The following is a 57,239-nucleotide window of genomic DNA, read 5'->3' on the forward strand; positions in this document are numbered from 1 at the left end:
AGACAAACTAACTTTTAAATTATTTAATCTATGATGAAGTGAAAAGAATAAGGCACAGAAAAGCCTCTACTGAGTCATCAAATTATGGTGCTTTTCTTTCTTTTTTTTTTTGAGACAAGCTTACTCTGTTGCCCAGGCTGGAGTGCAATGGTGCAATCTCAGCTCACTGCACCCTTGACTTCCAGGGCTCAAGCAATCCTCCCACCTCAGCCTCTTTTTTTGTTTGTTTGTTTGGAGACAGAGTCTCACTCTGTCACCCAGGCTGGAGTGCAGTGGTGCAATCTCAGCTCACTGCAACCACCGCCTCCCAGGTTCAAGCGATTCTCCTGCCTCAGCCTCCTGAGTAGCTGGGATTACAGGTGCCTGCCACGACGCCTGGTTATTTTTGTATTTTTTAGTAGAGATGGGGTTTCACCATGTTGGCCAGGCTGGTCTCGAACTCAGGTGAACCACCCGCTGTGGCCTCCCAAAGTGCTGGGATTACAGGCATGAGCCATTGCGCCCTGCCAAATTATGGTGCTTTTTAAAAAGTATGTGAATGTGACATGGGCGCACAGTAGAATGGGCGCAGAATGCTTCCCGAAGGACACCCGGGAAGCCATCACTGCAGTTGGGCCTGGGAGGGAGTGCCATAGAGATCAGGGGTGTGAGTAGGAGAGAGCCTTCCTATTCACTGTGTTTCTTTTAGTGCCATGTGAATTCTTACTACATGATTGGTTAGTTTTCCAGTTTAAAAACTGGTTAAATTATTTAAATAAAAACTAATACAGTGCCTTCTTGTCTTTTCCCATAAGCTCTATTTGTCAAAGCAAGTCCTTTTCCAAGACCCTATTTGAATTAGCTCCTTCAACAAAACCTTTTCACAGGTGGACTCACCCCCCCAGGAGCACTCTGCTTAGACCGTAATGTAGCCCAGTCTCACACTCACACCACCAGCACCCCTGCTGCCGGAGGAGGCTCTCAATATAATTATATTATCTCAATATAACTATATAATTATCTCTATATAATTATATTATCAGTAATTGCTATAATTACTGACTATAATTATATATTAATTACTGATCAATGTATTACTCAGACCAATCTGCTACTAACTAGCCAGGTTGTCTTAGACAAGGCACCTAAAATCACTGAACATTTTTTCCTCCATAATCAAGGGAAAATAATAGGACCTACCTCTAGTGATGAAATAAGATCAAGCTTAGCCCAACAAGCCAAGCACCCAGAAGACAGATGCCTAAAAATATTTCTTTTTCACCAAGTCTATTGAGGTATAACTGAAACACAATAAACTTAAAGAAGTTTAGGGTGTACCATTTGAGCAAATTGTGACATTGTGTATACCTGCTACCTATTGGTCTCCCTTTCCTCCACTATTCGATGGATATTTGCTGACAGAAGCAAGGGACGTCTTTTATTAAGGTAGGTTTCCCTCTGCGCCGCAGGCATGTGGCAGGAATGGGGTCTCTTTCCTCTTTATGTTCCCTCACTGTGCCCAACTGTAGCTGCTCACTAAATACTGCTATCACAGCAACAAGAAGGAATGATGAGTCACTGTAAACCTCTCCACCTTCTGAAAACCACTATTTCTTCTAGAGGTCATCAGGCTCCCTAAAATCCTCGGCACACACACTGTTTAAAATGTAATCGCTGTGGAGGCATCACAAGTCCAGCGGGAGGTGGGGGGATGACAGCCCAGCCAAGGGATCAATCACAAAACTGCTTCAACAACAACCTCAAATTGCAAAAGAGGGTCAAGGTCTCAAAGAGCTATTGGGAAGCACAAGAAGAATATTTCACCATCCTTAGCTTCTCTGTTTAATCAGGGGGCATAACAAACTCTTCAGTGACTAAAATAAACCAGGGCATAAGTGCTCATTAACCCAGCCCTGGTCCTCAAAATCCCAGAGCTCTCTCTTCACTCCATTCAAACAACACAACACAAGAGCAGGGACTCGGACGAAGGAAAGAAACAAGCAAATAGCAAACGTAATGGCTTAATTCTACAGAATGACCTTTCCTTGGGCACACAAAAGGGGTTATTTGCAAGATATGAAAAAAAAGGCATTTCACTAAGAAGGTCAACACTTCCAAATTATTAAATGATCAATGTTGTCCCCCAAAACTGATTTCCAATCACAGCACAGATCCTGTAATGGTAAACAAAAGTGAACACCATTTTAATACAGTTTGTCCTACAGAAGACAGTCTAGAAATATAATCTTGGAAAGAGGAGGGTGAGGTTTTCTCAGTATCCTTCCAAGTGAAAAACTTCTCATGTGCAAACAAATCTTCTTGAGTTTGAGGGACTACTAAGCCTGATTCATCATTTACTTCCAAACTGTAGATCTATTTCCCCAGATTTTTCTGAGGTCTGCAGCATACTTAAAAGATATCATGACTCCAATTATTAATGGCTAACAAAATCTAACTTAAGAGGTTAAAGATGAACAAATTCATTAACATCTGAGGCAGAACAGCTGGGCAGAAATAAGCCTAGAGTAAATAATAATAATGGCTCACACTTACTATTGACTCTCTGTAATACTTTTCTCATCCATTTAGATCCACTGAGACATTTACAAGGTACAACCACCATATATATAAAGGAGACACTATTTAACCTTATTTTACAGATGACAAAACGCAGACTCAGAAAGGCGAAGTAACTTGCCAAATGTGTCACAGAGCCTTAACAGAAGACCAACATGCACAGTTCCAGAGCCTACAGTCTTAACCACTACCCAAAATGTAATCAAAGGATACTTGCAAACCAAAGGAAAGTAGGAGACTCTTCTGTCATTTAGAAAAATCAGTCTTTTGGTCCTAGGGTTTTGTTTTTTAAAATGTCAAGCTAAGACTCATTTCTCTGTTTACTTTCTACTGCCTCTGTTCCATGTCATCTTAAATAAAAATCAGATCTCAACCAACCAGACAGCTAACATTTACACAGCATCAATGATTGCTATAGCCATTGACTTGTAACATCACATGCTCTAAGAAATGGAAGAAGAAAATGAGAGGCAAGGTATTGCTAGTAGTCACGGCCTCACAGTTCAGTGAGTTGTATTAAAATTGAGAAGGGGCCTGGTGTAGTGGCTTGTGCCAGTAGTCTCAGTGCTCTCGGAGGCCAAGGCAGGAGCATCACTTGAAGCCAGGAATTTGAGACCAGCCTGGGCATCATAGCGAGACCCTGTTTCTACCAAAAATACAAAAATTAGCCAGGCATGGCAGTGTGTGTCTGCAGTCCCAGCTATTCAAGACGCTGAGGCAAAGGACTGCTTGAGCCCAGGGTTCCAAGCTGTAGTGAGCTAGGATCGTACCACTACATTCCAGCCTGGGTGAGAGACCCTGTCCCTAAAAAAATAAATAATTGAGAAGGGTCCCAAGGTCTCTACCACTCAATAGAGAGTCAAAAAAAGCTCCCGCTTTTTTTTTTTCCTTTTTTTTTTTTGAGACGGAGTCTCGCTCTGTCGCCCAGGCTGGAGTGCAGTGGCGTGATCTCAGCTCACTGCAAGCTCCACCTCCTGGGTTCATGCCATTCTCCTGCTTCAGCCTCCCGAGTAGCTGGGACTACAGGCGCCCACCGCCATACCTGGCTAATTTTTTGTATTTTTAGTAGAGACAGGGTTTCATCATGTTAGCCAGGATGGTCTTGATCTCCTGACCTCATGATCCACCCGCCTTGGCCTCCCAAAGTTCTGGGATTACAGGTGTGAGCCACCGCGCCCAGCCAAAAGCTCTCATTTTTTTAAAAGAAGAGCTCAACTTAGGTAGTTGAGGTAGACACTTCCTGCCTCCCTATGCTGCCCCTTTCTACCCCTGCTTAAATTCCTTTAGCCCTATCCCACAGGGAGTGTTATGGGCTGAAATGGATTCCCCCCAACATTCATCTATTGAAATCCTAATTCCCAGTACCTCAGAATGTGACTGTATTCAAAGATCTTTAAAGAGGCAACGAAGTTAAAATGAGCCCATTAAGGTGGGCCCTAGTCCAATATGCCTGGTGTCCTTAGAAGAGGAGGAAACAAGGACACAGACACACAGAGGGAAGACCACGTGCAGACAAAAGGAGAAGGCAGCCATCTATAAGAAAAGAGGATGCAGAAGGAGCCAGTCCTGCAGATACCTTGATCTCCAGACTTTTAGCCTCCTGAGTTACGAGAAAATAAATCTCTGTTGTTTAAGCCACCCAGTCTGTGGCTACCTAAACAAACTAATACAGGTCACAAAAAATGCAAAAGAAATGACATAATGGAAAAAACACACAGTTGGTAGATGATTAGGGTTTTGGTTCAAGTAAGTCTGCAACTTACTTACTGCACAAACCCAGACAAGTTACTTAACTCTCCAAGTTTTAGTTTCCTAACCTGTAAACTGAAAAAGATAATATTGATGAGATTAAAGTGAGAATATATGTGAAATGAAAAGAGTGAATATAAGACCTACCATTTATTTTGAATAACAGTAAGACTTACCATTTACGGGTGCCTACCATGTGCACTTTCTACATAGCTACACCTCTACAGTTTTACAGCACTCTTCAAGTTAGATGTCATTGTCACTATTTTACAATTAAGGAAACTACAGTAGACATCTGGTCAGAGACCAAAGAACTGGTTCAGGGTCACACATCTAGGGTAAAGAATCCACCCCCAACCCTCTCATTCTCTTTTTTTTTTCTAATGTAGAGACACAGTCTCACTATGTTGCCCAGGCTGGTCTTGAACTCCTGGGCTCAAGCAATCCTCCTGCTTCGGCCTCCCAAAAGTGCTGGGATTACAGGTGTGAGCCACTGTGCTGGCCAAATGAACCTCTCCCATTCTAAAACTTATGCTATTTCCAGCTGCTAAGCTGCTTCCCTGGAACACATGGATCCAATGTGATAATAATAATCCATGTTTATTAATTAATTAATATCCACTAAACCATTCATTCCAGTGTAGATCACAGATAAATAAACTAAATGGGGGTTGCCAGATCAGTGTTCCTTACCACCACCATAAACCTAAGGACAGGCAAACAAAAGATCAGAACTCTTCTCCCTAAAATGATTCAGGCCCAAAAGAAGACAAAATCCATCCATCTGTGAAGCAGCTTAGAGAGTAAAGGCTTTAACAGTCCTCATCCCATGAAAGTGCCCAGCAGCCCCAGCAAGCAAGGTAAGCACCCCCACTTCACAGATGGGGAAATAAAGGCTTACCAGGAGTCCCATCCAGGGCAGCCTTTGCACCAGCCAAGGTCAGGAGGCCTCCTTCCTTGAGATGCTTGGTAGCCAGATGGCTGGAGATGGTCGATGTCCATATGCTCTGCTTCCACATCAGGTCACAGTTCTTAAAGAGAGCTGAGTGAAAAAAACATGTGGGCTCAGCATTCCCAGGAAAGAAACCAAAAGGTGAGCTCAACTCACACAGCCCCACACTCAGGGAAGCCCTCCCTCCTGGTCCCCGGGTCCCTGTCTACAGCAAGGTCTAACACAAACAGCACAGGGCTCAGTGGTCAGAGACACAGGTTCAAATCCAGGCCATGGGATCACCCGAGGTTCAGCTTCCTTACCTATACGCTGGTAAAACGTTGCCAATAAATTTTAGCAAATAAACCTAGAGTTTACTGATTTGCTGGACTGGCTTTAATTCAAAGATTGTTTTATTTTATGAATGGTATCAGATTTGTAATAAGAACCTATATGTCTACGTCAGGTTTTCTCTGTGATAAAAATCCAAGGGCCTATTACTGTACAGCTATAAGGAGCGCTTTTACTGAGCTACATATTTTATGTCTGAAAGTTTAATGTTAACTTTAAAGACTCTTTAAAAGAAAGCTAAAATAACAGCCATTTTACACTTGTTTTAACTCCCCGGCCTCGCCAGAGACATAAGGAAGAACAAATGGTAACATATGTCACACCACCAACTGGGCAACTCGAAGGGCATGTGGTACCTGGTGATCAAAAAAGGATGTCCTCCTGATATAGGAGGGGTTGGTAGGTGATAAACAAGAAATTGCATTTCCCCACTAAAAAAGACTAGGAAAAAAACCTGATGGATCCACATTTATCATTTCTTGCTCCCAAAACATACAAAAAGGTTATCAAGCTGTTTTGCTAACCTGATCACCTCACAAAGCACCACTCTCACATTGACATGTGGGTCACATAATGTCAATGTCTTTTTAAATGGCTTTGGCTAATAATGTAGAAGGGATGACAGAATTAGAAAACTACCATTTTCCAACCCCTGAATAAGTGCTTCAGGCAAAGATTATCAACGAATGCCTAAAACCACTGGGTGAAAAGTATAATACTTGGGAAACAGGACATTCACACACAATACCACAGTACCACACATCCCACAGATGACTGACTTACCACAAATAGAAAAAAAGTACCTTTATAATGGAAGTCTGGCAGTTGCCATCTCAACCAAGCATCAAATTTGGCATCCCTAAGGGTAGGGCAAGCTGCCATGCTGAGCTTCCCAGGTGATGTCATATGAGGTACACACCATCACTCAGGAAGAATTCGCACCTCAAGAATGTTTATGCTAAATCTAACTGAGTCTCTAGACCCAAATTCCAGTTCACGGGGAATACCAAGGATAGAGGAACAAGTCAAACAACACCTTAAAGAAAAGTTCAGACAAGTTCAGAATGTGAGACATGCTATATGAAAACTCCCAAGGACTTGACAAAAAGTCTTATCACAGGGGATTTTTTAAAAAATTCTAGATTTTCTAGATTAAGAGACTAAAAACAACATAACGCAGTACATAAACCTTGAGTGGAATATGTTTAGGGAAAAAGAACTATAACAGACATGGAATAAACTGGGGAAATTTGAATATGGGCTCAATATCATTAATCTTAGATAATCACCGTTAATTTTCTTAGGTACAATGGTACCATAATAATGTAGGATGGGCTTATTCTTTGGAGAAACATGCTGAAATACAGTGAGGTGTAAACTTACTTTCAAACAGTTAACAAAAAAAAAATGCACAAAGTACACAGGCACAAGAAAACAAGCTCAACTCAAGTACAGCAAATGTTAACAGTTACTGAATCTAGATGGAGCATATAAGGGTGTTCACTGAACTGTTCTTTCAACTTTTCTGGTATGCTTAGAAATGTCCATAATGAAAAGCTGAAAAATGGGCCAGGCGCAGTGGCTCACGCCTGTAACCCCAGCACTTTGGGAGGCTGAAGGGGGTGGATCACCTGAGGTCAGGAGTTCAAGACCAGCCTGGCCAACATGGTGAAACCCCGTCTCTACTAAAAATACAAAAAATTAGCTGCGCTCGGTGGTGGGCACCTGTAATCTCAGCTATTCGGGAAGCTGAGGCAGGAGAATCGCTTGAACCTGGGAGGCGGAGGTTGCATTGAGCCGAGATTGCACCATTGCACTCCAGCCTGGTGACAGAGCAAGACTCTGTCTTAAGAAAAAGGGGAGGGGAGAAGAGGGGAGGGGAGGGAAGGGAAGGGAAGGGAAGGGAAAAGAAAAGATGAAAAAAGGAATCAGCTTTAGTAAAATCTCAAGTTTGACTTCTTCTGACTTTCTAAATGATCTCTGCACTTCCTACACATCCTCCAATGCCTGAATAGCAGCACATGGCCTGGGGCACAGGCCATGCTGATTTCATTCTGCCTCTACTTTAAACTCAAACTTAATGCCCCCGTCCCCTCACATCCTCCAGGGGAAGTTTCTTCTTTATCCGTAAAATGGATTAAGTGCATTAATCACTCTCTCCCCGAGCAACTCTAAAGATTCTGGGATATATACAAAAAACAGCTGGCCTGTCACCTAGTGCAAACCCAATCCTTGTCAGCTGGACAAAGAGCAGAGCAGAACAAATGAGTGACTCAGGAAAGGACTCACACTTGGATTTGGCATTGCCCCCGGCCCATCCTCCAGCAACGCAAAGAATTGCATCCACCTTCTCTTCACCCAAGAGCTTTCCAACCTCAGCAGTCACCTTCAACACAAGAACAAAAACATGTATCAACTGTAAGGTAAGCCAACACAGGCTAGCATCTTTACAGATACTCAGTTTCTTTTTCTCTTCTTTTTAAGCCAGTTTACAGTACCTGGCAATTAACACTTTGAGAATTAGAGGGAAGACTAAGCTCTGATGAGCATTTTAGACATCAAAGCCCAAGTACACTTCAGTGTGATTTTTAAAAAACAATCTAGAGTCTCTCTGTATACATTCTGAAAGGTAAAGACATGAGCATCCCTTGAAATAAAACAATTAATAAATAAAAGTAGGGAAAGGTTAAAAAAAAAAAAAAAAAAGCACCTACAGCTTCACTGCCTGCCCATAGTTAACATCCTGGTGTATTTCTTTCCAGACTTTCTTCACAAATCACAGAATTATAATCCAAAAAGAAAATCAACCTTATTTTCCCTACCCCCATCCAAAAATCCCTTTAACCGCAACTCTGAAAAAAATGCCAACAAAAAATTGTAAGAAAAATCATGAGCAAGAAAAAATACAGTCAATAGCAATATGTTGGTAATATTAAGTACATGGGGGTTCACTTTAATGATCTCTCTACTTCTGTTTGTTTGAGATTTTAAAGCATTGAAAATATATGCATGCCCTCTTGTTATAATTTATTAAAAGAACAGTCCGTCAGGACAGGCAATTCTGGCCATCCACCATGACTCTTCCACATTTCTCTGGAATGGCTGAGACGACACATCCCAATTGCTTCATTAAGATCAATCTTCTTAAGATTTTTTTTTTTTGAAATGGAGTTTTGCTTGTCTCCCAGGCTGGAGTGTGATGGCGCAATCTCAGCTCACTGCAACCTCCACCTCTCCGGTTCAAGCGATTCTCCTGCCTCAGCTTCCTGAGTAGCTGGGATTACAGGCACCTGCCACCATGCCCGGCTAATTTTTTTGTATTTTTAGTAGAGATGGGGTTTCGCCATGTTGGCCAGGCTTGTCTCGAACTCCTGACCTCAGGTGATTCGCCTGCCTCGGCCTCTCAAAGTGCTGGGATGACAGGATTGAGCTACCACACCTAGCCCAATCTTCGTAAGATTTAAATCAGGCTTGGCACAGTGGCTCATGCCTGTAGTCCCAGTACTTTGGGAGGCAGAGGCAGAAGGATCACTTGAGCCCAGGAGTTCAAGACCAGCCCGGGCAACAAAACAAGACCTCATCTCTACATTTAGTTTTTTTAAAAAAAGACTTAAATCAACACCCTGTGTCTCTCCCAGCAGGAACATTTCAGTTGATTACCTCTTTCCCCAGTTTCATGACAAAACTGAATGTTATGCTGTTTGTTCAGAAATTCTTAAGGTTGGGGGTATGGTGGAAAAGATAATTGCCTCCCTTTGGTGGAGTAGTAGAAGAGGGAAGAGATTTTCAAAGCTAAGTTTATAAGCACAAACGCATCTCTCAATCTCTGTCTTAGAGATGCACTCTACTGTCAAGCCTTGGGTGGAGACAACCTCCACATTCAGTCTACAGGGACATTAGAAACCTATAATTAATCAGAGCAGAAGAGACACTGAAGAGACACCAATTACAGAGACCCACACCTGGCAGGGCTGCTGCTCTCCAAGCCCAGACACTGCCCTTCCATTTAGTTTTGGCTTTTATTACTTTATTTTTTGTTTGTTTTTCAGAGAAGGCTGGGCTCTGTCACCCAGACTGGAGTGCAGTGGCATGATCTCGGCTCACTGCAACCTCTGCCTTCCAGCCTCAAATCACCCTCCCACCTCAGGCTCCCGAGTAGCTGGGACTACAGTTGCATGCCACCACATTCAGCTAATTTTTGTATTTTTTTGTAGAGATGGGGTTTCGCCATGTTGCACAGGCTGGTCTCAAACTCCTGGGCTCAAGTGATCCTCCTGCCTCAGCCTCCCAAAGTGCTAGGATTACAGGTGTGAGCCGCTGCACCCAGCCATTTTGGCCTTTATTACTTTATTCACATGGAACTATTTTGCTTTAAGGCAGCTTAGCATAGCAGTTAAGAGGACAGCCGTCAGACCCCCACTGCCCATGTCCAAATACTGGCTATGCAAACTTTTTTCTGTTTGACCTTGGACAAATACCATGGCCTTTCTGTGCTTCAGTTACCCCCATTTAAAAGGAGGATAAAATTAGAAGCTTTGTTTTGGGATGTAATGAAGACTACATGTGTTAATGAAAATAAAGCACTGAGAATGGTGCCTGGCAACTAACAATGATGCCATGTCAACTTTCACTATTAAATTCACTAAGGCCAATCTATATGACTTAGGTATGGGAACACTGAGACCACACTAAGAAAAATAAGAACAACAAAAATGAAGTGCTAAAATAAGTCATCTGGCTTTTACATTCCAATCTATGTCAAACTGACACTTTAGAAAGAGCAAATGAGTAGCAGAGTTGTGCTCACAGTTTTATGTTCAAAATGTGTAGATTTATACATGTATATTTTGGAGAGACAGACTGGAAGGAAATATAAATAAATGATTAACTATATGTTAGAACTATAAATGATTTCCCTTTTCTTTTTGCTTATTTGTATTTTCTATATCATACATGCATCACTTCTAAAATTTTAAAAATTTGTTATAAAAAACAGATAAGGATCATAAAACATCAGTATTGAGATTACTAGGGAGAGTGTAACTAAATGAAAAGCAGACCCACGTACAGACCAAGCGGCACCTGAACTTATTAAAGTTCGTATCTGGAGACCTATGATCCTGACTCCACCACTGAGTAGCTTGTTGGCCTTGTCACTTAGTCGCTGCAAACTTGTCTTCACAACTGTAAAATGGCCTGCCTGCCTGCCACACTGAGTGGTTGGGAAAATATGGCGCTTCACACAGTGATGTGAAGTTATCCTTGGGAATGTGGGCTGCAGCACTAAAAACCATTAAACACAGAGTCAGCTGGGCACAGTGGCTACTCGGGAAGTCCCAGCTATTTGGGAGAATGAAGCAGAAGGATCCTTTGAGCCCAGGAGTTCCAGTCCAGCCTGGGCAACACAGTGAGAACCTGACTCAAAAGTCATCCAGACAGCTCACCAGAAGAGCTTCTCAAGAAAGTTAAGCACTGCTTAAGAGCATCTAAGATTTTTTTTTTTTTTTTTTGAGACAGAGTCTCACTCTGTCACCCAGGATGGAGTGCAGTGGCACAATCTTGGCTCACTGCAACCTCTGCCTCCCAGGTTCAAGTGATTCTCCTGCCTCAGCCTCCAGAATAGCTGGGACTACAGGAGTGCGCCACCATGCCCAGCTAATTTTTGTATTTTTAGTAGAGACGGGGTTTCACCATGTTGGCCAGGATGGTCTTGATCTCCTGACCTCGTGATCTGCCCATCTCAGCCTTCCAAAGTGCTAGGATTACAGGTGTGAGCCACTGAACCCAGCCTAGAGCATCTAAGATATTTATACCAGGATATCCATCAAACTGTTAATAGTGCGTCCTTCTGGGAAATGATACTATGATGGGGAGAAAAGGGACAGTTTCACAGTTTATTTCTATATTTACATAGTTTTCTTGGACTTTTGTTTTATAATATGCATATCATTTTATAATTTAAAATAACCTGTTTTGTTAGTGTTCCTGCTGTGAACTGGGTAACTCCACTTTTTAGAATGTATCCTAAATAATCAGATATGTGGGCCAGGTGCAGTGGCTCACGCCTATAATCCCATTACTTTGGGAGGCCGAGGTGGGTGGATAACTTGAGGTCAGAAGTTCGAGACCAGCCTGGCCAACATGGCAAAACCCTGTCTCCACTAAAAATACAAAAAAGTTAGCTGGGCATTGGGGTGCATGCCTGTAATCCCAGCTACTCAGGAGACTGAGGCACAAGAATTGTTTGAATCCGGGAGGCAGAGGTTGCAGTGAGCTGAGATTGTGCCACTGCACTCCAGTGTCAACAATAGAGCAAGACTCTCTTAAAACAAAAAACAATAATAATCAGATATGTAGACAAAGATGTTCATCACAACATTCTTGACAATAGTAAAACAAAAATCCTGCAAAAAACTCAAATGTACAATAAACAGAAACTAAGTAAATTGTGGCCATTCCACAAAATGGAATATCAGGCATCTACAAAGAGGTTTTTTCAGTAATCTGGAGAATTATTTAAGTATAAAAAAAAAAAAAACAAAGCTGACCGTAAACTATAAAATACAAAATTACCTAAACTTTTAAAAGGAGTAACATACAATATGCATAGAAAAAGACAAGAAAATAGGCCAAAACATTAACAATGAACTAACTCAAAATGATTATATAATTTATCTTTTTATCATTTTTCACTTTTTCCAAATTTTCCTCAATGAACACAAATGGCTTTCCTAGTTAGAGAAATAACAGCTTTAAAAAAAAGGAAGAACAGGCCAGGCATGGTGGCTCATGCCTGTAATCCCAGCACTTTGGGAGGCCAAGGCGGGCGGATCACAAGGTCAGGAGTTCAAGATCAGCCTGGCCAACATGGTGAAACCCCGTCTCTACTAAAAATACAAAAAATTAGCCGGGGGTGGTGGCAGGCGCCTGTAATCCCAGCTACTCAGGAGTCTGAGGCAGGAGAATTGCTTCGACCCGGGAGGCAAAGGTTGCAGTGAACAGAGATCATGCCACTGCACTCCAGCCTGGGTGACAGAGCAAGACTCCGTCTCGGGGAAAAAACGAAATAAAAGGAAGAACATACAGCCAAAGAAGAACATATAGCCAGTGGTCACCTCTCCCCAGGGTTCCCCTCACAACGTTTGGGGGCCTTTTTGAAATTACCTGGTCAGCCTGCTCAGTGAACGAATCTGTCATAACAACAACAACACTAGCACTGGCCTCTTCATTCTCCACCACATCAATGCTGGCAACCCACTGGAAGGAGAAAACAGCTTTGGTTAAGAGGCGGTGAGTTATTATTCCATGAAAGAGTCACACATAGAAATGAGAGGAGTTGGCCAGGTGTAGTGGTTCACGTCTGTAATGCCAGCACTTTGGGAGCCGATGTGGGAGGATCTCTTGAGGCCAAGAGTTTGAGACCAGCCTGGGCAACATAGCAAGACCCAGTTTACAAAAAATTTTAAAATTAGCCAGGTGTGGTGGCACATGCCTGTAGTCCCAGCTACCCAGGAGGTTGAGGCTAGAGGATCACTTGAGCCCTGGAGTTGAAGAGTGCAGTGAGTTATTATCACACCACTGTACTCCAAGCTGGGTGACAGAAGGAGGCCTTATCTCCATTTAAAAAAAAAAAGAAAAAGGAGGAGAGTGGAGACAGGCAAGAGGCTTAAATGAAAACTCACCAGAGAAAGGAACTAGCAACTGACCTCTCACACATGTTCCAGGGGCACCTGTCTTTGGCCAGCCTACTCTATATTGGGCTCCATCCCAGCCCCTCCTACCTCCAAACACTCCCCTCCTCCTCCACATTCACCTCTAAACACAAACCCTGCACTTCTAGAGACATCAAGGGCCAGCAAATTTTCTGTAAAGGGCCAGATCATAATTACCTTAGGCTTTGCTGGCCATATGGTATCTGTTGTTACTCAAATCTGCAATTATAACAGAACACAGCAATAAATAGGGGAAAAAAATAAATGCAGCTGTGTTCCAATAAATCTTCAGAGCTGAAATGTGAATTTCATATAATTTTCACATGTAACAAAATATCATTCTTCATTTGATTTTATTTTCAACCACCTGAAAATGTAAAATCATTCTTAACTCTTGGGCTGTACAAAAACAGGTGGCAGACCAGATTCAGCCCATAGAGGATCCCTGCCCTATGGCAGAGAGGGATGGGTTTTAGGATTGGAAATCAGAGAGATCAGGTTGGAATCCCAGCTCTGCCAGAGTGGCTTTCTCACTCCGATGCTGGGCAGAGGTTCCCAACAAAAGAGGTTGTTTGTTAATGATTAACAGGGTCAGTGTAAGAATTAAATGAAATGGAAGATGCTAAAGCTCCTGGCACAGGTGATGCTCAGTCCTTACTCAGGGTCTCTTGGTCTGAAGTCCCCAGAGATAATTATCTCTACCTTAAGCTGTAAACACGCATCTATTAATTAACTTGTTATCCCATGGGGGATACTGAAACAATGAAAAATCTCCATTATCCTAGCCCTCCCTAAGATGGCAGGAAGAAGTTCGGAGGGGAAAGACCAAGAGCCAGAGATAAATCAGCTCTCCAGATTCTGCCAAGACCAAAGTGCCACCACCAGGAGAAAGCACAGCCTTCACCCTCTAACACATGACACTAAGAGGATCTACTGCCTTAAAGATACTGGGAGCATTAAAAGTCTATGGGAACTCTGGTACTGGGAGCACAGTGCCTGGCCCTTGGCAGAAGTGCTGCCTCTGTCGCCACCATGCATCTCTGAAGACCTGGGAAAGCACCCTCATCAGTGTCCCCAGGCATTGAGCAGATGGGTGGCAGGAAGGGAGCGGTGTGATTGAATTCTTCAGAAGCATATTCCTGTACCAGATTCTGAGCAAGAAGAAAACCTTGGTAAATGTACACTATTTGGGTGATGGTTACACTAAAAGCCCAGACTTCACCACTACACAACATATGCATGTAACTAAACTGTACTTTTGCCCCCTTCATCTATAAAAATTAAATTTTTTTTTTTTTTTTTTTTTTTTTTTTTTAAGAAAATCCTGAGATCCTTTTTCTGGTCCCAGGGGTACTCTTGCCCAGGCTGCTGCGCTGCTGCTGCTAACTAAGCTCCCAGAACGCTGCCCCTGGCAGGGTCTCCATCCGGAAAGTGCTGAGGCCTGCTGAGCGGCTGAGGTCAAGGGTCTTTGGCCATGGATCAGCTCTGCTCCGACTTGCCGCCTCCTGGAAATTGACACCTGACTATGCAAAGTAGTTGCAATAGTCTTTGCAGAGCAAAGAAGCCGTCAGCGTTTTTCCGTGCTGAGCCTTCAAACTGTCAGATCCAATGGGGCTAAAAGAACAGGGGTGGGTAGTAATAGTAACATTAATAGCCAGCATTTAAACGGTTTTTACCAGGCGTCAGGTAATTTATGTGCAACGACACCAATTATCTCATCTAATCCTCGCAACTCTCACTGTCAGAATCTCCATTGTACAAATGGGGAAACCGAGGTCCTACGGCGTTAAGTAATCAATACGCGGGACTGGGTAACCGGGACTGGGCTGTCTCGTTCCAGAGCCTTCCTTCTACGCTCTCTCTCCGTCCTCTCACCCCCGCTCCCGTTCCTCCCCTTTGGAATTCTCTCCCGAGTCATGCCGGACTTTTTGGGTCTGGCGGAGGCCCACGGAGCACCCCCTTGCAGTGCAAAGGCCCAGCGCCCTGGGACTGGCGTGCGCACACACTCGGAAGCAGGAATAGACGCGTAGACCAGTGCGCGCACGTGCAAGCAACACGGGTCGGGGGTGCATAGGGGCCCCCACCTTCCTTTAGACTGCCCCCAGTCGGGCTCCACACGAAAGCCCCCGGCCACCCCCGCGAAGACCCAGCAGCCCCCCGCCCGCAGCATTACCCAGTTGCGGGCCAGAAAAGCCTGCACGCATCGAGAACCCAGCGCGCCCCTGCCGCCGTACACCAGCACCCTGCGCGCCTCGCCTGCAGCCGCCGCCGCCATTCTGCTCCTGCCGGCTCGGCTCCCGCAGCTCCGAATGCCTCGAGTCAGAGCGCCGCGCCGCGCCCCGCCCCGGCCGGCCAACCCCGCCAAGAGGGAACGCGCGGCGGCCGCGCCCCGCTCCGCGCCCGCTGCTGCCGCCTAGCGCACTGCAAGCTCGGGGCGCCCGGACACCCGGAGCGACTGTAACCTCGGCCAGGCCTTACCCCGGGTACGGGGACATCAGCGATGCCCCGCCTCCCACCTGCAGGCAAGTGCTGGGCCCCGGGGTGTGCAGCGAGCGGCGCTACGGGCGAGGATAGTGGAGAGCGGGTGTTTTACGAGCATTAATTTGTGAAGTGTAAGCATGTAAAATATAGTATAGTACAATTTTCGACCAGTTTTGGCAATTTTTTATTTTTAATTGTGCATCAAAATAGAGATTTAAATATCCCCACCTGCCAAAAAAACGGAAGAGGTCGCTACGCTCAAGGAGCTGAAAGTCCACTGCGGAGACGAGACAAACCACACTAGGTCTTATTTCTTCTACCTAACCGTAAATTTATACCCATTAATCCAGATGGCCCTTTTACCACATGCCACCCATCGCCAGACACAGATCCTGGCATTTTCTCCCTTGTATATTAGTTATTTCTGCGCATGGCCTGTATCTTTAACACAGAGCTTCTCATCTACAGCACTACTGACATTTTGGGCCAGATAATTATTTGTGACAGGTGCTGCCCTGGGTATTGTAGGATATTTGCAGCATTCCTGGCCTGCATATACTAGAAATCAATAGCAAACCCCTACCCCTCACTTATAACAATCAAAAATATCTCCAGATTTAACAATTGTCTCCTAGGGGCAAATTCATCACTGATAGAGAACCAGAGCTCTAACACTCTGATAACCTTCTTGATAGCAGAACCCTGTATTATGTACATCTTTGTGCCACTTCCCACCCACACATAGCCTTGTACACAGCAGACACAGATGTTTATTCAGTAAACTTGTGCCAGGTAAAGCACGCAGAAATATGTCACTAGAGAAGAGGATGCAGCCAGCAGCACATTTTGTTGTCAGAAGCTTCGTTATCAGAAATAGAACTGCTAGGAGGCTGGATGGAGAGGAGAGCACCATCTATTTAGTGCCCATTATATCCAAGGCACTGCGCTAAGTGATCTGCCTGTGCTATTTCACTTTACTCCACACGATAATCCTATGCAGATTAGAAAGCGGAGGCATGAGAGTCACAGACACTTGTCTAGAAGAGTGGGAATTTGAACACAGGTCTTCAATAGCTAGAGTTCCACTTAACCACACCTTTGTTCAGCAAGACAAAGGCTTGTTGGGAATCAAGTGTTTCCCTTAGAGTTTTTCTGAAAACAATTGCTTAACCCTCAAAACACCAAAAGTTGACACAGGTCCCTCACTGACGGCAGAAATATGACTCAATGATATTTACGCAAGTCCTGACTTGTCAAAGCATGCTTAATGTTAAAATAAGAACGTGAACTAACATTATTGATCACTTAATGTGCCAAGCAGTCTTCTGAGCCTTTTATTTGTATTCTGTTATTTTTTACCAGAAAAACATTTGCTGTTTCAAAGTCACTGGGATGAAGATGAGCTGTTGTAATTCAAAGACCTGAATTTCAGCCCCAGCACCGACATCCAGTTTCCCATGAGAGAAATGGCTGAAATCGTACATCTCCTGTTTACCATAAAGGGTTGCTGGAGCATCAGAGGTGAGTAAGCATATGGTCAAAGCATTTTGTACATGGTAAAGTGCCACTCATCTTTATATATAGTAAGAGACAGGATCGCGCTCTGTTACTCAGAGTGGCATGATCATAGCTCACTACAGCCTTGAGCTCCTGGGCTCAAGCAGTCTTCCAGCCTCAGCCTCCTGTAGCTGGGACTACAAATACACGCCATCAGGCCCAACTATTTTTTTTTTTAATTTTTTGTAGAGATAAGGTCTCACTACATTGCCCAGGCTCAGAAATTCTCATGTTTATTTTCATTGTGGAGTGGCCACTGAAGTGAGCCCCAGTTATGAGGAAGGAAACTGACATTTCCATTAATATGTCCCTCTGCTTCCTTGCCATTCTCCAAGTGAGATTCCTGGGACCGCTATTGGTTAACAGTGCAACTTCCTGAACCCCCCTTCAGGTTTCTGTGACCAACTAAGAAATTTTACTGCTCCACTTCTGCCCAACTTTGCTCCCCAGAGATATGCATAGAGTGGCTGTTGCCAGTCTCACATGATGTTAAGTTGATATTCAGGAATAAGGTAAAAGTCAAAATGTCAGAGTCCACAGTATAAGATAGAAAGGAAAGAATATTTCATTCCTAGTGTCTACAGATTAAAAGGAAAACCTAGATCTTCCACCATTAGAAGGGATGAATACCCCAGCAGTGTGACTACTATTTGCTAATACACTAGAAAAACACTTTTCTCTCCCATTTCAGATAATGTAGAAGGAGGGATGGGTGAGAGCAATGTTAAGTGTTGGATTCCAGGCTGCTCCAACAGCCGCAAAGTAATTCTAGTCACAGTTTACCCCCAGCAGATTCACACAGTGAGAAATTCATAAGGTCCTGTTTGCACATTTCAATATTAAAGCCCCAAGAACCGGGGTCATTTGATGGTATTAATAACAGTCCTAAAGATTCTGATAGCAGTGACATTTCAGAGAAAGAAATGCCAGGGCACCCACGCATCAGAGAGATCAACATTTGATACTGCGCATTGTTGGCAGTATTCAAGTGCTAATCATTCCGTTTTTGTTTTCCTTCTACCATATGCCTTTTTTGAGATTGGTTTGCGTCTCTTTATCGTGAGAGCTACCTGGTTTTGCTTATTACTAACTCCTTTATCATTACGAGGTCCACTCCAGGGCTATTTAAATACTTGAAACGAGGAACAATTAAGCAGTCTGCTGAAACATTAGTCTAGGAGGAGATATAAGGTTACTTCCTTCAGTAACACACTCCGCTACATAGTCAGGTGAAGATTGTCTCTGTGGAGGCTTCTGGATGTGGTTGTAGGAAGCATGGACTGTGCAAGCTCGCGCTGAAGGACGACGAGAGGATGGACTTACAATCTTGAAATAGAGTGTTTGGAAGAGCTGACCTGGGAGCAGAGCATTGCCAAGTATCTGAAAGATGTCAACGACCCTCGCTGCTGCTCGGAGACCTTGGGGATGACCAGCACCCACGAGCATGCCTGGATGGTTCAAAAAGGCGTGGTATGGGCTGGCGTCTTTACTCAGCTTCTCCTCCTTCATCCTGATCATCGTTGCCCTGGTAGTGCCCCACTGGCTGAGTGGGAAAATCCTTTGTCAGACTGGAGTGGATCTGGTCAACGCCACAGACAGAGAGCTGGTCAAGTTCATTGGGGACATTTACTACGGGCTCTTCCGAGGGTGTAAGGTGCGGCAGTGTGGGCTTGGGGGCCGCCAGTCCCAATTCACGAGTGAGTATATTGGAGGCATGAAAGCTGATTCTAGGCACTCATTTTTATTAATGTGTAAGGGTGCTTATGTCTCGTTGTGGAATTTGGCTGCTGCCTCAATGTCAGGCATAATGTCAAAGTCCACAGTGAGCCAAGGGTTCTGGATCCACATCAAAAAGATCTTTCCTTCCTTCCTTGCTTCCTTCTTTTCTTTTTCTGTAGAGGTGTATAGAAACATTAGAAATAAGGATTTGTGCATTTTTGCAGTTTACCTCTATTAATAATGACTATTAAAATATTGAGGGTTTACACATGTCAGACATTATAAGCACCTAACACCACCTGTCTCCTTAAAGCCTTACAACAAAGTTATACGGAAGGAATTGTTAATGATCCCATTTTCCAGAGGAGTACAGAGGCTTGGAGAGGTTACATAACTTACCTGAGGTCACCCAGCCAGGAAACAGTAGAGCTGGACCCATGCCAGCTCCAGACCCATGCCACGTGACCACAACAAGTAGGTGGAGGCTGCCTGCAGAACTGAACCTTTGGGAAGCATGATGACCACTTCCACATCTACTTTTGTAAAAGTTTCATAGTCTGAGAAAATGCAAAGGGGCACTGTGCTTGGGTTCTGGAACCAGACTACCCCGGCTGGAACCCCTACTGGAAAGTTTACTGGTGGGGAGACCTCAAGCAAGGCACTTGCCTGCTCTCTGTGAACGTGAGCGGGCATGGACTTTGACTGGCGTTCAGTGTGGCATCAGAGCTGCCCAGGATGTAAGCAGAGCAGTCTGTGCAAACAGGAATCCAAGCGGGACTTAGAAATGGGCTTCTGGAAAGGCAAAAACAAAACAGGCAATATTCTGCAAGCTTTTTGAATCGATGAAATCACTGGTGAAAACAGTGTCCACACAAAACCGTAATTAATCAATACCATGCCAGTGCAAGGTGATACAGAATTGTATTCATTCCTTTATTTCTATATTTCAGAATTATAGTAGTTTATAGAAATCTGGCCAAGGTAAATGTCGTATTAAATTTATAAGGACAAAAAGCTGGAACCGTTGACAAATATAATACAAATTGTCATCATTTAAATACACAAAAATTTAGGTTTGTTATGTATATTCAAGATCAGTATGTCTGGGCATATTTATATTTACCTAGCAATTAGATTAGACCCTGGATATTGAAAAAATAGCTCCATCAAAATTATAACATAAAACTTGAAAATACACACACATAAACAAATAGAAAAAAGAAATGCTAAAAGCTAACCATGACAAGTACATGGACTACTTGATTCTGAACTAGATGCTTTGCTATAAAGGATGTCATCAGGACTGTAGGGGCCAGGAAAACTTCCCCTTTGCACTCTGAAGGTTCTCTGAACAATCTACTGACAAAAGGCAGATTAATAGGGAATATGGCATACACATTTATTAGCATGCATAGGGGAAAAATCACAGAGTGATTGTCCGCTATCTCAATGGGGTACAGATGGTTGTATCCTCTTCATCTTAGGGGAAAGGGAGATGGGCAAGTGTGGATGATTTTAGGGGACTAGTAATTTATTTTTAGGGAAACTCAATGGGCTTAAAGAACATACAGTGAGCTGGGACAAAATCTGTTGGGCCCACAGAGCAGACATTGATTTGTGACAAAAGTCTGTCCAGCTGTGTTAACAGACTTTAGTCTTTCTTGCTGTGATATGGGTATAATTAATGAACACTCAGGGAAGGGACCAGAGGTCTTTTTCTTTGGTAAGTCTGGATGTAGGCAGGTAAGGGAACGTCAGAGAACAACCTCATCCTGTGCTTATGAGACAGACAAAGAATGGAGAGACACGAGGGAGAGGGGGGGCCAGAGAGACCTTGAGGCTTCTTCACAAAGCTTCATATTTTAGGGGTGTTGGTTTCTGAACCCCAACAGGACAATTGTTGAAACTGGAATGGGGTGAGAAGATTAAACAGCAGTCACATGCCAGCATTAACCTAATGACCAGACCCCTGCCATTCCCAGCTCACAGAAATGTAAACTGCTTCGAGTGGGAAGCTGCAAACAAATGCATATTTTGTTTGAGCCTTGGAGAAAGTCAGAAAATACTTCTTGCCTTCCTCCTTCTTCCTTCTTAGAAGGACACCCATGGGAAACATTCCCCTGGGTTCATCTAACATGGTCTGGTCTGGAAAGCATCAGAACCCTGTGAGAAGCATAAAGGACATTTTATTCTTGTCCCTGAGTAGGAGCGTATTTGAGAAGGTTTTGTTTCCTGCTGCCCCGGGGTTGTCTCAGAGGAGGGTCTATAAACATCCATGCACAGTACCTTGGATGTGATTCTCTTTCAAAACATTCACAAGGAACCTGGGGCCAAGTTCCTCCTGTGCTTGGCTGGCTTTACCCCAATACAGCTCGGGGACACTGATATTACAAGGTTCTCTAGTGCCAGTCTAGTCTTCTTTAGATTTACAGCTTTTAATTCTAGCACAATGTAACCTCGAGGCAGCTACGGGGTATATCAGAGCCTCCCACAACCAGGAGTCTGTTTCTCCTGGAGTCTCTTTCTGACATTCACTATCCATCTGTAGAAAAAAAAAATCCCCGCAGTTGCAGATCAGTGTAGATGGGGACATAAGTGAAAGTGCTTTGTAAACTGTGGGATGGGGAGGTTTTATTGGGTCTTGTTCACAAACAGCCACTTTCTCATCACAGAGGTCTCCCCAAAAAATCACCCAGGGGAATGAATTCCCATGCCAATGATGGAGAAAACCAAAGAACTATTCATCACAAAGATTAAGGTCCTTTTTTTATACCCAGGCCCTATGAAATAAAAACAAGCCAACATGGCTGTTTGGGTGGCTAGAGAAAGAAAGAGACAAACATTACTTTAGCATTGTCCACACATTCAATTGTACTATGGAGTATTTACAGACCAGGCTCTTAGGAAAACAGGGATGAACAAAACAGACAAGTACCTGCCCTAGAAAAGCTTACCATCTGGCCAGGTATAGTGGCTCATGCCTATAATCCCAGCACTTTGGGAGGCCAAGGTGGGTGGATCACCTGAGGTCAGGAGTTTGAGACCAGCCTGGCCAACATGGTGAAACCACATCTCTACTAAAAATACAAAAATTAGCCAGGCGTGGTGGGAGGTGCCTGTAATCCCAGCTACTCAGGAGGCTGAGGCAGGAGAATCACTTGAACTTTGGAGGTGGAGGTTGCAGTGAGCCAAGATTGTGCCATTGCACTCCAGCCTGGGTGAAAAGAGTGAAAATCCGTCTCAAACAAAAAAAAAAAAAGAAAGTAAAAGAAAAGTTTACCATCTGATAAAGGAGAGGCAGGTAAATATATACTAGGCACAGAACACAGTATCTGAAGCCACTGCCTTGTAGTTCATTTCCTTCCATTTTTACTATGCTAGAGAAGAGATTTTATTACGCCCATTTTACTGATGAGGAAATTAGAGATCAGAGAAATCAATACATAAAATAATTTATTTAAAAGCACCTAATATAATAGATTGCTTTGCAGCTTTTAGTTCTCTGGTTCCTCTCTACTTCGTGCCTCACAGGTATTCCACTAGTGGCCAGGACCTGGGTTTGACTTCAGATGTCCTGCTTTTCTTATTTGCCCTGCTGGGGCAAAAAGGACTGCCAGACCTCCCTGGGATTCGGAGCAAACAAATTATCTAATAGTTTTAGACGCTGATAGAATGATTAATCAATTCTGGTATTCAAGTGAGTTGCCTCTAATGCGTAGGAAACAACTATATCTATTCAAATTCAAAATGAGACCTCCAGAATTCAAAAGACTCTATGTTTAGAATGTTAAACCTCTACTTATCTATGCTTTCTGATTTTTCTGCTCTAGCCCTGTAATAGAGTAGTTAAGCTGACACTTTCTTGCTGTGGGAGCGTGGCTAAGCTATTTCACTTCTCCGAGCCTCAGTTTCCTCATTTGTAAGTGTGAGAGAGGGTGTCCATGAGCAACAAAACAAAGAATATGTATAAAGCCACCAGCACATAGTCTGCACCCCATATAGGTGGCTGTTGTCATTTATCACCATGAATCATGTGTTGTCATTTATCACCATTAATCGTGTGTAGAGTCATGGATTTCAAGCTGGAAACTTAAATTTAATTCCTAGTGGGAGACATCTAAAACTCTTGGAACCTGGGTTTCAAATATGAAAGGCAAGTGAGCAACAGCTTTCCTAGGGCAGCACTGGGTGTCAGGCTAAGGCAGTCACCCCTCAGAAAGAAAGTAGAAAGAACTGGTGCATTAACACTCCTGAGAAATGATTTGAATTTCTACTTTCTTCTTCTTTTTTTAAAATAATTTAGAGACAGAGCCTTGCTATGTTGCCCAGACTTATCTCCAACTCCTAGCCTCAAGCAATCCCCCCATCTCGGCCCCTAGAAGTGCTGGGATTACAGGCATGAGCCACTGCCCCAGCCTAGAATTTCTAAATAATGACATATATTAAAAAATAATGAATCTCAATTAACCATGAGGTCCTGAGCCCTGAGTTATGGCACAAGAATGTGGGGGTTGAGTGAGATTTGCCCTTTGCCAATAAATATTTTTTAATTATAGTTAATGCACTTCCTACTATGAAGGCCGAGGACTGGGCACTCTTTACCACCCTCTCCACATCACTCCATATGCCCCAAATTCCCTCTCCCCCATCATCCTAATATGATTATTTCTCAATTTTTAAAAATCAAATCTGGATATGGGTTCAATCATTATGTGGATATAATTCTTTCTTTTTAAAAGATGAATTATATACATTATGGACATTATGGATACCTTAATTTATTAAATCAGTCTATTCACATATTGTTTTTTCTCCAATCTTTTGCTATTGTAATGAATATCCAATATTTGATCCACGCTTTGAGCACATGTGGGAGTGCTTCTGGAAAATAAATTCCTAGAAGTGAATTTGCTTTAGTAGATGTTGCCAAACTGCCCTCTAACAAGGTTACATGAATTAATATTTCTACGAGACTTGAGAGTGCCTCTTCCTTACACCATTGTCAACACGGTGTGTTAGCAAACATTTTGATTTTTGCCATTCACATAGGTGACTGTTTTCTATTGTAAGAGTTTTGGTGAGCATTACTATGTTAGTCATGTGTCCTAAGGATTGCCTGGTCAAGAAAGGGGATAATGAAACAATTTAAAAATCAGGCACAAGTGGCAGGGTCTGGTGGCTCATGCCTGTAATCCCAGCACTTTGGGAGGCCAAGGCAGGCAGATCACTTGAGGCCAGGAGTTTGAGACCAGCCTGGTCAACGTGGTGAAACCCCTATCTCTGCTAAAAATGCAAAAATTAGCCAGGCATGGTGGTGGGTGCCCATAATCCCAGCTATTGGAAAGGCTGAGGCACGAGAATTGCTTCAATCAGAGAGGAGGAGGTTGCGCCAAGCTGAGATGGTGCCACTGCACTCCAGCCTGGGTGACAGAACAAGATTCTGTCTCAAAAAATAAAAATAAATAAAAATCAGGCACAAGCTACTGTGTCTGAGACAAAAAGGGGCTGAGGGTTTGAAAAGAGAAAAAAAAGTCTAAGGGACATTAAGATGGGATAGAGGCACAGGGAAGAAAGACGCTTTACAAAGACAAACTCACTGGAAAGGAGCTCATCTTCCAGGGTAAAATTTCCAATGCTGATTAGATAACCGTAGGGAGATAAAAGTAAATGGAAATTCAGAACTGGAAAGAAACATCAGAACTCACAGTGTAAACGTGGAGTGCCTGAAAATGTGTGGGTGGAAAGGACACCTAACGGGAAAAACAAAAACTCTAGTTCTCAGGATTGGGAGACGCCAACCTTCAGTGACTAAGAGAGGCAGGTGAACCAGCAAAGGAACTAGTTCTATCAGGGCGGGTATTCATCAGGGCAGGAACCTTGGAGCAATTGCAGAGGAATGAGTATGCTCAGAAGTTCTGTAGCTTTCATAATGTTCAATTCTTCATTTAAAACTACTAAAGATCATGATTTGACACTGTTGATACCATACAGTTGTGAACAACAGTTCTCAGAAAAGGAATTTGGAGGAAAGAATTTATTCCAGTTAACAGTTTGCAAACCAGGGAAACACAGCCGCTGGTGTAAAAGGAAGATGTATTCCAGAGAAGAAAGGGAAGGCTCAGATTTTATAGCAAAATTTCCCGCCCAGGTTTCCAATCAGGTCTGTTTATGTAAATAAAGGATTCAAATTCACTTAGTTCTGATTGGTCGATACAGCTGAACACTGATTAGCTGATAGAGCTGAGCCCTGATTGGTCATTACAGCTGAGCCCTGATTGGCTGAGACAGATCTCAAAGATTAAAAAGGTGTGGGTTTTCAAGGAACTCAGAAGATGTGTATGACTCTCTAGTCAGTAAATGGCCACTTGACCCTATTTTAAATTTAGACCCAGTTAACCATCTTGAAGGACTGGCTCTTTCAGGGTCACATTTGTCCTCGTAGTATATTGAACTATAATCTTTAATATAGAGTTTAGAGCTGCCTTGCCCAAACACAAGCAATTTAATGTCTCCAAGCCTGTGGGTGAGGGGAGTTTATAAAATCTACCTCATGTCTTTGTCATGCGCATTGAACAAGATGACGATGTAAAATGTTTGGCCCATGACTGCACTTAGTAAATGTTGATTATCCTCAATTCATATGCAGAGATTACTATCCCCATTGTACTGATGAAGAAACTGAGGCTTGAGAAGTCACATGACTTTCCCAAGACCGTCAAAATATAACAGCAACAACCACAGCTGCCATTTTTGAGAACTGACTTTCCCAGGCACTATTTGAGCTACTCTATTATGTTATGCCATTTCATCTTCACAGCTGGTACTGGTGGCAAACATAGAGAAAACAAATACAAATTAAGATTTCACTAACTTATTTTGCCATATTCATAAGGCAAATTAATATTTTAATAAAATGTTGTGCAACGTGAGAATTGTGTATCCTTCATACATGGGGGTGAGCAAGGGTCTACTTTGCTGAGTCACTGGGGTCTGTTTGCATCAGTTCACATCAGACCCCAGAGCTTCAAGCTCAGTGCAACTTAAATTGACAGCCAGGGCACATTTTGATGTTGTGTCCACTCTAAGGAAGAGAGGCTTGTTGGTCAACTGACAAGCATGAATCTGGGGGCCATGAGTTCATCTCAGAAAGTCTCCCACTGTTTGAAATCCCCATGCTTGCTGTCTTGCCCTCACCCCTGTCTGTCGAAGCCTTCGTGGTAAGCAAGCTTGGACTTTATGAAAGTGAGTCTAACTCTGACGTTGAAATGGTGGCTGTGTCTTGTCTCCCCAGTCTTCCCACACCTGGTGAAGGAGCTCAACGCAGGCCTTCATGTCATGATTTTGCTGCTCCTCTTCCTGGCCTTGGCCCTGGCTCTGGTCAGCATGGGCTTTGCCATTCTTAACATGATCCAGGTCCCGTACCGGGCAGTCAACGGTCCTGGGGGCATCTGCCTATGGAATGTCCTGGCAGGTAAGAAGTCCCTTAGGGAGAGAAAATTATGTCCACACCGTCACAGGGCTGGGTTGCAAGTAGTTGGGCAGAAGGTGTGAAGGAACTAAAATGCTCCACTGGAGCCTTGACTTTCCTGGGTCTAAGACCTTCTTGATGGGCATGGAATGAATGTCCTCTTTTTCTTTTTTTTTTTTTTTTTTTGAGACAGGGTCTCACTTTCTCACCCAGACTGGAGTGCAGTGGTGCGATCTCAGTTCACTGCAGCCTTGACCTCCTGGGCTCAAGTGATCTTCCCACCTCAGGCCCCCAAGTAGCTGGGAGTACAGGCATGCGCCACCATGCCCAGCTAATTTTTTGTATTTTTTGTAGAGACAGGGTTTCACCATGTTGCCCAGGCTAGTCTCAAACTCCTAATCTCAAGGGATCCGCCTGCCTTAGCCTCCCAAAGTGCTCATGAATTTCCTCTTTAAGTTGCAGAGTCTGTCACAGCAAAGAACCATCTTATTAGAGTACGTGAATGGCTGAGGGCTTAGAGCAGTGAAGAGAGATCGAGGTGAAAGGAGGAGCCAGAAGACAGAGAGCTGGAACTAGGGAGAGGTCGGGGCCCTGAGACGGGAAAGGGATGGAGCTGGTGCTGCAGCTAAGGCTGGGAGGAACTCCACAAATGACAGAAGAGAAGGGTAGTGTGAGCAAGAGGCCATTCATGAAAGGCTCCTCCATTCAGGCTTTGGGTTGAGAAGGGGAAGTAAGTGCCATCTAGTTGCCAAGGTCTTTGGTGTTCCCCCCCGCCCCCCACACACATACTTGGACATATTAATGCAGACATGGCTCACTGGCTGTCTCAACTCTCCCTCCTCTCACCTCCCCAACACCTTGACTGCACCATGCCCTTAAACTAGATGCAACTTACTGAGCAACCACTAAGGGCTGGGCAGGGACCTGGAGATTTTGCATGCATTGCTTCATTTAAATCTCACCACATCCCTGTGGGAGGTATTATTAGACCCACAATTACAGATGAAGAGCCTGAGGCTCAGGAAAGTTAAACAGTCGCACCACAATGAGTGGCAGAGGTGGTATTCCAACCTAGGCATAACTGATTCTAAGCTCTTTATTTTTCCACAGATCCATGCTCTCATTTATGACCATCATGACCTATTTTCCAAGCCAAAAACTAAAAGGTGTGTGTGTGTGTGCATGCATGTTGATTTGGGAGTATACTGATGCACAGAAATTAATTCACATTTAATTATGCACTTAACACATCATCTGTAATGAAAATAACAGAATCTTGTGAGATGAGGGCTGTCACAGAAAACTCAGGTCAAATATTCAAGGTACCATTAGAACAATAATCCCTCACTATGATTACCTTATACAAGAATAATATAAAAACAGGTAATGTTATTTTATTATGTATTATAATGTATATCAGTCAATCAATTATTATGTATTTGCCTTTGTTTGCAGACGGTAGCCACCTTGTAGAATTGTTTATATACATGGCTTACCCTCATCAAGACTACAGGTGTCTTCCTCATCTGCATGAATCCTCACAGAGGCTGTCATGTAAAAAGTGCTCAACCCTGCTTATTAAATAAATACTTATCTCTGTCCATTCCTTTCCTCAGAGAGATAGTGCTCTCAGACTCTGCTGATGAGAGTATTAGCAACAGGCAAAAAAAGCCTGGACAACATAGCAAGACCCCATTTCTACAAAAATAAAAAATAAAAAAAAATTAGCTGTCTGTGGTGTCAGGTGCCTGTAGTCTCAGCTGCTTGAGAGCTGTAATCCCAACACTTAGGGAGGCTGAGGTGGGAGGATTGCTTGAGCCTGGGAGGTCCAGGCTGCAGTGAACTGTGATCATGCCACTGCACTCCACCCTCAGCCAACAGAGCGAAACCTTGTCTCAAAAAATAAAAAGTAAAAACAGGCAAAGCTTTATGTCTTTTGACAAAACTTTATTTCTTGCCACTGAGCTTAAAAAAACAACACTGTAGTGTCAAAAGTTAGAAAAAGGTGAATAGCCTTTGAATATCTTTTGACTAAACAATTCCATGTTTGGATTTATGCTAAGGAAATACTGGACAAGAGAACAAGGATGTACATAAAATGGTATTTGCTGTAGCACTTTATAATATCAAAAAATTAGAAGTAATCTAGACATGCAGAAATAAGGTCAAACTTACATAAATTATAGTGTGTGACCTTATTTCTGTAATTTAGTAGAGACTGTTTAGTCTCTACTAAAAATACTTACATAAATTATAGTGTGTAGTGCATAAAATACTATTCACTCATTTATAGTCATGCTGTAAGCCTGGCATGGTGGCTCACGCCTGTAATCCCAGCACTGGGGGATGCTGAGGCGGGAGGATTGCTTGAGCTCAGGAGTTCAAGACCAGCCTGGGCAACATAGTAAGACCTCATCTTCACAAACCAACCAACCAACAAAAGTCAAAAATTAGCCAAGCATGGTGGCATGCACCCATGAGCCCAGCTACTCAGGAGGCTGAGGCAAGAGGATTGCTTGAACCCAGGAGGTCGAGGCTGCAGTGAGCCATGATCATGCCGCTGCACTCCAGCCTGGGTCACAGAGCAAGATCCTGTCTCAAAAACAAAAATAAAAACAGACAATAAAGTCATTCTGTAACAGAATATGTAACAACACGTAAAAATGTCCAAGTGAGGGAAAAAAATCAAATTTAAAATCAAAGTAAGAACACCATAATACTAATTTTGTTAAAGAGAAAGAAACGTAAAGAAAAACACTAAAACGTTCAAAGTGTTCAAGCTGGCTTTTAGGATAAAAGTAAATTTGTTTATGATTTTCTCCGGTGTCCAAATTTTTCTTTGATGAAGATATACTAATCTTTTAAGAAGCATCATAAATGTGTTATTAAAAATATTAATTAAAATTGAGAGAGAGAGAGAGAGAGAGAGCCCAGAAAGTCAAAGTTTCAAGCAAAACATAGGGAAGTACTTTGGAATTCTTCCAGTTTTCCCGTCCCTCCTTTCCTTTTTCTATGAATGGTCATCCTTATCCTTAAGCATGGAAGGAGGATAATTAAACAGGAGAGCAACAGTTTTTCTTACATCTTGCCACATAGCCTTCACAGTCTTCATAGAAATCCTAGGATATTTTAGCCAATGAACTTCTCCAAATGTGGATCCCTAGGAAGCATGGTACTGGGTAAGGGGAAAAATTGGAAGAGTGGGCCGGGCACGGTGGCTCACACTTGTAATTCCAGCACTTTGGGAGGCCAAGGCAAATGGATCACTTGAGGTCAGGAGTTCGAGACCAGCCTGGGCAACATCATGAAGCTCCGTCTCTAATAAAAATACAAAAATTAGCCAGGTGTAGTGACAGGCACCTGTAGTCCCAGCTACTCAGGAGGCTGAGGCAGGAGAATGGCTTGAACCCGGGAGGCAGAGGTTGCAGTGAACTGAGATGGCACCACTGCACTCCAGCCTGGTCAGTAGAGCAAGACTCCATCTCAAAACAAACAAACAAAAAAAATTGGAGGGGTGGAAATTCAAAGCTGATAAAGCAGATTCTCTCTTTCCCCACACAATCCTGCCTTTCTCCTTCATACTGTGTGGGTTATCTCGTACTTTTAAAAGCAAATTAAAACTTATGTCTTCCTCATAATTTTTTTAACCCAAAGCAAGTTTGTCACATGTGGCACAGAAATGCCACCTCTCATAGAGTTGCAAAACAGAGCCGTGAATGAGGGTGATCTTTTTGGGTTTTAGGCGGCGTCGTGGCGTTAGCCATTGCCAGCTTCGTGGCTGCGGTGAAATTTCACGACCTGACGGAACGAATCGCCAACTTTCAGGAGAAGCTCTTCCAGTTTGTGGTGGTGGAAGAACAGTATGAAGAGTCGTTTTGGATCTGCGTGGCCAGCGCGTCGGCCCACACCGCAAACTTGGTCGTGGTGGCGATCAGTCAAATTCCCCTCCCCGAGATTAAGACCAAAATCGAAGAGGCCACGGTCACGGCTGAGGATATCTTGTATTAATAGCCTTCCCATGTTCACACCCTGTCCTAAGTCAGTTCTGTGCGTGAATGGAGTCCTCGTGTTTTTGCAGCCTTCCCACTCCATCATGGCCGTGTTCTCAGCAGTAAGAAAAAGGATGTGAAGGACCAAGGCTGTTGCCTGGGCCAGAAAAGAAAAACTTGCCCGGAATCCCCAGCATCCTTGCATTCCTGTCTCATGACCTTGGAGTTCAAGTTGCAGCTGGAGACTCTGCCGTTTGCCAGCTGTGTGTGACATTAGACAATTCACTTAATGTCTACATCTCTGTTTCTTCATCTGTAAACTAAGCACAGTAACAACTTCGCAAGGCTGTTGTGAAGTTTAAATGGGTGATGATATTGCCAGATTCTGCATTCTGTAGAGCACTTGACAAATATAAGATACTACATACTCCAATAAGTGTCTGTAGATCCCTGGTCAGTTCCATACAATATTGGGCTGGTGAGTGGGGAAGAATTGTAAGAGGAATATGATACTGTTCCTGTTCCTGCCTTCCAGAAACACCTATCTTTCCACATGACACAGGACTTAGCAACGGTAACACTAAGAATGTAAATAACTGCCATTTTTTGAGTGGTTACTATGTGCTAGACACTGTTCTAACTCATTTATTAACTCATTAGGTCCTAATGGCAAAAACAGCAATTACTTTTGCACCAACCTAATAATAGAACAGCCATAAGGGACCGAGGAGGGAATTAAATCTTGGGGATGGGACGTGGTATTAAAGAAAGTATCACAGCATGAATATTTGATCTGAGCTTTGAAAGGTGAGTAGACTTTTTCCAGTGGTGAAGGAAGCAAGGTTAGAGAAGGGCACTCCAGGATGCATCAGTAAAAAGGCTGGGCACGGGGCGTGAAATTACAAGGAGGGACTGGGCACAGTGGCTCACACCTGTAATTTCAGCACTTTGGGAGGCTGAGGTGGGCAAATCATGAGGTCAGGAGTTCGAGACCAGCCTGACCAATATGGTGAAACCCTGTCTCTACTAAAAATACAAAAATTAGCCTGCTGTGGCGGTGCGCACCGGTAGTCCCAGCTACTCGGGAGGCTGAGGCAGAAGAATCGCTTGAACCTGGGAGGCAGAGTTTGCAGTGAGCTGACATCATGCCACTACACTCCAGCCTGGGCGACAGAGTGACACTCTGTCTCAAAAAAAAAAGAAATTTCAAGGAGGGCTTAGAAGCATGTGAGTACTCAATGGGATTAGAATGTCGCTTTAATCACCTGTTGGAGAAATTAGGCTGTTTTGTGTTGGGTTTTCCTAAGTGCCACTGGAATGATTAATTTTGTGTGTCACCTTGGATGGACCACAGTACCCAGATATTTGGTCAAACACTTCTGGATGCTTTTTCAAAGGTATTTTTTGATGAGATTAACATTTAAATTTGTGTATTTTGAGTAAAACAGATTACCATCTGTAATTGGATGGAATTCCCTCATCCAATCAGTTGAAGGCCCTAATAGAAAAAAGGCCTAGCTCCCCTGAGGGAGAGAGAATTCTGCCAGTAGACTTTTTGGACTCAAACTGCAACTGTCACTGGATCTTTAGCCTGCCCACCTAGCCTCAGGATTCTGGAATTGCTGGCCTCCTGAGTCATGTGAGACAATTCCTTAAAATATCCCCCTCTTTCTCTCTGTCACTCTACACACACACACACACACAGCCTGTTGGCTCTGTTCCTCTGGAGAACCCTGACTAACAGAGGTACACAACTCTATGAACTCATTTTCCCATGGTGCTAGCTTGGATGAATCTTTTCCCAGGTCTCCTATCTTCATGTCATGCAAAAGTTATCTAATGCAATCCTTTTGTAGTTCATGAGGATGACGATTGGGTTTTCATGCATGTGTGTGAGATGTGCTACCCTGGAACCTTGTTATGACATCTGCACATTACACATCTGACCTGAAGGAAAAAAAAGGAAAAGGAATTTTTTTTTTAAAAACAGAGCTTTGCTCTTGTTGTCCAGGCTGGAGTGCAATGGCATGATCTCAGCTCACTGCAACCTCCGCCTCTCGGGTTCAAGCAATTCTCCTGCCTCAGCCTCCCAAGTAGCTGGAATTACAGGTGTGCGCCACCACGCCCAGCTAATTTTGTATTTTTAGTAGAGATGGGTTTTCACCATGTTGGTCAGGCTGGTCTCAAACTCCTGACTTCAAGTGATCCACCCGCCTCAGCCTCCCAAAGGGCCGGGATTGCAGGCGTGAGCCACCGCGCCCAACCTGGGAATTTCTTTTTTTTTTTTTAAGTGATCTAATTCCCCAGATTAGCTCCATCTAAAATGACACCTGATTTGGTGACTTCAGGAAGTGCTCATGTCATCTCTCTCTTCTTTATAATTCCTTGCTGGGCTCACCTGCCCCTTTCAGCCCTCTTTCCACATCCCAGGCATAGCTTCAGCACTATTTAGTGGACTGATGTCACTCACCAAAGATGCAGATGGCACATGGCTAGAAGAGACAGTTATGTGATAGGAGAGGGATCCAAAAGATAGTGACAGACTGCCAAGCTGTCTTGAAAACCAGAGGAAATGTCAATATCGTATCAAGTTTGAACACAAAGTCCTGCTGACGGGTTTTTTAAAATCAACATAAATACAGAAAATCTGACAACAGTTTATATGACAAGTATCTGAGGATCTTGGTACATTTATTCATTCAGCAGTATTGACACTGATCTAGGTGCTGGGACTAAAGCAGTGAACTGACAAAAATCTCTGCCCTCCAGACATGTCATTCTCCCAGCAGCTGGGGATGATTCATACTGAGAAGGCTTGTGATGGAGCTATGCAAAAAGTTAGCACAGTGGACAGGCGTGGTGGCTCATGCCTGTAATCCCAGCACTTTGGGAGGCCAAGGAGGGAGGGCTGCTTGAGTCTAGGAGTTCAGCCTGGACAACATAGTGAGACCCTCTCTCTCTATTTCCAAAAATAAAAATAAAAAGTCATCAGGGCCATAGCCTTTGAACTGATCACTGCCTTCAGTCATACACAGACCATCATGCCAAGAAGGGAGCAGAGTGGGCTGGGCACAGTGGCTCATGCCTGTAATCCCAGCACTTTGGGAGGCTGAGGCAGGCAGATCACCTGAGGTCAGGAGTTCAAGACCAGCCTAGCCAACGTGGTGAAACCCCGTCTCTACTGAAAATACAAAAGTTAGCCAGGTATGGTGGTGGGTGCCTGTAATCCCAGCTACTCGGGAGGCCGAAGCAGGAGAATTGCTTGAACCCAGGCGAAGGTTGCAGTGAGCCAAGATCACGCCATTGAACTCTAGCCTGGACGACAAGAGTGAAACTCTGTCTCAAAAAAAAAAAAAGGGGGAGGGGGCAGAATTCAGTTTTGCTTCTAAGTGTAAATTAGGATTGACTTTAATCAAGACAGGTGTGTTTCTTTTCTTTTTGAGACAGAGTCTTGCTCTGTCGCCCAGGCTGGAATGCAATGGTAGGATTTTGGCTTACTGCAACCTCTGCCTCCTGGGTTCAAGCGATTCTCCTGCTTCGGCTTCCCGAGTAGCTGGGATTACAGGTGCTCGCCGTCATGCCCAGCTAATTTTTTGCATTTTTAGTAGAGACAGGGTTTCACTATGTTGGCCAGGCTGGTCTCGAACTCTTGACCTCAGGCAATCTACCCGCCTCGGCCTCCCAAAGTGCTGAAATTACAGGCATGAGCCACTGCACCCAGCCGGATGTGTTTCAAGAAGTCAAAGTGCAGGCTTTTGTATGCATGTGCATTTTTTCTGTGACAGAGTCCATAGCTTTTGAAAGTGTTCAGAAGTATCTATAACATGTTTAAACCATGATCCATCAGGTGGCAACCACATTACTGGCAATAATCAGGCTTAGTCTGAAAGACTATCTCTCAGGAATACTGTAAATGAGATTCCTGTATGGCATTTAGCAGGGTGACAGTGGGGGTGGGAAGAAGGGAGATTAAATATCTGGGTAACAAAATTCACTTGCATTATTTTTCAAATGCACAGAGGAAAATGTAGCTCCTTTATCTTGACTACAGTTAATTTGGTCATTCTATGAGTAAATAAATAGTAGCTTCAGGAAGGCGGCTGGTCACAGGAAAAGACCAAGGCAGGATTAGAGGGTTGGGACTTCCAGCCTCACCCACACCCATGACTTCTGGGAGGAAAGAGGGGCTGAAGGTTAAGTTGATCACCAATGGCCAATGCTTAATTAATCATGCCTACATAATGAAGCCTTGGCAGAAAACCAAAAGAACTGGGTTTGGAGAGCTTCCAGATGGCTGAGTATGTGGAGGTTCCTGGAGGGAGGTGCACCCAGGGAGAGCATGCAAGCTCCGCACTCCTTCTCCCATACCTTGCTCCATGCATCTCTTCATCTGTATCCTTTGTGATATCCTTTGTAATAAACCAGTAAATAGAAGTGTTTCCCTGAGTTCTGTGAGCTGCCCCAGCAAATTAGCCAAACCCAAAGACGAAGTTGTGGGTTTGGCTAATTTGAGGCCAATCAGTCAGAAGTTCCAGAAACCCAGACTTGCGACTAGTGTCTGAGGGAGGAGGGACAGCTTTGGGGACTGAGCCCTCAGCCTGTGGGACCTGATGCTATCTCCAGGTGGATAGTGTCAGAACTGACTTAGAGCACACCCAGCTGGTGTCTGCTGCAGAACTGATTGCTTATTTGTTGATGGAAGGAAATTCCCCACATTTGGTCATAGAAGTCTTCTGTATTAATTGTTCTTGAGAGTAGTTTGAGAGCTCAGAAAAACACTGAGTTCTTTCCTCTCAGAGGTCACCATCTTGTGTGGGCCAGGCACTGTACACTTTCTCCTTAATTCTGACAACAATTATTCAAGATAAATATTGTTATCTTTTTTTTAACAGATGGGCAATTTTAGGTTTGGAGAATTTAAGGAACTTGCTCAGCCCCATTGCTAATAAGTAATGGAGAAAGACTTCAGCCCTGATTTATATGACGTCAAGGCCACCACTTTTCCAATACACCAAGATTATTGCCTTGAATCACTCTTGAGGCTCCTTAGGATTTCTGCAAGTGGCTGTGCAGGTTGCACCCCGCCCAAGGCAGGTGCAAGTATAGGGGGTGAGGGACTAGCCCATGCGCCCCTGGCTTGTCCTGGCCTCATCCACAAAGGTGCTTTCTCCTAAAGGGGATGCCTTTTCCTAAGGCTCACAAAGGTGTTCAATGGCCTGCAGTGCACTGTCCCTTCCAGCCGACCAGTCCATGCAAAGTCAAAATGTTAGTCATAACATTATTTTATGACATTAATTAGAATGTGATGATGATTAATTTGCATATGCCCTTTAAAAATAATTATGCATACATTTGTATGCTTGCTAATGAGATGATATTACTAATACTAACTGCAGGGACCAAAGCCAATAAAATTTAGCTGCAATTAAGAAAAGTAATTTGTTACTGGTGAAAAGAAGTTCTACTCTATGTTCACAGCATAAAAAATGAGTAATTGCCAGGGCAGGTGGCTCAAGCCTGTAATCCCAGCACTTTGAGAGGCCGAGTCGGGTGGATCACCTGAGGTTAGGAGTTCAAGACCAGCCTGGCCAACATGGTGAAACTCTGTCTCTACTAAAAATACAAAAAATTAGCCAGGCATGGTGATGTGCGCCTGTAATCCCAGCTACTTGAGAGGCTGAGTCAGGAGAATCGCTTGAACCTGGCTGGGAGGCAGAGGTTGCAGTGAGCCGAGATCATGCCATTGCACTTCAGCCTGGGCAAAAAGAGCGAAGCTCCATCCAAAAAAAAAATGAGTAATACATGGTTTTCATTAATGAAAATATAACTAATAACATATACAATTTATCAAGACCTTTGGATAGCAAGGATCTTTCCATGTCAAATCAGAGCAGAGTTATATGTTACAAATATACTTCTCTCTCTTTCAGGAAAAATGTGAAACTATGAAGAGTAAGTTAAACAACTCCTCACACTTCCAAAAGCATATAATAAAAATGCTAACTCCTTCAATTTAAAAAATCCTATTTTCTATATCATAAATAAGGTCACTGCAAAGAGGTCGATGATTAATGAGAACTAACACATGCTTTAGCAAAAATGTGCAACATAATCCAAAAAGACAATTGTATTGTTTTCCTAGGGTTCCTGAAACAAATTACCACACACTTCGTGGTTCAGAACAACACACATTTATTATCTTAAGAGTTTCAGAGGTCAGAAAACCAAAATGGGTCTTACTGGGTGCTATGGTTTTGATGTGTCACCCAAAGTTCATATGTTAGACATGGCCCCTAATTCAAAAGTGTTGAGAAGTAAGACCTTTAAAAGGTGATTAGGTCATGAGGGCTCTGCCCTGGTGAATGGATTAATTCACACTCTCTCATTGTGTAATGCCTCCCACCATGTTATGATGCAGCAAGAAGGCCCTCGTCAGATGCCAGCATCTTGATATCGGACTCCCCTGCCTTCAGATCTATGAGAAATAAATTTATTTTCCTTACAAATTACTCAGTTTTTGGTATTCAACACAAAATGGACTAAGACACGGGTAAGTCAAGGTGATGGCAGAGGTCAAGCACAGTGTCTCATGCCTGAAATCCCAGCGCTTTGGGAAGCCAAGGTAAGAGGATTAATGGAGGCAAGCCTGGGCAACATAGTAGTGACCCACATCTCTACTAAAAATTTAAAAATTAGCCAGTCATGGTGGCATGCATCTATAGTCCTAGCTGCCCAGGAGGCTAAGGCAGGAGGATCACTTGAGCCTAGGAGTTCCAGGTTACAGTGAGTTATGATCATGCCACTCCCCCCCGGCCTGGGTAACAGAATGAGACCCCCTCTCAAAAAAAAAAGAAAAGAGAAAAGGTGTTGGCAGAATTGTGTTTCTTCTATAAGCTCTATGACAAAGTTTGTTTCTCTGCCTTTTTTAGCTTCCCGAGGCCACCTACATTTGCTGAGTCATGGTCCCTTCCAGCAATTATATATTTCCAGACTCTGCTTCCATCATACAGGTGACGATGGCTCTGACCCTTCTGCCTCTCTCTTAAAAGAACCCTTGTGATTATACTTGGTCCACCCAGGTAATCCAGGACGACTTTGGGGAACAGATTGCCACCTACCACAACAATGTTACTCAATGCCAGTATTTCTTGTTCTAACAATATTCATGAAAAGAACATAATGTTTAGATATAAAACTCATGAACAAAAAAGGTATTAATTATTAATCATTACTAATACATTAGCATCACAATTTAGAAAATACTTGCTGGGGCTGGGCGCTGTGGCTCACGCCTGTAATCCAGGACTTTGGGAAGCTGAGGTGGGTGGATCACTAGGTCAAGAGATCAAGACCATCCTGGCCAAGATGGTGAAACCCCATCTCTACTAAAAATACAAAAATTAGCTGGGCATGGTGGCGCACGCCTGTAATCCCAGCTACTCGGGAGGCTGAGATAGGAGAATCGTTTGAACCCGGGAGATGGAGGTTGCAGTGAGCCGAGATTACACCCCTGCACTCCAGCCTGGTGACAGAGAAAGACTCTGTCTCAAAAAAAAAGAAAAAAAATACTTGCTGGGAATGAGGTGCTAACCTACTTCCAGTACTTAAATATTAAGCCAGGTTCATCACTGGAAGTCATAGAGGGGAAGGAGGCTACGCAAGGCACAGGGAATCTCAAAGGTGAAATGTGAAATGTGATGTCATGATGTGTTACTGGAGAGGCACACAGCAACTCAGAGAAGTTCCTGAGCCCATTTTATTTGTTTATTTATTTTGTTTTGTTTTATTTTATTTTATTTTTTTCTTTTCGAGATGGAGTCTTACTCTGTCACCCAGGCTGGAGTGCAGTGGCTTGATCTTGGCTCACTGCAACCTCCATCTCCCGAATTCAAGCAATCCTCTTGCCTCAGCCTCCCAAGTAGCTGGGACTACAGGCATGCACCACCGTGCCCAGCTAATTTTTTTTTTTCTGTATTTCTTTGTAGAGACAGGATTTCACCATGTTGGCCAGGCTGGTCTCGAACTCCTGACCTCAAATGATCCGCCCACCTCAGCCTACCAAATTGCTGGGATTACAGGCGTGAGCTACCATGCCCGGCTTCCTGAGATGAATTTCTACAGGTGAAAGATTTCTCCTATTCATTTCCTCATGATTCTTCGTTTCCTTTTAGTTTTGGTAGTTTGGGTTGGAAACCAAGAGTAGAGCTTCTTAACAAACCTATGCAACTAGGACACACATGAAATCCTTGCCAAATAAATTAGGTTGTATGCTCTCTGTTTCTTTCTTTTCTACAGCAATGTCAATCATGAGTCAGCAGTAGTCACAGCTTGACAAAAATAAGGCCAATCAATAACGGAGCGTTTGCCATATGCTAGGCTTTCTGCTAAGTACCCCACATGCATTGTTTCATCTTCATTATCATAAAAATTCTGAGACGTAGTTGCTCTTATTACCAGTTTTTGGGTTTTTGAACAAAAGTTCTCTGAAAAGAAATATGGAGGAAAGAGACTTTATTCCAATGAACAGTTTGAAAACCAGAGAGATGCAGCCTCCTTCTACCCCTCTATGATTTTCAAGGATGTACCTAGCCTAACATGTTAAGTATTTGAAGTAAGTGCGTACCCCATTCCCAGCCTTGCAAACCAAGGAGACACAGTTTGCAAACTGAGGAGATGCAGCCTTCAGTTTGTGAACAAAAGTTTTCTGAAAAGGAATCTGGAGGAAAGAGACTTTATTCCAGTGAACAGTTTGCAAACTGGGGAAACAGCTTCAGTGTAAAACAAAAGTGCATTCCAGAGAACAAAGAGAGGGTTCAGGTTTATAGCAAAACGTCCACCCCAGCTTCCCAATCAGGTCTGTTTATGAAAATAAAGGATTCAAACTTTCTTAGCTCTGATTGACCAACACAGCTGAGTTCTGATTGGTTGGTAGAGCTGTACCCTGATTGGTTTATATAGCTGAGTCCTGATTGGCCAAGACAGGTGAGCTCTGATTGGTTGGTTCAGGTGAGACCTCAAAGTCTCAAAGTTAAAAGGGTGTGGGTTTTGGGGGTACTCAGAGTGCATGTTTGACCTCTAACAAGCAAATGGCTCCTTGGCTCTATTCAAAATTTAGGCCCAGTTAGCCACTCAGGAGCCATCTTGAAGGATTGACTCTTTCAGGTTCACATTTATTCATTACATTTATTCACAAGTTAAAGAATTAGACACACGGCTTTCTCATTTGTAAAATAACCAAGTCACGTAAGATAATTTCTAATTTTCTCTCCCTCTCTAAAATTTTATGACTTTTAGTGCTATGTAATATATCCAGATTTATAGTGAATAGAGCACCTAACTATATGCCAGGCACTAAGCTAGGCGTTTTCACGAATGCTATTTGGTAATAGTTGACTACCAATGTGATTGGAGAGGCTGTTACCTACACTGACAATTCAATATTGTGAGGATTTCAACCACCAATTCAACTATATTCGGAATATACTGTATATGCATTTCTCTGATGTTCACGGCTGAGTTCTTGGTTAAATAAAACAAATGTAAAAACATGGCATGTAATTGTTTGCTTTATGTTTTGGAAAAAATAATAAACAACACTAACAACTTTGGAACCACAGTGATTTTTCTTTTGTCATTGACCTCTTGCAGAACAATGAATTGGACGTAATTCGTTTTTTTATTCTAACGTAACAATTCTCTCAACCTTATAGATTTCAGGGGAGTAGGAGGCAGGAGGGAGTGAATAGGACAAAAAGAATTCTTTCTATTGAAAAGGAGATGTGGCCGGGCGCAGTGGTTCACGCCTGTAATCCTAGCACTTTGGGAGGGTGAGTCTCAGGATTTCGAGACCAGCCTGGCCAACATGGTGAAACCCCGTCTCTACTAAAAATACAAAAATTAGCCGGACGTGGTGGTTCGTGCCTGTAATCCCAGCTACCCGGGAGGCTGAGGCAGGAGAATCACTGGAACCTGGGAGGCAGAGGTTGCAGTGAGCTGAGATCGCGCCCCTGCACTCCAGCCTGGGCGACAGAGTGAGACTCTACCTCAAAAAAAAAAGAGATGTTTGTAAGAGGCCCACAGAAGTTCTCAGCACCAGACCAGGTGTGGTGGCTTACGCCACCCTGGGGTAGGAGGCAGGAGGGAGTGAAAAGGACAAAAGAATTCTTTCTATTGAAAAGGAGATGTTTGTCTATTGATACAATCCCAGCACTTTGGGAGGCAGAGGCAGGAGGATCAGTTGAGCCCAAGAGTTCGGGACCAGCCTGGGCAACATAGGGAGACCGTGTCTCTATAAAAATGTATTTTAAAAAAAGGAAGAAAGGAAAAAAGAAGTTCTCAGCACTGTTGAAGAGAGAAACGAGCCATCCTCAAGTCATCCTGTGGCCTACCTGAGAGGCAGCTCCTGATATACCTGCTGTTTATTAACTATGTCATTAAGGGTGATTTCTGTCTCCAAAACAAACCACTCAAAGTTTTACTTTAGTTTTGAAAAGTAGTGTTCCTATGGTAAGTAGTCAGCTGAACCATTTTAAAAGCCCACCTTTCAGGGTTTTGCTGTAGTAGGTTATTCCTTGTAATGAAAAAAATTTTCTTGAAAATTAATGAATCATTATTTTTTAAATTTTGTTTTGTAAGTATGCCTTTGTTTCTTTAAAGCTCTCATCATGAAGGCCTCGTCTCTTTTCTCAGTCATCACTACGGCAAACTTTAACAACTTAGTTAGAATTTACAAAACTGTGGCAAAAATACTGTTATGTACTTCAGAAAGTAAAGAATGGGAATGCATGACTTTTTCAAGTTCCCTTTACATAGCAGGTTGTGTGCCTTTCAGCCAAAATGAAAATAATAATAATAATAATAATACATTGAAATAGGTAATATTTTATTTATTAAAGTTATACATTCACAAAATTTGTTCCTCCTTAAATTGAAGTTCAGCTTATAAATCTTATTATTCTGTTTTTAAGGTTAGCAAATTTTAATGATCACTTTTTAAAAGTTTTTGTTTACTATTTGGTCCCCTTTATGAAAGTACTAAATAAACATATTGAACCAGCTTATATAACTTAATTTCTTTTCCATGCACTTCAATTAACTGACCAAATTTAATAATTCTTCTAAGTCTAATGAATTAAAGTCAAAATGCTGTGAACCTTAAGTTATCTTAAAAATTCTGGCTGGGCGCGGTGGCTCAAGCCTGTAATCCCAGCACTTCAGGAGGCCAAGGAGGGCGGATCACAAGGTTAGGAGTTCGAGACCAGCATAGCCAACATGGTGAAACCCCGTCTCTACTAAAAATACAAAAAACAGCTGGGTGTGGTGGCAGGCACCTGTAATCCCAGCTACTTGGGAGGCTGAGGCAGGAGAATTGTTTGAACCCGGAAGGTGGAGGTTGCAGCGAGCTGAGATCGTGCCATTGCACTCCAGCCCAGGCAACAGGGTAAGACTCGGTCTCCAAAAAAAAAAAAAAAAATTCCAACTCTGTATATAAGCAATACATGATTCCAAATCCAAATCATTGGAAATACAAGGCTGTCCTGTTTCGCCAGCAGACCAGCTTCTCTTTCATCACCAATACGTAAAATAATAAGGAAGTACAAATTTTAAAGTAAAAAATATCAATACCTTGATTTTGCTCCTTTTAAACATTTTTGTACATAATTCTAAGCTTTGTCAGGGCAAAAAGAAGCTTACTCACCAAGTAAATGATTACATAATCTTTCACAACTTTAGAAATTGCCTTCCTATCTATTTTGGGAATTGACTTCTCAGGAGGTTTGAGGTTGCATTGTGACCTTGAGTCTTGCCTCAAATTAAACCCAGTTTAATACTGAAGCCTGCCTTGTACCTTACCACTATTGTTCATCTTTACTACCCTGCTCAACGTTTTCTTTTTGCTTATCTTTAACATGCTAGATAATTGATATTTGTGTTATACTTACTGTATATTGCCTGTCTTTCTCCATGAGAATGTCATCTCTATGAGGACAGGAATTTTTCTTTTTCTTTTTCTTTTTTTTTTTTAACGGAGTTTCACTCTTGTTGCCCAGGCTGGAGTGCAATGGCATGATCTCGGCTCACTGCAACCTCCACCCCCTGGGTTCAAGTGATTCTCCTGCCTCAGCCTCCCGAGTAGCTGGGATTACAGGCATGAGCCACCACGCCTGGCTAATTTTGTATTTTTAATAGAGATGGGGTTTCTCTATGTTGGTCAGGCTGGTCTCGAACTCCCAACCTCAGGTGATCCGCCCACCTCAACCTCCCAAAGTGCTGGGATTACAGGGATGAGCCACCGCACCTGGCCAGGACAGGAATCTTTCTAGGGCTTTTTGCTCTTTGACAGATGTTAAGCACCCAGAACTGTTCCTAAATTATTTAGAAAATAGGCCAGGTGTGGTGGCTCATGCCTGTAATGTGCCAGTTGGAATTCTGCAATATCTACATATATGTAGGTACAGTATGTGTGTATGTACATATGTATGTATCTATACAGTATATAGCCTTTTCAGACTGGCTTCCTTCATTTAGTAAAATGTATTTACGTTTCTTCCATGTCTTAGTACCTTGATAGCTCATTTCTTTTTAGCACTGAATAATATTCCATTGTCTGTGTGTACCAAAGTTTATTTATCTATTTATCTACTGAAGAACATATTGGCTGCCTCCAAGCTTTAGTAATTATGAATAAAGCTGCTATAAACATCCTTGTGCAGGTTTTTTTGTGGTCATAAGTTTTCAACTTCTTTGTATAAATGTCAAGAAGTGTGATTGCTAGACGATATGGTAAAAGGATCTTAGTTTTTTTGTTGCTGTCGTTGTTTTTGTTGTTGTTGTTGTTGTTGTTTTGAGATGGAGTCTTGCTCTGTGTCCCAGGCTGAAGTGCAGTGGCACGATCTTGGCTCACTGTGAGCTCACGCCATTCTCCTGCCTCAGCCTCCTGAGTAGCAGGGACTACAGGCGCCCGCCACCATGCCTGGCTAATTTTTTGTATTTTTAGTAGAGACGGGGTTTCACCGTGTTAGCCAGGATGGTCTCGATCTCCTGACCTTGTGATCCACCTGCTTCGGCCTCCCAAAATGCTGGGATTACAGGCATAAGCCACGGCGCCCGGCCAAAGGATCTTAGTTTTGTAAGAAACTGCCAAACTGTCTTTCAAAGTGGCTGTACCATTTTGCATTTCCGCCAGCAATGAATGAGAGTTCCTATTGCTCCACATCCTCACCAGCGTTTGGTGTCATCCGTGTTCTGGATTTTGGCCATTCTAATGGGTGTGTATGGTATTTCACCATTTTCTTCTTACAAAGAAAAAAAAATCACCTATGATAGATAATAAGCCAATGCTTACTTTTTATTTATTTATTTTTATTTTATTTTTTTGAGATGGAGTTTCGCTCTTTTTGTCCAGGCTGGAGTGCAATGGCACGATCTCAGCTCACCACAACCTCAGCCTCCCAGGTTCAAGCGATTTTCCTGCCTCAGCCTCCCTAATAGCTGGAATTACAGGCATGTGCCACCACGCCCGGCTAATTTTGTATATTTAGTAGAGATGGGGTTTCTCCATGTTGGTCAGGCTGGTCTCGAACTCCTGACCTCAGGTGATCCGCCTGCCTTGGCCTCCCAAAGTGCTGGGATTACAGGTGTGAGCCACCGCATCCGGCCTAATGCTTAACTTTTTAGATTAGTAATTGGATTTATAGAAGTTCAGGAAAGAGGTTGGTATAGGGATTAGTGAATAAAGTTTCTTGGGAAAGGAACTAGAGCTCAACTAAAAATGTTTCATGCTGGTCAGGAGGGTTACAGGGTGCATGCCGGGCAAAGACAGAAATGCAGGTAAACAGAGTGTGGAAGGAGAGATGAAGCCCGTGTGTTCTTTAGACCAGTGGTCCCCAGCCTTTTTGGCACCAGGGACTGGTTTCCAACACACAATTGGAAAAATTGTGTGTTGGGGGTTGGGGGTTGGGGGATAGATGGTTTCAGGATGAAACTTTTCCATCTCAGATCAGGCATTAGTTAGATTCTTAAAAAGAGTGTGCAACCTAGGTCCCTCAGATGCACAACTCACAATAGGGTTGGCGCTCCTGCAAGACTAATGTCGCCGCTAATCTGACAGGAGGTGGAGTTCAGGCAGTAATGCTAGCTGGCCCACAGCTCATCTCCTGCAGTGCAGTCTGGTTGGTTCCTAACAGGCCACGGACCAGTGACATCTGCTATAGACAATGGACAGATGTACCGAAAAGAGTAGAAGGTTGTATATTGGCCGATAAATTTTGTAATACCAGCTATCTTGCAGAAAGTATTTCCCATGTGCCAGCTACTGTGCTAAACACTTTATCTGTTTTACCTGTATTATCACATTTAATTCCCATGGCATTTTTTTAACTTTTTACTTTTACACAGCCTTAGACTTAGAGGAAGTTGCAAAAAGAGTACAAAAATTTCCTAAATATCCTTTAGCTAGATTCTCCAAATGTTAAAATTTTATCACATTTGGGCCAGGTGCAGTGGCTCATGCCTATAATCCCAGCACTTTGTGAGGCTGAGGCAGGAGGATCACTTGAGTCCAGGAGTTCGAGACCAGCCTGGGCAACAAAATGAGACCCTGTCTCCACAAAAAAATGGAGAAATTTAAAATTTTTTTTTAATTAAAATTTTTATCACATATGCTTTATCTTAGTCTCCCTCCTTTTTCTTTCTCTGTGTGTGTGCAAACATCTGTGTGCACAAATTTTTGCTGAACCATTTGAGAGTAAGTAGCCAAGGACATCTTACCACTTTACCCCTAAGTATGTCCATGTATATTTTCTAAAACAAAATGTACAGCAACCACTGTACAATGATGAAAATCAAGAAATCAACACTGGCATAGTTCTGTTATCTAATCTACAGATTTTATTCCAGTTTTGTCAGTGGTTCCCCTTATGTCCTTTATAGTTCTTGTTGTTTTAATATTTTCTACTGCTACAAGGTCCAGGTTGCACTTGGTCTTCACTTCTTTTTAGTCTCCTCTATATCAGTACAATCCCTCAGTGCTTGTCATTTATGACATTGACATTTTTGAATGACATGGGACATTCTTTTTTGGATGTCCCTTAATTTGAGTTTGCCTGATGCTTTTTTTTTTTTGAGACGGAGTCTCACTCCGTCGCCCAGGCTGGAGTGCAGTGGCGCCATCTCGGCTCACTGCAAGTTCCGCCTCCCGGGTTCACGCCATTCTCCTGCCTCAGCCTCCCGCCTCAGCCTCCCGCCTCAGCCTCCCAAGTAGCTGGGACTACAGGCGCCCTCCACCACGCCCAGCTAATTTTTTGTATTTTGAGTAGAGACGGGGTTTCACCGTGTTAGCCAGGATGGTCTCCATCACCTGACCTCGTGATCCGCCTGCCTCAGCCTCCCAAAGTGCTGGGATTACAGGCGTGAGCCACCACGCCAAGCCCCCTGCCTGATGCTTCTTTATAATTAGATTCAGGCGTGTGCTTTCTCAGCAGGAATACCTGCAAGATGACATTTTGCCCATCTCAGCGCATCTCAACAGAAAGCGTGATTTTTTTTCTCCCATTGCTGATAGTGTTCACTTTAATCATCTAAGAAGTAGTACTGACAGATTTCTCCACTGTAGTTCCTACTTTTCCCATTTTAATTAGTTGGTATCTTGTTGAGAGATATTTCTCATCATATTCTCACCGTTCAAACCATGATTTTAGCATCCATTGATGATTTTCTGCCTGAATCAATTGTTACTGTGGTGATTGCCAAATGGTTCCTTTTCTAATCCCATTATTTCTTTTAAGTTGATTGGTTGGCATTCTACTGTAGGAAAGAGCTTTCCCTTCTCTCCCACTGATTCATACATTTATATCACTATAGACTCATGAATTCCCATTTTGTTCCATTGTTTACTCTCCATTACCATCATCATTTATTTTGATACTCAAATTCTCCCAAATTTGGCTGGTGAGAGCTCTTTCCAGCCAGCTCCTGTTCCTTTTGACATGCCCACGCCATTATCTGAGCACTTCCTCGCCTATGGCATGGCAAGAGTCTAGGCTCATTTAGTACTTTTGCCATCCCAGCCTTGAAATCAACCTGGGAGAGCTACTGTTTTGTTGTTGTTGTTGTTTTAACATGGTAGAGTTTTAAGGCAGGTACTGTCATCGTTGCTATTTTATAAATGAAAAAGAGAAGCTCAGGAAGTTGGATATGTGGTTAGAGATAACAGAAGAATGAAGGCAACTCAATAACAGTTTGCTACCATGCCACACAAAACCATGAGGAAAACACCATTAAAATAACAACTGGGCCATGGTGGTGATTTGAGAAGACCAATTTAACTCCCATTTGGGATTAGGGACCACTACTCCCTCACCCTGGAGCACTGGCTAGCATGCGAACTCTTGCCAACTTCATCCTTGACAAAGAAACAGACAAAAAAGAGAAGAGGCCATCAGCAGCTGCTGCAGTACCTGCTAGAAAACCAAATGCACTCCACACTGGTGTTTAATTGTCAAACACTCAATGGAAATGTGATTGCACTGAATTTTGAACATCTTCAATTTTAAGAATTATCAGAAATACGCTGTCTGGGTTTTCAAAAATAAATATTTATTATCATTGGTGAATGTGATGTATCCTTGCTGGATTTTTACTATGTGAGAATACATTTTGTATTGTTTATTGAAAATGTAATAAATTGATGCAATAAGACAATTTTTAAAAAAGAATCCTCTTTTCCCAATACCCGCAGCATTTTTGACAGCTTTATTGAGCTAAAATTTTTACAGCATAAATTTCAGCTATTTAAAATGTACAACTCAAGTGGTTTTCAGTATATTTACAGAATTGTGCAACGTCACCACATTTTTAGAACATTTTTATTACCCAAAAAAAGAAACCTTCTGCCCATTGGTAATCACTCTTCATTCTCTTCCCTATGCAGCCCTAGGCAACCACTAATCTACTTTCTGTCTCTATGAATTTGCCTGTGCTAGATATTTCATAGAAGTGAAATTATACCAGATATGATTATTGTATAACCAATGACTGGTTTCTTTTACTCAGCCTAGTGTTTTCAAGGTTCATCCATGTTGTGGCATAATATCTCAACATTTTAACTTTTGTTTTTTTTTGAGACGGAGTCTAGCTCTGTTGCCCAGGCTGGAGCGCAGTGGTTCCATCTCGGCTCACTGCAAGCTCCGCCTCCCGGGTTCACGCCATTCTCCTGCCTCAGCCTCCCAAGTAGCTGGGACGACAGGCACCCCCCACCACGCCTGGCTAATTTTTTTTTTGTATTTTTAGTAGAGAAGGAGTTTCACTGTGTTAGCCAGGACGGTCTCGATCTCCTGACCCCGTGATCCACCCGCCTCGGCCTCCCAAAGTGCTGGGATTATAGGCGTGAGCCACTGCGCCTGGCCCATTTTAACTTTTTAATGCTGTCATAATGTCCCTCTTCCCATGCGGCACACATCAGACTTATTTTCCTTCTGCTTTCTTCAAATAAATATATTAAGCATGTTTTTATTTCGACAGAATTTTCTTCTTTCTAAGTTTTAATGGCTATACCAGTACTGAATCCCATGACATCCCCCTACAGTGGAAATTTCCAGGCTTGTCGTTTCAGACAATGCAGTCGTTCCTGTAATCCCTATTCATGCAGTCATTCAAGAGGAATCTGTTTACAAAATCTGAGCCAAACAAAGGATGACCCGCAACAATAATCACTTTACTACTCAACTGTTCCCTCTTGCAGCTAAATGAAGGTTTTGTCCTCGGGAGACTGTGACATCACCTCTAGGGCTGACAGGCCACAGCAACTGACCTCCTCATCTGGGCTTCTCCCCGGAAGAGGTGGAAGTCATTGTCATTGTTCCTCACAAAGGGCCGCTGTGCCGAAATGCAAAGTAAACAAGCAGAAATGACAGCCTGCTTCATTATAGTACTGGCACTTCTTTCTCACACTCGTTTCTTAGTAAACAGACATGGGTTTGTTTTCGCTTTTTACTTTTTATTGGTGAATATGTATTTAATATGCCTAATTTATATATATATTATGCATAACATATATAATATGCATATAATATATATAATGCATAATATATATAATATGCATATAATATATATTATGCATAATATAATATGCATAATATATATAATATGCATAATATATATATGCATAGAAACTACAGTATTGCAGTTCTAGGTAACTATTATCCAGCTTCAATAATTATCAGCCCATGGCTAATTTTGTTTCCCCTGGACGTTTACCTCCACTCTCCACCTCCATTAACAAAAGCTTCTTACTGAAAATTATTCCAAATAGTTACTTCATTGTCCCTGCCCTGTCATCCCATAGATCCAATTATTTTCATTTTGTTTTCAACAGATTATTTTGGGAACATTACTATGTGTTTGGCACAATGCCAGGTCCTGGGGATACAAAGATGAAGATGACATTGTCTGGGCAGTTTACAGACCAGGAACTAGAAACACAAACATTGTGTTTTATGATAACATGAGGTTGGAGGATGGACAGAGCTGATCCTGACACAGGCTGGATCAGGAAGCGGTGGGGTTTAGAAACAAAACCATTAATAGTAATTACATGGCCAGGCGCGGTGGCTCACACCTGTGATCCCAGCACTTTGGGAGGCCAAGGTGGGTGGATCACCTGAGGTCGGGAGTTTGAGACCAGCCTGATCAACATGGAGAAACGAAAAATACAAAATTAGTCGGGCATGGTGGCGCATACCTGTAATCCCAGCTACTCGGCAGGCTGAGGCAGGAGAATAGCTTGAACCCGGGAGGAGGAGGTTGCGGTGAGCCGAGATCACGCCATTACACTACAGCCTAGGCAACAAGAGCAAAACTCCGTCTCAAAAAAACAAAAAAAATGGTAATTACATGCTGGGGTGAGGGTAAGTTTACAGTAAAGTTGCTAGTATGGAAGTGCTTATGTGCTATTATTTTAAAGTTTAGCCGGGGTTAAAGTAATGAGGTTGGTGTTGGCTAAGCTGTGAAAGCAAGTTCGATGGAACCCTGGGTCCACTGTACTGGGCATGAATCACAATCTAGAAAACCCAGAGTACTTATTGCAAAGTCACGGTGATAGCTCTTCTGTTTCCCACGTTACCGCAAATTTCCCCTAAGGTGAGGCCTGCAACTAGCTTGAATGGGGAAAGTCAGGGGGTAGGTATAAATTAATATCTTCATAAATTTGTATCAGCCTCACAGGTATGAATCTAAGTTAAATGTGTATAAACATATAAAATATATATGTTTCTATATATAGCCAGTCAAAAATGGGAAGAAATTGAATTGCCTCTATATTAAGAGAGACATAATAAAACCAGAAAGAAGCTTTGCCTGCCTGATGAAAGGAGGTGGCTTCTACAGGCCACCTGGTCTAGACAGCTGACACCCCCTGGGGTACGGGGACAGTTCTTTGGTGCAGTGATCAGCATGTCCTTAACAGACTGTTCCCGAGGTAATGCCTACTGCGATCTGCTCACCTGTGATCTGTCCACATGCCGTCTGCCTGCCCTGGGATCTGTGCGTGCATGCAGGTCTCTCTGGTCCGGAAGCCAGAGCTGGGATGGAATTCAATGAACCACAAAAGTCTCCCTCTCACTATCAATTTTGAAGAATGAAGAAGAGGTAGGCAGGCAAAGACAAAAAACTCAGGGTGAGGGCATAAATATAAGCAGAGGTATCGAGGCAGGAAACAGCACAGCCAGGTCACAGCAGTTCAGCACCCACTGGGACGAGTGCAAGACAAGAAGCATCGAAGGAACACAGGCAGGCGAGAAAGGTAGGGCCAGGTTCGAGAGGGATTCCTGCATCCTGTGAAGGAACTGGGCTTCACTGAGGGCTGAGAAGCAGGATAGGTGGTGCATTAGAAGGAGTCCTCGAGCAGCATGTGGACAGCACATGGGAGCAGAGGATCCAGGCAGGAAGGTGGTGCAGCGTCAAGGGCAGAGGGAGGCAGCCTTCAACCAGTTCAGAAATGAACCCAGGGTGTCATGGGCAGGGTTATGCCCTGCACCACCCCCCCAACTCATGTTGAAGTCTTGACCCCCGGTACCTCACAATGTGACATATTTGGAGACAGGGCTTTTATTTATTTTATGAGATGGAGTCTCGCTCTGTTGCCCAGGCTGGAGTGCAGTGGCGTGATCTCGGCTCACTGCAAGCTGCGCCTCCCGGGTTCAAGAGATTCTCATGCCTCAGCCTCCCCAGCAGCTGGGATTACAGGCTCGCTACCACAGGGCAGATCCCTCACGAGAGTAGATCCCTCAAGAATAGCTTGGGGCATCCCCGTGGTAACAAGTGAATTCTCGCTCTATTAGTTCACAGGAGAGCTGGTTGTTTAAAAGAGCCTGGCAGCTCCTCCTCCCTGCTTGCTTTCTCTCTCACCATGTGACAGGTCTGCTCCCACTCTGCCTTTCACCATGAATAAAAACTTCCAGGCTGGGCGTGGTGGCTCAAGCCTGTAATCCCAGCACTTTGGGAGGCCGAGGTGGGAGAATCACGAGGTTAGGAGATCGAGACCATCTTGGCTAACATGGTGAAAACCTGTCTCTACTAAAATACAAAAAATTAGCCAGGTGTAGTGATGCATGCCTGTAATCCCACCTACCCTGGAGGCTGAGGCAGGGGAATCGCTTGAACCCGGGAGGCAGAGGTTGCAGTGAGCTGAGATCACTCCACTGCACTCCAGCCTGGCAACAGAGCAAGACTCTGTCTCACATTAAAAAAAAAAAAAAAAAAAAAAAAGCTTCCTGAGGCCTCACCAGAAGCAGAGGCAAGCACTATGCTTTTTTTTTTTTTTTTGAGATGGAGTCTGGGCTGCTGCCCAGCCTGGAATGCAGTGGCACAATCTCAGCTAACTGCAGCCTCTGCCTCCAAGGTTCAAGCGATTCTCCTGCCTCAGCCTCCCAAGTAGCTGGGATCACAGGTGTGCGCCACTACACTCAGCTAATTTTTGTATTTTTAGTAGAGATGCAGTTTCCGCACGTTGACCAGGCTGCTCTGGAACTCTGGACCTCAAGTGATCCACCCATCTTGGCCTCCCAAAGTGCTGGGATTACAGGCGTGAGCCACCACCCCTGTCCTACTATGCTTCTTATACAGAAGCATAGTATAAGATTCTGCAGCATTCTGTCTGCAGAATTGTAAGCTAAAATAAACCTCTTTTATTTATAAATTACCCAGCCTCAGGTATTCTTTAATAGCAATGTAAAATAGACTAACACAACAGCCATCTACATGCCAAGGAGAGAGTCCTCAGAAGAAACCAACCTTTCTGACATTTTGATCTTGGACTTCTAGCTCCAAAATTATGAGAAAATAAATTTCTGTTGTTGAAGCCACCCAGTCTATGGCAGCCCTAGCACAGTAATACAAGGGTACAATACGAAGTGCAAGAGGGTCAGGAAAATCAGCAAGACATCAGTTGCAAGAGAGGATAGAGGAGAAAGGATCGGGGAGGTCTCCCAGACCTCTTGCTTGACGACTGAGTAGAAGGCAATGTCGCTACCTGTAACGGGATCCAGGGATGAGTTGGATCTCAGGGCCTGTGGATGAGACATCCCAGTAAAAATGCATAGCAGACAGTTGGATGTAAAAGTCTGAAGCATTTCAAGAAGAGTGAAGCAACTATGATTTTTGTCCCATTTCTGGGACCCTATTGCTCTGTGATATCTCTGAGCTTCAGTTTCTTCAACCGTAAAAAAGGTATATTGGTGGGGTGTGGTGGCTCATGCTTGTAATCCCAACACTTTGGGAGGCCGAGATAGATGGATCACTTGAGGGCAGGAGTTTGAGGCCAGCCTGGTCAACATGGTGAAACCCCCTCTCCAATAAAAATACAAAAATTAGCCAGGGGTGGTGGTGCATGCCTGTAATCCCAGCTACTGGGGAAGCTGAGGCAGGAGAGTCGCGTGAACCCAGGAGGCAGAGGTTGCAGTAGCCGAGATTGTGTGACTGCACTCCATCTCAAAAAAAAAGAAAAAAACAAAAAGGTATACTAATACCTTTCCTGTCTACCAAGGAGAGTAGTTGAAGGGGCAAATGATAATAATACCATACATGTGAAAATTCCCTGAAAACTGAATAAGGCAGCATTTAAAAAAAAATAAAGTATAATTATATATAAGCTTTTCTGGGACACCAAAAGATGATTTTAAAGTTTTGCTGAGTTCAGTTGAGGCTTTAAGAACAATTTGCCTCAAAATGACAAAGTTCTTTCTGGGCGTGATCATTTTATCAAATCCTGGATCTGGTAGTTAAAAGTGTCAATTTTTTCTTTTTTGTTTTGTTCTGTTTGTTACCAAAGGCTATAATTATTTGGGGGCAATTTGCCATTTCTAGAATCTTAATCATACTGGCTTATAATGCTGTCTGCTCTGAACAGAGCTTATTTATAACTACACAATTACATGCATTTCTTTAAGACTTAGGAGGAATATTATAAATCAGGGATAAATTCTTTCATAAGTGAAATCAGAAAGAAATTAGAGAAGTAATGAGCCTTGACCGCCTTAGGTACTGTTGCTGTGATTGTTAAATGCATTAGCTAATAGTTTTACCATGGATACTATATAATACTATCACACGGTATATGTTTTAATAATCATATCAAAGCAATCCGTGGTGCAACATAATTTCTAAACTATGATTCTAAGGTTAAACATGTCTAAAAATGAAAGTGGTATGACCACCGTTTGCCACTAGGGGGAAGCAATCGATTGACCATAAACTCATCAAGTCCCAGCGGGCGCGGGGCTGCCGGTTGGATCAAGGAATCTTGAATGATTCTTTCAGCTCAGAGTCACTCTGTGGTTCAACCACTGTGCTTGCAGTTTCAAGTTCCAATTGAACAAGGAAATACCTTTTAATATTTTAGATAACGTTGCTAAGTATAAAGAGGGTTATTTCTCAGGGGGGTGTTGCAGGACCCTAGGAAACAAAAACTGTTAGAACTTTAGAGGTCTTGACTGGTCGCGGTGGCTCACACCTGTAATCCCAGCACTGTGGGAGGCTGAGGCAGGCGGATCACGAGGTCAGGAGATCGAGACCATCCTGGCTAACACGGTGAAACCCCGTCTCTATCAAAAATACAAAAAGTTAACCGGGCGTGGTGGCGGGCGCCTGTAGTCCCAGCTACTCGGGAGGCTGAGGCAGGAGAATGGCGTGAACCCTGGAGGCGGAGCTTGCAGTGAGCCGAGATCGCGCCGCTGCACTCCAGCCTGGGCGACAGAGCGAGACTCCGTCTCAAAAAAAAAAGAACTTTAGAGGTCTTACATCCTACCAGTAACCTGTAAGGTCACAGCCATAAAGGTTTTCTCTCTGGTCCTCTGTGGCAACGCAGGATTGTAAAAATCAAATTACTATACTTGATTAATAACTCATCAAGGATAAAATAGTATAATACATAGGCCCAGCAACTCTAACAAGTGACTGGAATTTTTTTTTTTTTTTTTTTTTTTTGAGACAGGGTCTCACTTCTCACCCAGGGTGGAGTGCAGTGGCGTGATCTCAGTTCACTGCAACCTCCACTTCCCAGGCTCAAGCAATCCTCCCACCTCAGCCTCTCGAGTCTCTGGGACTGCAGGCGTGCGCCACCACACCTGACTAATTTTTGTAGAGATGGGGTTTTGCCATGTTCGACAGGCTGGTCTTGAGCTCCTGAACAAAAGTGATCCGCCTGCTTTGGCCTCTCAAAATGCTGGGATTAGAAGCGGGAGCCACCACACCCTGCCCAAACTCAATTTTATATATATAAAGTTTCGCTCTTTTAAAAAATTATCATTGTAATAATATATATCAAAAAACTTGAAAAAAAATACAAAATTATGAGAGAGAAGATAAAGATTAAACCGCTGTTTACATTTTATTTTCTTAAATGGTTTCCCAAATTACTGTATTTAATTAAGTCAACACCTTAAATCTCTTCTGGAATAAGGAAAGCAGGATGGGTAGATAGACCGACACAGATGTGAGGAATTATCTCAATAGTTTCCAAACCTGGCTGATGGTCAGAATTACCTGGTGAGCTTTTTAAAACTAAATCAGAATCTCTTTGGGGGAGGGAGGAGAGGAAAGAAGGAAGGTAGACTCCAGAGAGAGAGAGCGAGAGAGCGAGAGAGGAGTGTGTGTGTGGTGTGTGTGTTTGGAGTTACCCAGTTGATAGTTTAGAGTTGGCGTTTGCGAACTGCTGAGGTAAACAAGTTTGCAGGTGTTGCCACAGAAAATATACAGAGCTTCCTTAGTGTTCATGGGGATGTAAAAACAAAAAAAAAGAAAGAAAATATAAGGCACCAGAATGGTTAAGAACTTAAATTTAACCCCAATAGTGGAGACCAAATTAGAATTAAATTATTTTACCAAAAAGGAAAAATTACCTTGTCATATAAAAACTCGTGGCAAGCATGCATTTGACATATTGATAACTGTAATGATACGTGTGGGTTTTTTTTTCAGTCAGCGATCTTTTATTAGAGAAAGGAGTTTATTCTAATCCTCAATACTGAGAACAGTTTGTCTCTGAAAGTATATATAGATGAACAAACTGCTAAACAAGAAAACGGTCCAGGAGCAGTGGCTCATGCCTATAATCCCAGCAGTTTGGGAGGCCGAAGCAGGTGGATCATGAGGTCAGGAGATCGAAATCATCCTGGCCAACGTAGTGAAACCCCGTCTCTACTAAAAAATACAAAAATTAGCCGGGCGTGGTGGCGCATGCCTGTAATCCCAGCTACTCGGGAGGCTGAGGCAGGAGAATTGCTTGAACCAGAGAGTGGGAGGTTGCAGTGAGCCGAGATCATGCCACTGCACTCCAGCATGGTGACAGAGCAAGACTCCGTCTCAAAAAAAAAAAAGAAAGAAAGGAAAGAAAACAAGAGTTCTCATTCACAAAGGACCTTTGCAGTTTAAAAAAAAAAAAAAGGCATCAGCATTTCTCAGGATAGTCACTTACATCACTTACGTTTCAGGGACACTAGATTATTCTCTCTTTTTAATTCTGAGACAGAATCTCGCTCTGTCACCCAGGCTAGAGTACAGTGGTGCCATCACCGCTCACTGCAGCCTCAACTATGGGCTTGTGCCACCACACTCGGCTAATTTTTGTAGTTTTTGTAGAGATAGGAGTCTCACTATGTTATCCAGGCTGGTCTCCAAGTCCTGGGCTCAAGTGATACTACTGCCTCTATTTCCCAAAATGCTGGGATTACAGGTGTGAGCCACTGCTCTTGGCCCAGGGTAGTATTAAAGGAAGATCCCAGACCTGACAGAGATGAAAATAAGAGAAAAGATGATTAGTCTCCTTTATTTTGGAAGCAGAGGAATGCCAAGAAATTCTTTAAAAGGCAAGTGGTTGGCCATTAATAATCGCCTGGGCTGGGAGTGCAGTGATTGTGGGACTTTGCATAATTTGAATGTTTATTTTATTCTAATATTTTTCCAAGAAGAAGCCATAATTTTATTTATGATAGAAACAGGTACAAATTTCAAACCAAGTTGCAGTTATTCTTTTCAAACCCATGAAAAAAGTCATTTTCAGGTGGTCACATTGTTAATTCCATAATAGCAGTTACAATGTCATTACTCTTGTTCTTCAAGGCTGGGACTGCCTTTGCTCTCAATACATTTGCTTGTGACATGACCAATTCTATGTCCTTAACTTCCACACCTGTATCATCAACCTCTGCCTCTCCAGTCTCCTCTTGTATAGTTGGAGTCTGTGTGTTTTCTTGAATGTTTGAGACAGCTCACTCTGTGTCTCAGCAGGTGCTACCCATGCTTGTTAAGATAAATCCTTGATCTTGGCTTCCCCAAAAACACACACATAGGTATCTGAAGCAGGGTTCTTGTAGACATCTGGTTTTGTGATGACAAAGAAGATATTCTTAGATTTCCAGTAGTGACTGTAGTAACCCCTGTTATCTATGGAAGACCGAGTTTGGAGATAGCCTTACGTGCCTTCTTTTCACTCTAACTCTGTTTTGCTTTACCGATTGACACTCATTGATTTCAGCTACTGCTGCCAGCTGGGCTGATTGTGTGGTGTCTCTGTGGAATCCTGTTCCTCAAGCTCTGGTACTGATTTATCACTGTCAGCTTCTGTTCCAGACCCGGTCTCCACCTGGGGCTGTGGCAACTTCCGCTCTGTAGCAAAAATGGTTTCTGTGGCTTCACCAGGCATTTAATGCAGGGAACATGAGACCAGGATGGTGGCAGAAAGACAGCCAGCAAGAAGGCAACAGTTTATTTTTTTAAAACTAAATGGGGCTGGGCGCGATGGCTCACACCTGTAATCTCAGCACTTTGGGAGGCCCAGGCAGGCAGATCACTTCAGGTCAGGAGTTCAAGACCAGCCTGGCCAATATGGTGAAATCCCATCTCTCCTAAAAATACAAAGATTAGCCAGGCGTGGTGGTGTGCACCTGTAATCCCAGTTACTTAGGAGGCTGAGGCAGGAGAATTGCTTGAGGCCAGGAGGCGGATGTTGCAGTGAGCCAAGATTGAGCCACTGCACTCTAGCCTGGGCGACAGAGCAAGACTCCCTCTCAAAAAAAAAAAAAAGAAAAAAAAAAAAGAAAAAGAAAAGAAAAGAAAAAAGAAAAAAAAAAAAGAAAAGAAAAAAAAAACTAAATGTACATCATATGTCCCAGCATTTATATTCCTGGGCATTTATCCCAGAAAAATGAAAACTTATTTCCAGAAGAAAGCTTGTA

At 43.2% G+C, this 57,239-nt stretch overlaps 2 protein-coding genes, 1 non-coding gene and 1 pseudogene across 3 annotated transcripts in view; 2 read left to right on the forward strand and 2 right to left on the reverse strand.

The window, feature by feature from the left end:
- QDPR (quinoid dihydropteridine reductase) overlaps positions 1-15,793 on the reverse strand; it is a 25,927-nt gene extending 10,134 nt beyond the window's left edge. The window contains exons 1-4 of the mRNA XM_054485529.2: positions 15,473-15,793; positions 12,752-12,844; positions 7,877-7,973; positions 5,207-5,347 (exon numbers count right to left, since the gene is read on the reverse strand). Of these exons, the coding sequence (XP_054341504.1) occupies positions 5,207-5,347; positions 7,877-7,973; positions 12,752-12,844; positions 15,473-15,574 (433 nt within the window). The 5' untranslated portion in view covers positions 15,575-15,793. The remainder of the gene's footprint in view (positions 1-5,206; positions 5,348-7,876; positions 7,974-12,751; positions 12,845-15,472) is intronic.
- A 2,886-nt stretch (positions 15,794-18,679) lies between these two features.
- Positions 18,680-30,944, forward strand: CLRN2 (clarin 2). Its single transcript, XM_054485530.1, has 3 exons — positions 18,680-19,034; positions 26,348-26,527; positions 30,267-30,944. The coding sequence occupies exons 1-3, from the start codon at positions 18,782-18,784 to the stop codon at positions 30,530-30,532; spliced, it is 699 nt and encodes a 232-aa protein (XP_054341505.1). The 5' UTR covers positions 18,680-18,781; the 3' UTR covers positions 30,533-30,944.
- Positions 30,945-32,357: 1,413 nt separating this feature from the next.
- On the forward strand, positions 32,358-32,461 carry LOC129035983 (small nucleolar RNA U13). Its single transcript, XR_008502456.1, has one exon. It is a non-coding gene; the product is annotated as a small nucleolar RNA U13 (small nucleolar RNA).
- A 23,608-nt stretch (positions 32,462-56,069) lies between these two features.
- Positions 56,070-56,707, reverse strand: LOC129035383 (nascent polypeptide-associated complex subunit alpha-like; annotated as a pseudogene).
- Between the last annotated feature and the right edge of the window lie 532 nt (positions 56,708-57,239).

The sequence above is a fragment of the Pongo pygmaeus genome, chromosome 3, assembly GCF_028885625.2.
Source record: "Pongo pygmaeus isolate AG05252 chromosome 3, NHGRI_mPonPyg2-v2.0_pri, whole genome shotgun sequence".
Lineage (NCBI taxonomy): Eukaryota > Metazoa > Chordata > Mammalia > Primates > Hominidae > Pongo > Pongo pygmaeus.

Coding starts and splice junctions, on each gene's coding strand:
- CLRN2 (XM_054485530.1), top strand. CDS start 18,782: ATGCCTGGATGGTTCAAAAAGGCGTGGTATGGGCTGGCGTCTTTACTC. Junction 19,035..26,347: donor CCGCCAGTCCCAATTCACGA/GTGAGTATATTG, acceptor TTGTCTCCCCAG/TCTTCCCACACCTGGTGAAG. Junction 26,528..30,266: donor CCTATGGAATGTCCTGGCAG/GTAAGAAGTCCC, acceptor TTTGGGTTTTAG/GCGGCGTCGTGGCGTTAGCC.